Raw genomic sequence first — 72,089 nt, 5'->3', positions numbered from 1 at the left:
TGGTACACATTAAAAAAAAAACCTATAATCTTGATTAATGTCATTCACTATACAAGAATATCATAGTACTCCAATATATATCGTTACTACTATAATTCCATGCTACGTCACCTTCATCTACAGGGAAGGAAACGAAGTTAATTATTTATGCACTTTTTTTAGTTGATGAAGATGTTCATTCATTAAATAATCTAGTTTCAAATTTGAGAACTACGTGTCATATGAGATATCAGTCAATCGACATTCCTAAACGCATTTTGAGCTGTTAAATATTTTTTTTATACCTCCATCCTCAAACTTTTTGTTTTTGTTTGTGTCTACTTCTCTAGGTACCTTCTTTCGATTTTTCAATTTGAAGGAAACAAATATCATATTTAAGGCGATGAGTCGATTCCTTCTACTAAATTATCTATACAATTATATAATACTTAACACCTCACAGTCACAGTAACTACTTCGTCCTGTCAATTTTAAACTTAAAAGATTCTTGATTGAAGTGTTTAAAAAAAAAAAAAAAAATCTCAATATTAGAGTGGGCTTAAGAGAATAGCCCACTAAAATTCGGAGTTCATATTTAAAGCCCTTACAAGAAACAGATGGCTTTAACTAGAAATCACAGCAATTAAATTGTATTAATAACCACATGCACGTACCATTTCAATATTTATGAGGGATTAATACTTACCCCCCAAAAAAAATTGAATATACAGTTTTTATCAAATTAAAATATGAAAAATTAGTCTCCTTTGTTTAAAAGGGGCAGGATGGTATGTGGAGAGTAACACCTTCTTCAATCTGACCCCAGCCAATAAGCCGCCAATGCTTCTCGATTCTACGACTTAGAGCAATTTTCTCCCCTCTGCTGGTGCACACAGGGGATGTTAGCTGAAGCTCACACACAGGGGACCGGACCGCAACAACACGAGCCCCAGTCGACATGGATCCTATGTTTAACATAAGGATCTCTCCCTTGGCCAGCTTCGATACTTTATCCTTCCTCTCCGTATCTTTCGTCCGAACGCCTAGCAACCGACGTAGCAAAAAGAACTTAACCTGTAGCATAGTAAAGTATCAGACAACAGCACTTGTACTATAATGGTATCTCCAATCCCATTGAAACATAATTTGCCAACAAGTTGATTTTACCTACCTTTAGTTCGACGTACACTTCAGGGAGCGAGCCGACCTCTCCAAGAACCTGGCCAACCAACCTATCTGCGCGCGCAAGTGACGGATCCATGGTTGTTCCAACCCCAATAAGGCCTCCAGGAACCGCGAATTGCAATTCGTTTTGCTCCGCGTATAAGGAGACTATTCTGGAGTATATAGGGGTGCACTTGATGTTACCATTATTGTCCTTGGCTACTATACCTGGACGGACCTCGATAAATTGATTCACTTTCAAACAACCCTGCAAGTGTAGTCGATGCATGGACCACGTTAAACGTTAATGCTAATCATTTACCTAACAAAGAAGAAAACTGAACATGGAATCTACTTAGTTCTCCAAAATTTTAGGTAATAAAAGGAAACATACCTTCAGAATACTTCCACCCACGACACCACCCCGGATTTCACCAGCTTCAAAACCAGGCTTGTTGACATCAAAGGACCGGATCACAATCATATTTGGTGGTGAAATGAAGTTCCTCTTCGGAATGGGGATTTTCTTCACAATGTATTCACATACAACGTCGATGTTATACTTGAGCTGCGCAGAAATCGGTATCACCAGTGCACCTTCTGCGACAGTTCCCTGTTGAGGATATGAAGAACAAGTTAAATACACGCATTAGTGAGATTTAAATCACATCAGACGCATCAATAAACCTGAATGAAGTTCTGAATGGCTTCGTGCTGGTTCATGGTAGCATTTTGCTGAAGTAGATCGACTTTATTTTGAAGTATTATGATGTGCTGAAGGCGCATAATTTCAACAGCAGCTAAATGCTCTGCCGTCTGAGGTTGGGGACAAGTCTCGTTGGCAGCTATGAGAAGCAAAGCTCCATCCATAATCGCCGCACCATTAATCATCGTAGCCATGAGAATATCATGACCCTGAGGCATCATCAGAACATAACAATTTTTTTGCGAATATAAACATACTTGAAATCCAGCTAAAAGATATCGTTCACAAATAGATAACATAGAAAAACATCTGTCATATTTTCAAATAATAGCCACAGGAAACGTTACCGGGCAATCGACGAAAGAAACATGCCTAAGCAATTTCATCTTGCTGTTCTCAAAACCAGGCACATCACACGTTGGACTGTCTTCTTTCCCACTTCCATACGCCCTGTAATGAAACACACATTAACAACAGTAACGACGAAATAATTAACATCAAGAAACTAAAATGACTTTGAAGGACTCACTTGTAGCACATGGGTCGAGGGCATCGATCATCTTCGCACTTGTATATTTTTGCATTGGCATATCCAAGCTTGATGGTAATATTACGTTCCAATTCGTTTTTAAAGCGAACAGTCTGCAGGCAGAAAAGCATTCTAAATTGCAAGAACATTGATTTATACAAGAACACATCAACCAGAGAGATCCTCACAGCATCTATAAACTCAAATTAAAGGAATGACTTTTATACCTGGACACCAGAGATAGATTTCACAACTGTTGACTTCCCGTGAGCGACATGACCAATCGTGCCTGAAGCAGTAAAATAACAACTTGGGATCAGTATACTGTGTGCATAGAGATGTTCAAAGTACGATACACAAGCTAACCTATGTTTATTGTAGCCTGGCGTGAAATAACCTCAGGCGAGAGAGGATGGAGCTTTGTCACATCCAGCTTGCATAAATCCTGCTCCATCAATCTGTTCTGAGACATTTTTGAGGACAAGATGCAAACTTTTGTGCAGAGAGGGAAGGAAAGGCTAAGAAATCTCACAATTGCCTGAAACAAAAAGTGACATTAGTTGTTATTGTAAAGCGTTAACTGCATTAATATTCAAAAACCCATCAACAAATTTCAATACAACCGCGCACAAAAATCCCAATTCCGAAAACAGATTTTGTAGAGATGTAAGCAATCTATGGAATATATCAATGTATAGTTACGTACGCTATTTAATAAGATTTTGTATCTTAAACCCTCCGAATTTTTACAGTTTACGTACTAAAATAAATATTTGAACTCGTGCCCTTACCTTTACGCCTGTTGGTTCAAAAGTTATGCCGCAACTGTGAAGAGGAATCAGTGGGAATCAGAAGGACGAGAGACCACAAAACGATGAAGATGAAGCCAAAAGGGTTTAGTTCATGCTAAAGTATATCGATAAAATTAATTTGAAATAAAGATATATTATATATAGATTTTTAAGGTAACCAAGTGGAAATCGGACTCGTTTATTTAAAGCCCAAAACAAGGGAGGGTAATAATATTTGTGAAATTTGAAAGTGAGTTGGCCCAATTTCTTGACATATGAAATTGTATATCGTTTTTCAATTTTAAAACCGAAATTGAACTGATTGAACCGATTTTACTGATATATTCAATTAATTTGGTTCAATCAATTAAATCGAGATTTTGTTAACCCGTGGTTGTCATAGATGACATATATAGAATTATAACCCAGATTCATAACTTCCAATCTCACAATAAATTTGTTTACAGAAATAAAGGAAAGGTGCCAGAAACTTTGTTGATAATTATGTCAACTTTCTATATGTATGATAAATTTTTCCATAAACGATACAAAACGAAAAAGGAAGAAGATTGAATATATGTATATATTTATGCCTACGGTATTCTTTTGGGGATGAGATCCTCTGTTGTGGTAAATCTTATTGACACCGAAGGGGACCCCATTTCACATTAGTGAAAGGTTTTGTTGTGTCAAATCAACAGCATCAAATACTGTCTTCGAAACTTACCAACTAAGAATGAAATATATATTTTTTTTAAAAAAAAGAATAAGATAATTATTTATTTTCCCTTCCCCACTTACCATTGTATTAATTTGCGATTTCCCGTAAGAAGTTACCAATGAAGTTTTATTTTGTTATGTTATTATAATAGTTTAATATAAATAAAAAATATAATTTTATTATATACTTATAGATATTTTGAAAATATATTATATTTATCTATAATTAATATACAAAGAGTAAGATAATCAGTTATTATAATATAATTTTTAAATAAATTTCATTTTATTTATACACTTTTCATCAATAAAATAAAATAACTTTGAAAAATAAAATGTGTATTTAATTGAATTTACTAAAAATAATTGAAATCAAAAACAATTTTATTAAAAGGTAATATTGAATTTTAGCTGAACATCTAGAAATTATGTTATTTACAATAGTTCATATATCAATTTATTAATATCATTCAATTAAAAGCAATTTTATTTAAGGGTAAAATTGAATTTAAGTTAGAACATCTAGAGGTGTCAAAATAGGTTAGGCCCGTCGGGATGGCCCGCCCCACCATACAAAATGGGTGGTTTGGGTTGACAATTTTCCAATTCGACTAAAAGGTGGGCCGGCCCACACCGCCCCGCCAAATGGTGGGTTGTGGTGGGTTGCGAGCTGGCCCGCAAAAACCCACTAATTTACACATGAACCCGTCGGGTTGGCCCGCCCCGCCAACTAAAATAAGTGGGTTGGGTTGGTGTTTTTCCAACCCGCCTAAAAGGTGGGCCGCCCCGCCCCGCCTAATGGTGGGTTACGATAGGTTGTGGGCCGGCCCACCCCACTGACCCATTTTGACACCTCTAGGAACATCTAGAAATTAAGTTATTTACAATAGTTCATATATTAATTTATTAATATCAATAATTCGTTAACCAAAATAAATTTTACTCTTTTATAAATTTATTTTGTGCTAACATATATATAAATTTATTTTGTGTTAACATATAAAACTCTTCTAAAAAGAAAGTAATGTATATTACAAATTTGTACCTGGTCAAGAAGAGAGTACAAAAACTCAAAACTGAAACGACAAGATTTCCAGGGTACAGCATTTGGGTTGTAGATTTGCCACATCAGAGAATCTATCTCTATTCCCTAAGTTATAATTAGGGCTAGAATACCGAGTTAAAATACCGACGTTTCGAGATATCGTACCGAACTTTTTTCGAAATATAGACATTTTTTTGGTATATTGAATTTTTTTTCGGTATCTACACGATAACAATATGAATTTTTTCCATACCAACATTTAAGAATTTCGATATCGATACCGGTATGAATTTTTTTCATGCCAATATTTTTTATACGATATACCGAAAACGGACACGGATCCTCTACAGTGGGGTGTCAAACAGCAAATGGTGCTGTGGATGAAACGGCAACGTTTCTTGCCAATTTTTTCCCATTTGTTTGATTGTTTCTCTCTTTTGCAACGTTTCTTGCAATTTTTTTTAATCTTTTTTTTTCGTTCTTTTAAACGTGTTCCTTTCTTATTTATTGTTCTTCGCTAATTTTTTTATTACTTTTATTTCATTCTTATCTTTTTAAATATTTTTCTTTTCTTTTTTCTTTTTTCTTTTTTCTCAAACTTGTCATTTTTAAGGATTTATTCCCCGATGAAAATAAGACAATTGCATAGACATTAATCAAAGTGGTGAGACTATCAAATTCAGTTTTTACCATCATATTCAACCCAAAAACTAGACTATTAAATTTGTACTAGTTTTGAACTCAATATTTAAACTAGAATACATCGATAAATAATATTTTTAAACTAATAATTGTAAACAACACATTCGTCTAAAGAAACCGTCACTAAATCTCAAATTTCTTCAAAATTATTCATCTTACAAAGAAAACTCATCATATTCTTAAATAATATTCAAATTAGTTTTTAGAGTATTCATTTCTTTTATTAAAAATATTCTGTTTGAAGTTTGAAATTTTAAAAAATTACAATATAATGGTTATTTTGTTGTGCTCAATTATTAACTTAGTTTTGAATTTCGATTATTGTTTTAGTTAATTTTATTTTTGTATGATTTAAGCTATATTTTATATTTGAAATATACTATATTATTATTTTTAAAATTGGTTTGAATTTATTTTCTAATATTTTTCATTAAAAAAACCATAAACCGAGCGAAACCGATTGTAAAACTAAATCTGTATGTGCGTGGAAAAACCGAAACTTGTAGTCAAGTTTTCGTCGATAAGCATAAACAATGGAACGAAAGCAAGAGAAAAAGGAGGAAGGATGGTGTGCCATTAAAGATGTGGAATTATTAGGGGTAAAAAGAAAATTAAAAAAAAAAAGAAGAAAAAATGATGCTGAAATTTTTATTTGATGAAAGCCACGTTTTCATTTAACAAGAAGAAACAAATGGAAAAAAAAATTGACAAGAAACGCTGTAGTTTCTTCCACAACACCATTTGCTGTTTGGCACCCCACTATAGAGAATCCGTGTCCACCGAAAACCCACCCCTATTTATAATAACGATACTACTTTCTAAATTTAGAAGAGTCTATATAATTATATCATACTAATTACTTTATGTTTTTATTTTTTGTCGAAAAGAGTTGCATGGAATTAAATGGAGTCAACATGTAGATCTACAAAAAATAATAAACCATAACTCTAGATGTAACATGGATCCGTGTGACAGACATTATCCTCATCCATATCTTTCTTCCTATTTAATCCCAAAATCCCTATAAGCCTTCCACTGTATGCTATTACTTGGTATCAAGAATCAAGGAAGATCCCTTCGTTCCGCTGTACATAAACGACATCATGTGGGAGCTGGCCTTGCCCAGAAACCAGTTCCGTTTCTCCGATTACTGCAACCCCGTCGGAAGCGGAACATGCCGGCAGAGGGTCCGCCGCTTGCCACGAGTGTACATAAAAGGCGATTATGGAGACCCTTTGATCGACAGATCCGTACTGTTGTCGGATTTTTTGGTGTCATTTTACTCCCTGATATCGATACTTTGGATTTTTTTTTAAACACGGGCCTTTCGGTTCATTTTGTCCGTAGACAAGCAAACGAGATTGTTTATGTGTTAGTTAAGCACTCTCATTTTTTATGTTAGTCCTTTCGTTTGGTTGAAGACACAAGCGTTTATTGGTGATCTCATGAGTTTGTACTCTTCTATTTCTTGTTATTGATGTATGCAAAGTGGTGTTCGTTTCAAAAAAAAAAAAATGTTTATGCATGTTTTTATTTTATGTTTTCCATTTTCGTGTTTATCTAAAATGGTGGAAATGATGATATGGAACGGAAAATATATGAATGGAATTATTAAATTATTAATATATCGAATTTCTGAAATACAAACGATCACCACTAACTACGTACGCACTAGAATAATGCGAATTAAAGTTCATGCATGAATCGATAAGTTCGATTGTTTGCATATTTTGAAACTTCACACCACCCGAGATGATAACTTTAAATAAAACAATATTATGTTCTCTATTTCTTTTCTTTTTTTTTTGCCTATTTTATTTTTTTGTGTTTTAAATATTCATGTTTATCTAAAATGTTGGAGAGGACGGATAACATATTAAATGACACGACCACTGAAAATGGCGGAAGCAAAGCATAAAATATTAGTATACAATGTACTTCACAAAATTTGAAGACATCGAATACTTTTTTTATGCACGTCATTAACTACTAAAACAAAGTCCTGAATGTACCATTCACTCAAAAACTAAAATTTTTAATACATATATAAATTATAATAAATAATTAATTACAGTACAAAATAAATCAAATACGAAAGAGTACGATCTTCGAAATGACATAATTTGATGTTATAATATAAAATGTGTAAAATAACGAGAATATGTCTTCGTCCTCGTTCCCTATAAAAATTATGTTCGTCGCAAAAATATTATGTTCGTCGTCTAATCAATCAGTGTTCTCAATATTCTTATCTAATTGAGAGAGAGTATAAGGAAAACTCTAAATTATTCAAGGTCAATCGCACAATACAATTTCATATACGCATATATTTGAATTTCAAAACTTATATAATTATATACCATAGAAATTATATTAACCGAGCATAATACGAGCATAACATAACATAATAACATAGAGCATTGGAATTTCACATTTTTTTTCATGATTTACTAATCAATCTCTAATTTTAACGCTCTTAGGAGCGAGACCATATAAAATTTATAATCTCGTGGTGTAGGGGTTACACTTATATCATATCATAATTCAAAATTATTTGATCACGTCAAAGTCAAATCATAACAAAGGTCTTCAAATTCAAAAACAAATTGTGGAACGAAAGATTGAATAGAAATAAAAGCATTGCATGCTTGAACATTCTAAAACATAAAAACACACTTGCAAGTTTAAGGCGAAGACATTCTACTAAATTTTGATGTGATTTTTTTTTTTTTTTTAAAAAAAAGTGAAGCCGAATACATTACTAAAAGTCAGAAGCAATTATATAAACTTAGAGAAGGGAAAGTAGTAATCATGTCTTCATGACCACACAAATTCGGTGTTATTTCTTCTTTCAAAAGTGTCAAAAGTCAATCATGTTAATGACCATTTATCTCGTTTTTTATGGCTAGAATCAACCATTACAAGGCCAGTTAATGAACCATCATTATGGTGTTGAAATCTAATCATGAAATGAGTACTCCTAATTGAACTCAGAAACCGAATTCAGGTTCATCCTCTACTTATGATTGTTCAAATTTCGAAATGCTCTTCATCATATGATATGATATGATGGTGATCTTGCTTCAAAATTTGAATAGCATTGCTAGCTTCTCATGATATATATGATGGTATCCTTGGCATGGTTCGAGTCCTCACAATAAATATGTGTTAGAAATCTTTTATATTTTAAAATTACATCTGAAAGCCTCCAATGACAATGTAAAATTGAGCTAAATTCTATATATGGCCGAAATTTGTTGTGTGTTACAATCCTTTTAAGCACACGTACATGAAGTTATATATAATAAAACAAAAAAAAATCAAAATGAAAATGACATTTGAATGTAATAAAATTATAGTTTTCTTCTTTCTTTCTTTTTTTGAGCACACTAGAAGTTTCAAATACTTTCTGTAACGCCCCACTGTATCAAGACGGATCTTTTCAGCGTGCTTATGTCCTCACTCACACGCACCCTGAGAAACTTCCCAGGGGGTCACCCATCCTATAATTTTCCCAAGTCAAGCACACTTAACTTTGAAGTTCTTATGTGATGAGCTTCCGAAAAGAAGATGCACCTTCTTGATATGAGTAGCACATATGAAATCTTTTAAGCCCTCCTCAACTATGTAGTCCCATACCTACACAGTCTCAGAATCCCCTCTCATTCCGGCACGGGATCGGTTCATTCATGTCTCCCTCCGCCTAGAAGCCTTTCAGGAGCCGCTCATTGTCCGTGCAACCTCTTGGCACCGGCGATCACTCCCGCCTCCTCAGCCCCGGGCGTCACATGCCCACCAGCTTCCGCTTGGTTCGTCCCCGAACCATACCGTACTAAGAGAGGTCGGCTTTGATACCATTTGTAACGCCCCACTGTATCAAGACGGATCTTTTCAGCGTGCTTATGTCCTCACTCACACGCACCCTGAGAAACTTCCCAGGGGTTCACCCATCCTATAATTTTCCCAAGTCAAGCACACTTAACTTTGAAGTTCTTATGTGATGAGCTTCCGAAAAGAAGATGCACCTTCTTGATATGAGTAGCACATATGAAATCTTTTAAGCCCTCCTCAACTATGTAGTCCCATACCTACACAGTCTCAGAATCCCCTCTCATTCCGGCACGGGATCGGTTCATTCATGTCTCCCTCCGCCTAGAAGCCTTTCAGGAGCCGCTCATTGTCCGTGCAACCTCTTGGCACCGGCGATCACTCCCGCCTCCTCAGCCCCGGGCGTCACATGTTTATTATCTCAAAATTTTAAGTATTTAATTTTATATAATTTTAGGAGTCTTTTTTTATCCAAAATTAGCCAAAATATTGACTTTTTAGTATTTTAAAATTTCCTTAAATTAATATTTCGAGATTTTCTTTTTGTTATCAGATTTTTTTTAAAGTTTTAATTAGGAGTTTAAGTTGTATATTTAATATTTAAAACTTTTTATCCTTATTTATTTAACCTATATTTTAATTAACACAAAATTAAACCTATTCTACCCAAACCCTATTGCCGATCGTTCCACCATCAGCCGCCCACCTCCACTATCCATTCTCCATCTTCTTCAACAGATAGCTTTCTCCAAGAACACCATAGCCACCCTTTTGAAGGTCCAAGCTCGTTTTCGTCGCCCCGTCGTCCCGGAACCGTCCCACGTTCGTGTTTCTCGACGTTTATCGGTGAAAGGCATGATTTTCTTCTACTCTTTTGTACCGATCAGATATTATAGTGTGTGTATGAGATGTGCATCATAAATTTAAAGATTTTTCAGAAAAATTTCCTTTGGCTATGTAGAGATCGAATTGGCCGTGTGGTTTTTTTTGTTGGTGTGCATGTTTTTCCTGCTCATGGTGGTGTCTACTGGTGGCCGAGGGTCTGGAAGGGGGTGAGGGTGTGGCCTGGCTCGAATGGCTCGAGTGGCTCGAGCCAAACAAGCCAGGAAACCAGCTGGAGTCGATCGGCCTCCAAGAGGCGCAGGTCTAGGGTTTGAAAGGAAGGGCCTTCGGGCTCCTGGTTTGGGCTGCATGGGGGCTGGGGTTCGGACAGGTTAGGTACGCCCGAACGTGGGCCACGTCCGGGCGGCGGTGCTCCGGCCAGGGGCAGCCGGAGCCGGCCGGCAGCAGCCATGGAATGGCTGCTGCTCACGGCCGCGGCCATGGGGAAGTAAGGGGGTTCGGGTTTAGGGTTTCAGGGTACCGGGTCGGGTCGTGGGGGCTCGGGTCGGGTCAGTAGGTTAGTGGGTCGGGTTAAGTGGGTCCGGGTCCGGGTTAGGTGGGCCGGGCTCGAGTCTTTTTATTTTTAAAATATTTTACGAATTAATGGGTTTTTGAGGCAATTAAATTAAAATAAAATTATTTGGACTCCCATATAATTTTATTTGGACTTTTAAAATTTTAATTAAACTAGTCCATTAATTTTATGGGCTTTTAGGCCCATAAAAGTTATTGGGCCAGTTTAAGTGTTATTGGGCTTAGTGTAATTTTAATGGGCTTAATTAATTTAATTGGGCTTAGATTAATTAATTGGGCTTAAGTATGTTAATGGGCCAGATTTAAGTTAATGGGCTTGAGTGTAGGGCCAGCAGTCCAGGACCATCCATGAGAAAAATTGCATGTGTCCTGATTATATATTTAATTATTTTTATGCATTTAAGTTATTTTAATATTTATATGTTAGTAAGAAAATTAAATTAAATATATATGAAGGACACACATTTTATTTAAGTACACGCATTCATGAAATCAATTTTTATGCTATGATTGAAATTCTATGGTTGAGCAAATAAAATATTTTAGGTGGAAATTGAAGTAGTGTGGCCATTTATGTATGGGCAGTTTCTGCCATTTATGTATGGGTGGTTCGCCACCAGCCTCGTACGATGGTTTCTTAGACTGATCAGTCGCACTATAAGTATGGGTCACACTTACGGATAGGACCATTCGATTTTAAGAAAATAAATGCTCAACAACTCAAGTATGTATGTTATGTATTATGTATTTATGTTTATTTAAGTAAGTTATGTTATGAAATTTTTAAGCATGCTCATTCATGTATATGTATGTATTAGTACTAAATTGATTTAAATTATTTTAAACCCTTGTTAGTATGCATGTTGGGCCTCTAGGCTCACTACACTGATATGGTGCAGGTGAGTACGTAGAGGAGCAGGTTACTCCTACCGGTGGTGAGGATGTATGAGCAGCGCTGCAGTAGCCCCGTGACCGTGACAGCTTCTGAGTCACCGTGTATGATGTCATGTGAAACATTTTATTATATTTTCAGTGGTTGAGGTTTATGGGAATATTTTATTAAATAATTTAGCGCATGCACATTTTTTATTTATTTTATTTATGCAATCTCTTTTAATTATAGGGTTGACTCAGATATTTATTTAATTTAAAGAATGCAATTTTCTTAAGTATTTAATTATTGATTTATTTAGTCATGTATTTATTTTAAATATTTTATTCTGTGCATATATGTATGGGCATATATGTACACATTTTATTTAGTGGTAAAAAAAAAAAAAAAAAAAATTTCCGCATATTTATTTATTATAGAGTTAGGGTCGTTTCAGTTGGTATCAAAGCACGGTCCTTGGAGGGGTCACTACTGCTTTGCGAGCTCAGAAATCCACGCTACCGGTCTGTAAGTTTCAAATGTTTATAGTATGATTTAATTTCTATAATTTAAGTTAGCCTTAAATTTTAAACACTTAGTTATGCAAGGCGATTTACGTAAATAAATATGTGGTGGTGCAGAATGCCTCCCAGACAGGTGAATCGACGTGGGAGACCTCCACATCCACCTCCACCTCCACCGCCACCTCAGCAGCACCCCATGACAGCACTGGAGCAGGCCAGTGCCACGATGATGGCGGGTATTACTGCCTTGCTGGAGCAGCAGGCTGCCCGTCCCAGAATTTCACATGAGGAGGACGTCGCAGAGAGGTTCCAGAAGAAGGGGCCTAAGGAGTTTTTGGGGACCACCGATCCTTTGGTGGCTGAGGGATGGATTCGCTCTCTTGAGTCCATCTTCGATTATATGGGGATCACAGACACCGACAGGGTGAGTTGTGCGACGTATATGATGAGAGGCGATGCAGCCCTTTGGTGGGAGGGTGCAGTTCGAGGGGTCCATTTACCTACACTGACGTGGGCTGAGTTCAGGCGTATCTTCTACGCCAAATATTTCACTGAGGATGTGCGCAGTCGCATGATCCGAGAGTTCATGAGTCTCCGTCAGGGGGACAGATCTGTTGTGGAGTACGTGAGCCAGTTTGAGAGGGGCTGTCACTTTGTGCCCATGATTGCTGATAGTCCGCAGGAGAAGCTGCGGCAGTTTGTGGAGGGCCTGAAGGCTGAGATCAGGCATGACGTACGTATGGCAGACGTCTTTACATATGAGTCTGCAGTCAGCAGGGCCTTGCGTTCCGAGGAGGGACGGAGGGAGATACAGAGAGAGCAGCAGGGTAAGAGGCAGTTTGTGCAGACAGGGTATCAGCGACCATCTTCGCAGCCACCTGCGAAGAAACAGTCTACAGGGCCATCTAAGGGCACGAATCAGCAGAGGCCTCAGGGGAAGCCACAGCAGCAGACTAGGGGCGGGGCCCCTACTCCAGGGAGATATCCAGTATGTCCGAAGTGTCAGAAGATGCATTCCGGGCAGTGTCTTATGGGAGCAGGAGTCTGCTATCGTTGCAAGGAGCCAGGGCATCAGATTGCCAACTGCCCGCAGAGGCAGAATGTCAGTGGGCGAGTTTATGTGATGCAGGCTGAGGAGGCAGACCCAGATACCTCCTTGATCACCGGTATACCTAACCCCTAGAACTTTTTCAATTCTTTGCTTTTGTTTAATTGCGGTTATATCTGAATGCCTGTTACATGAGTTTAATTATCAGCATGCTAGAATAAGAATTTTGTTTCTTTGTGATTAGAATTAAGGATTTTAGTGTTTTAACCTTGGGAGCATAGTGGTGTGAATTGTTGGGAATCTTCTGCGTGCAGGGAGAATTCTAGTGGGAGGCAACTCCACGTTTGCGTTGCTAGATTCAGGAGCCACGCATTCGTTTATCTCCCGAGATTTTATCGGACGGATATGCATTTCACCGGAGGTTGTAGACAGTGGTTACGATGTTACCATGCCATCCGGACAGATTATCACTACCACTAGTGTCATCAGGTATCTGGCATTGGAGTTGCAGGGACACTCCATTAGAGCAGATCTAGTGGTTCTTCCATTGACTGGGTTTGACTTGATTTTGGGTATGGACTGGCTATCAGTTAATGGAGCTTCGATTGATTTCCGACGTAGGACAGTGTCAGTGAAGCCAGCAGGAGGTGAGATGTTTACTTTCTTTGCATCTCAGTCTAGCAGTATTCCTCAGATGATATCACTTGTTCGTGCGAGGAAACTGTTGCGCAATGGATGTCAGGGTTTTCTTGCTAGTGTGGTCACTACCTCAGACGTTTCTAGCAGATCTTTATCAGATATAGAGGTGGTACGTGACTATCCAGATGTTTTTCCTGACGATGTTGCAGGAGTTCCACCAGTGAGGGAGGTGGAGTTCAGTATCGAGTTGTTGCCGGATACTGTGCCTATCTCTAAGGCACCGTATCGACTTGCTCCTACAGAGATGAGAGAGTTGAAGGAGCAGATTCAGGATCTGTTGGAGAAGGGCTTTGTTCGTCCTAGCTTTTCTCCATGGGGAGCTCCAGTGTTGTTTGTGAAGAAGAAGGACGGCAGCATGAGATTGTGCATTGACTACCGAGAGCTCAATAAAGTCACAGTGAAGAATAAGTATCCGCTACCGAGGATAGAGGATTTATTCGATCAGTTGCAGGGAGCTTCGGTATTCTCCAAGATCGATCTGCGATCTGGTTACCATCAGCTGAGAGTCAGAGATTCAGACGTGTCTAAGACTGCCTTTAGGACACGATATGGACACTATGAGTTCTTGGTGATGCCCTTTGGGTTGACCAATGCTCCAGCAGTTTTTATGGATCTCATGCATCGTGTCTTCCAGCCGTATCTGGATCAGTTTGTCATTGTATTCATTGATGACATATTGATCTACTCGAGGAGCATTGAGGAGCATACACAGCATTTGCATACAGCCTTGCAGACTTTGAGAGAGCATCGACTGTTTGCAAAGTTCAGTAAGTGTGAGTTTTGGTTGGAGCAGGTGGCGTTTCTAGGCCACATTATTTCTAGGGATGGGATTGCAGTGGATCAGTCCAAGGTGCAGGCAGTGAGAGATTGGGGGATTCCAAAGAATGCTTCGGAGATTCGTAGCTTCTTGGGTTTAGCAGGATACTATAGGAAGTTCATCAAGGGTTTTTCCTCTATTGCAGTACCCTTGACTTCCTTGACCAAGAAGAACGCGAAGTATAGTTGGAGTCCAGATTGTCAGAGGAGCTTTGATCAGCTGAAGGATGCACTTACTTCAGCACCGGTGTTAGCTATGACAGTGCCACATGAGGAGTTAGTGGTTTACACCGACGCGTCCAAGCTTGGTTTGGGCGCAGTACTTATGCAGAGTGGCAGAGTTATCGCATATGCGTCGCGACAGTTGAAGATTCATGAGCAGAACTATCCGACGCATGATTTGGAGCTTGCAGCAGTGGTATTTGCGTTGAAAATCTGGAGGCACTATCTTTACGGCGAGAAGTGCAAGATTTTCACCGACCACAAGAGCCTCAAGTACTTCTTCACCCAGAAGGAGTTGAACATGAGGCAGCGCAGATGGCTTGAGCTTGTTAAGGACTATGACTGTGACATTAGCTACCATCCGGGTAAGGCTAATGTAGTGGCAGATGCTTTGAGTCGGAAGTCGTCAGTGGTATCATGTTTGACTGTACAGTTACCACTACAGACCGAGATTCAGAGATTTGGTTTGGAGTGCTATCCGAGTGGCCATGCACCGAGCTTGTCAGTGTTGACGGTGCAGCCAGTTCTGCGAGATCGGATTAGAGAGGGACAGTCCACTGATGAGGAGCTACAGCGATGGAGACAGAGAGATGAGGCCAGAGGTAATCTCTTGTATACAGTGGAGGATGACATCGTTCAGTACCGTGGGAGGATGTGGGTACAGAACGTTGATCAGTTGAGAGCCGAGATTCTATCAGAGGCTCATGCATCTCCGTACTCCATTCACCCCGGAAGTACGAAGATGTACCGAGACTTGCAGTTATTGTATTGGTGGCCTGGGATGAAGAGTGACATCGGGAGAGTGGTGTCAGAATGCTTGACTTGTCAGCAAGTCAAGGCAGAGCATCAGCGTCCAGCAGGACTTCTTAGACCTCTCCCTATTCCGAAATGGAAGTGGGAGAATATTACGATGGACTTTGTGGTTGGCTTACCGAGGAGTGCCAGAGGTTGTACAGCGATTTGGGTGATTGTGGATAGACTCACCAAGTCAGCTCATTTCTTGCCGGTAAGAACTACTTACACTTTGACACAGTATTCAGAGCTTTACGTCAGAGAGATTGTTAGACTGCATGGCATACCAGTGTCTATCGTGTCAGACAGGGATCCGAGATTCACCTCAGCGTTTTGGAAGAGTCTGCACACAGCTTTGGGGACTAGACTTTTGTTCAGTACAGCTTTTCATCCCCAGACAGATGGTCAGTCCGAGAGAGTGATCCAGGTTCTCGAGGATCTTCTGAGAGCTTGTGTCATCGATTTTCGAGGATCTTGGGAGACTAGACTGCCATTAGTGGAGTTTACCTATAACAACAATTTTCAGTCGTCTATAGGTATGGCTCCTTATGCAGCACTTTATGGGAGGAGATGCAGATCTCCTGTGCATTGGGATGAGGTTGGTGAGCGAATTTTGTTGGGTCCGGAGATTGTGCAGCAGACAGCTGACATTGTGACGCAGATTCGAGATAGGATGAGGACCGCGCAGAGTCGGCAGAAGAGTTATGCAGATGCCAGACGACGCGATTTGGAGTTCGCAGTAGGTGATCACGTATTCTTGAAGGTGTCACCTATGAAGGGAGTAGCGCGTTTTGGACGGAGAGGCAAGCTTAATCCGAGATATATAGGGCCATTCGAGATCTTGGAGCGAGTTGGCACGTTGGCCTATCGTTTAGCTCTACCTCCAGGGCTAGCGGCAGTGCACAACGTTTTCCATGTATCCATGCTTCGGAGATATGTCTCCAACCCGTCGCATGTGTTGGATTTCGAGCCCTTACAGTTGCCACCAGATCTTGTGTACGAGGAGAGACCAGTGCGGATCTTGGCTAGGGAGGAGCGGAGGCTTAGGACGCGGGTCATACCGATGGTCAGAGTCCAGTGGCTGAATCACTCGGAGGAGGAAGCTACTTGGGAGACCGAGGAGGATATGAGGACTCGCTACCCGGAGTTGTTCGGGTAAGTACTTTAATTTCGAGGACGAAATTCAATTTAAGGGGGGGAGAATTGTAACACCCGGTATTTTTAATTACATAAATCCGCCTGCATAATTAGGATATTTAATTATTTAAATTTATGATTTATGGGTTAAATAATTATGTGAATTATTTATGCATGATTTAATTTATTTCTAAGCATTTAACCCATAATTAGTGATTTTTATGATTTTTAGTATTTTTATTATTTAATCGCGTAGACGGGATCGTGGACGGACGAGATGACAACTTTCCACCCAAATTATTTTATGATCCTTTTTAGAGCCTTAAAATAGTATTTTGAGTTTTATTATCTCAAAATACTATTTTAAGGCTCTAAAAAGGCTCATAAAATAATTTGGGTGGAAAGTTGTCATCTCGTCCGTCCACGGTCCCGTCTACGCGATTAAATAATAAAAATACTAAAAATCATAAAAATCACTAATTATGGGTTAAATGCTTAGAAATAAATTAAATCATGCATAAATAATTCACATAATTATTTAACCCATAAATCATAAATTTAAATAATTAAATATCCTAATTATGCAGGCGGATTTATGTAATTAAAAATACCGGGTGTTACACTTTCTTTACACGAAATTTTCAAATTTGACAAGCTTGAATATTTTTTAAAATTTAATTACTAGAAGCTTAAAGAGTATCATAAAAAATGAGTAAGTCTATTGTGAAACGGTCAATTCGGTCCATACCTATAATAAAAAGTAATATTTTTGACATAAAAATTAATATTTTTTTCTAAATCGATTAGTTTAGAGATTCGTTTATAAAATTAACTCTTGAGACTGTAGTATTATAAGATATTTTTTGTGATAAAATAAAATTGAATGCCAAGAGCCCAAATTAGTTTATATATTGCCTCCTCGATCGGAGATCCTTTAATAAATATAAATAGATCCAAGTATATAGTGTGGAGATATGTAAGGCTACGCTTGGAGTGATAAGTTTGATTTGGAGAAAATGATCCGGTTTGGAGAATGAATTGATCTTAAATTAATTTTAAATTTCACTTAAGATGAGACTAATTGAAATTCTTCATAATTACAATTAAAGTGCATGCTTCACTTGATATAATGTGATTCACTTTGGTTATGATTGGATTGATGGATTTGAGATGATATATTTCAACACATTGATTTCAAATTTTTTGACTTGTTTGGATGGACAAAAAATGAAGTGAACTTCAAATTTTACTTCATATTAAATTATGCAATTTCAATACTAGTTAAGGTGGATTTGCACGTGTTATACATAATACAACTTTCCTCGTATCAAATCTATTGACAAATGAAATTCATCAATTCAAACACAACCTTTAGTTTTGTTCATTCAAATAAATAAAGGAGTTTAGAATTTGATATGATTTTAAATCCATAAATTCAAACGTAATCCAATACTTTCAAATGTGATGATTTTATTATATTCTTATATAATTTTAAGATGATACATTTGGATATGAGGAGTTTACCCTCTGATAAACAAGAAAAGATTCGAGATTCAATCTGTACAATAATAATGTTAAATGAAAACGTGGCTTTCATCAAATAATTGTTTGATTAGTGTCACGATGCAATATCCCCTTTAACAAAACATATTAAATTTAAAAATTAAATTCATATAGTTTGATTAGTGTCACGATGCAATAATTGTTCATGATAAACTAATGTTCCAAAAATAGATTATTATTAGTTGCCTGTATGCTTCTGGCGGAAACTTTCGAGAAAGTGTTTGATAATTTAAATGTTTATATTATATCCACTATCACAAATTTAAATGCTCATTGATTGCAAGAAGAACGATCGAAAAATTGAACAAGCAAAATTACAATATTACACTTCCAGGCCAGAATTAACTAAATTCCAATTAACGTAAAGTAGATCAAAAAATTTAAAAATACTTGTTTAGCGTTGATCTCACGAAGTATCTTAAACTTCTAGAAAATCGGTTTTAAATGGGGAGGGCATGTTGCTTATAATTTATAAACATGAATTATTATTGGACTTTACTTTGGAGTACTTTGGAAACTTCTCGCCTACATCAATTAATCCGAGCAAATATTAGATTTGCCTTTTTTTTTTTTTTTTTTTGAATCCGAGCAAATACTAGTTAAAACTTAAAAGAACCCATTAAATCCATTTTTATATTATAAATTTCACTCTTTTTTAAAAATATATATATAATAACAAATGGCTCTCTAATATTTTTTAAGGCAAATTGAAAATATAAGTAAGCTGCCTGGAGTAGGCAAATGTCCACAACAAATTTCGGTTAATATACTAAATAATTAACTATATATACGTATGACGTTCCATATATAAAAGCGCATAAATTAGACAATATATTAATATAAGGCAAACACTTGTATGCAACCGTTGCACGGGTCATATTCGTGTGACGGGTCTCTTATATGGGTTATCCATTAAAAAGTATTACATTTTATGTCAAAAGTATTACTTATTATTATAAATATGGATAGGGTTGACCCGTCTCACGAATGAGACCGTTGCACAGGAGTGTTACTCTTAATATAATTAGTACTCGATTATTAAGAAGTGTGTTTGACTATATGGTCTTAGGCACCTCATTAATTAACTTTTCACCCAAGACTTTGAAGTTTGAAGATTAATACAAGTTTTAATCGTTTGTAGAAAGTTAAATCAACAAAATACAAATCGTTATGTTAGAAAGTTAATTATTCAAAATACGTGGGATGACATTGCCATAATTTTTTTTTGAAATTTCAACTATATATGTTGAGTTCATATTATTGCTTGATTACTTTTTTACCTACTATTTTGAAACGAGACATGATGCGGTTGGTTGAGGTTTTTCTAACTCACCAGATTGACTATCCGGGCCGACCGACCCATACATTTGAAATTTATTTATAAAAATATTATAAATTACCGAAATTTATACTTTAATATAGTTATTAACGGAAGGCGAAAAAATAAAAATATATTTTAATCTTGGTCAAACTTAGGCCAATAAAATTTAATGGGATAAAACTCATTTATAGGTAAACTCATCCTGGTAAGAACCTGAGACATTATTAAATAAATTAATGACCTGATAATTAACTTAATAAGAGCCAATTCGATCAAGATAATATTATATATATATATATATATATATATATATATATATATATATATATATTATATGGTCATGGTTGATGGTCCCATAAATTCATGTTGTTAGCTGGAGGAAAAAAGTCAGCATAGATGGATCAAAAGATCCATAATCAATAAGTCCAAAAAAGAAAAAAAAATCCATTATCAAATTTAAGTGAATGTGTGTACAAACTTATTTAATATTTTTTCTTTACAATAGTCAAAACTTTGCACTCTCCATTAAGAATCAGGTTAATACATGTGGGATGTTGATTCGGGCTGCGGGTATATATGATGATGGCGATACCAAATCCAATTCATTTAGATCATATTGTGCAAATGTTCAGACATGTACCCCAATAGCTCCTAATACATGAGATAGGTTTCTTGTGAGACGATATCACAGATCTTTATCCGTGAAACAGATCAATACTATCCATATTTAAAACAACAAGTAAAATTTTTTACATAAAAATTTATACATTTTCACGGGTGATCCAAATAAGAATTTTTTCTCACAAAATTGATCATTGAGACCGTCTCACATGAACTTTTGTGTATATCAAAACCATTATAATTGGCATAAGAACACTATTTTGGTGCAATCTATGAATTTTCAGTGGGTTTTTCGTAATTTAATATATTGGCAACAAAACAATAACAAACATGTGAAATATTACCCAAATGTTTTTAAAGGATCTTATTGAAAATTCAAAAAAAAATTGTAAAATGGCATCACAAGTCGATTTTGTGAAACAAATTTCTGAATCATTCGTTTTTGACGTGATTAATGAAAAAACATTACCTCTTATAAAATGAACATTGAACGATCGAACATTGCTAGCTCAGAGTATCTAGCATCGCCGGAAACCGGCTAACTTGTGGTACGGTGTGACTTGGGTGTACGAATTTAATGTTTGCGTACCTGTTTGGGCAGTGGGGAGTGGGGACCGTAAAATTGGATTTAAAACGGCATTATATTATATTATATTATATATAATTAAATACATATTAGTATTATTGGTGTATTTGGTGATACCGACCAACTTGTTAAAAACATGTAGCTTTCTTGACCGAGGGAATGGCGGCAATTCCCACACATGATGGGGAAATGGAAAAGGGAATTGAAATCGTTTGGTGCAAAATCAAATTTCAACAACTTATATGTCACGATTCACGTCTTATTTTATAATGTCTAAGGTACCGTTTGGTTCGAGGATATAATAAATAGTACTTGGATAAGTAATATAATGTAATATAAAATAAATAAAAAATTATAGTTAATATAGTATTTGATTTGATTGATAAATTATAGTTTATTTGATTTGATTGATTGAATTTTATATAAAAATAATAATTTACCGTTTTGTTCTTTTTAAGAATAAATAAAATATAAATAATATTATTTATAAGGATAATATAGTAATTTAAATTCAATAATTTGATTGATATAAGATAAATGATTAATGATTTGATTGATGTAAAATAAATAATTAATAGATGGATAAATAATATGACGAGGAGAACGGATTATTGGATAGGATAAAATATACCAGAATTAATTGTACTGGTACCAAACATGCCCTTAGGATAAAGTATACCAGGATTAATTGTGTGATAAATTTATTCGATTGATATTTATAATGAAAATTAATATTTTTTTATATAAAATAATATTTTTTATTAATTGAATCAAGTAAAAAATCTATATCATAAAATTGATCCGTGAAATCGTCTATAAGAAATGTCGTGTTTCATTCCAAGTCTACACATTCATTAATTACAGCACCACTACTGTTTCATTAAATTCCCAGATATTCTTAGAGAGTGTTTGCAAAAGATTTTTTTTTTTTGTATAAGTGATTAAATTTATAGATAATAAAAAAATTAAAAAAAATCAAAAGTTGATGGTGTTTGAAAACAAAGTGAAAATCTAAAAATCAAAGTTGCGTAGTGTTTGATAAATAAGTTATTAGAATGATTTTAACATTGATTTTTTTATTAGAATCACTTTTGAAGAATCATAATTAACATATGACTAGCTTTTAGATTTTAATTAAGTTAAGTATAAACTAACACATAATTTGGGTTTAAGAAACACACAAAAATGCATTAATAAAAAGGAATATATATTTCTTATACAGTTATAATTGCTTTTTTAAGGGTAAAAAAAACTTTATATTTTGAAAAGAAATGGGAAGGAAATAGTATTTATTAATGAAATAATTATGAGAGGTGAGTTGTTTGTTTGAAACGTTTGAAAAAGGCGTACACTAAAATAAAATGCGTGTTGTTTCCATATATTTCTAGAAACCTCAGGTAGACTGTTTCCTTTTCTTCTTCTGTCTTCCATTATTTAAATTCCCTGCAATTACCAGCAAATTCTCTCTCAGGCCCAGAAGTTATGGTTGATCTTCCCTTGTGTCGGCTCATCAGATCATCGCCAAAACAAGCTGGAGAATCTTGCGATGGAAGCTGCTAAAATCTCGAAACACGATCTCGTTCGTTCTGGGCTCGGATTCTATTGCTGGGGCTGGGAATTTCTCACCGCCCTCTTGCTCTTTAGTTTCTGAATATTGATTGTACGAAAAAAAACCCGTTGATTTATTTTGTGTTTTTGAGTGATCGATGGCGTTGAGGTCGGTTCCGGCGCCGTTCTTGACGAAGACTTACGATTTGGTGGATGATCCGGAGACCAACGACGTGATTTCGTGGAACGATAGCGGGACCACGTTTGTTGTGTGGAAAACAGCCGAGTTTGCTAAGGATTTGTTGCCCAATTACTTCAAGCACAACAATTTCTCCAGCTTCGTTCGCCAGCTCAATACCTATGTGAGTTTTTGATCGTCCGATGTTGCTCAATTAAGCTTCTGATTTTTTGGGGGAAAATCAGATGTTTGTTTGATTCGTTGTTTTTCTTCATTTTGTACCATTACACAGTGCGTGATCGGAATTATTTCTTGCAGGGTTTTCGGAAAACTGTTCCGGACAAATGGGAATTCGCCAACGAGAATTTCAAGCGAGGAGAAAGAGAGCTCTTGACCGGAATCCACCGCCGGAAAATATCTTCTTCGCAAAACCCATCCGGCGGGAAGGCCGCAGCCGCCGATAACCAAACTTCACCGGCGATCTCCGGCGAAGATTTAGGATCAACCTCCACTTCATCTCCGAACTCCAAGAATCCCAGCTCACAGGCTTCGGCTCAGCTCGCGGCTGATTTATCGGGTGAGAATGACAAGCTGAGAAAAGATAATCAGACGCTGAGTTCTGAGCTGACGCAGACCAAGAAACAGTGCGATGAATTGATTGCTTATTTGACTCGGCGGCTGAATGTGTCGCCGGAGCAAATCCAACGCATTATGAAGCTCGGGTCCGGCGCTTCCGGCGGCGGAGACGGTGGTGTGGCGGGTGGTGAAAGTTTAGATAGTGATGATGACGAAGACGAGAATAGTATGAAACTGTTTGGGGTAGTTTTGAAAAAAAAGAGGGGTCGTGATGAGAATATTGACTTTTCAGGGCCTCAAAGGAAAGAAATAAAAAGTAGGGCTCCTTGGGTGAAGATTTCAGCGTCACCTGAGAACAGCGGGAAGGTCTATAACTGACCACTCAGCTGGTGCCACGTGTTACTCGCTAAAGAGTTCTAGTTTTCACATTTGGGTTGGGATATAATAAAGTACATTTACATTAGCAAAATGGGGGATTAAGGCAATTGAATCTTCCATCTCTTTTTTATTACATATTTTTCTTTGTTTTCTTTTTTTGGGAAAATTGTTTGATAGACTTTGTACAATGTTTGTTATGGCTTCTTCTTTTTTTTCCTCCCCATGTTTCAAAGCGAAAACGACCTACAACTTTATTTTTTACTTTTTAAAGAATTTTTTTTACTTCATATACATCATATTCTAACAAAATATAAATCCAAATAAAGTAAAATTTAAGATAAAGATCTGAGTGTTACAATAAAATATCAGCAATATATAATAGAGAATGTATTTTGCGTTGTTAATCCAAATCATATTTCTAATGAAAGTAATATTTTTATGAGCAGGAAATCGATCGATATACAAAACTAATATACGAGACGATATTATAGAAATTTTTTTATATATATAAAGCAACATATTTCAATTAGATAAAACTTTGTAACACTAGATAATAACCAATATTTTTAATATTTTTATTTAGTTGGACGCAATAATTATCTTTATTGAGAGAATAATTAAAATATGATATTTAAAATTTACCATTCAAAATATTTGAGATGTACTATCAATGTTGGGTATATTTTTTGGCTAAATAGTCAAATGACAAACGTTCCTGCTACGAAATTAGTATTTTTGTTAAAAATACTTTTTTAAGTTGAATATTTGGGCAGAAGTAGGGGGGATTTAAAACCATATTGAGCAACAATATGGATTTCAAGGATATAATTCGTTTCTTGAATGAGGTTGTACATTTTGACTAATCTAATGTCCAATGAAAATTAGTAATTCTCCTAAAAAGAATGTCCTAATCAATTCTATACATGCAACTATGCAAGACGGCTAAGTTTGAATTTGAATACTTTGTGGAATTTAATATTTACCAAGTTGTGATAATGACATATTGACTTTATGAACTTTATGTTTTCAGATTAAACTAAGATTATTGATTTTGTATGTACGGATTGTTTCCTTTGAGTTTTTTTGGGTTCAGTAGATGATTTGAATCCAAGATCAAGTTTGAAACGTTTTTATGAGATGAATTACAAGTCATCAATGATTAGTGGCGGAGCCACATATAGCTTCACTCGGCTTTAGCCTGGGTGACCCGAATTCTTTTTAAAATTTTATATATATTGATCTTAGGAAAATTTTAGATTAATTTGATAGTAGCACAAATGATTCGATTCAAAAGTTTAAATAATTATAGAGTTTAAAATTTTAGCCCGAATAGTTTAAGAATTCTGACTCCGCCATTGTCAATGATTCTGCATGCTTTCTAGTGGAATCATTTAATTGTTTTCAGTTTTGGATATATGAATTTATGATTTTGTGACCCGTTTTGGTTCAATACGCGAAATAGGGAATCTGGCATAATTTTTTGATCGGTCGAATCAGTTTGTGTGAAATTGACAAAGTTGTTCAAATCTCGAAGTTAGATTTTACTATGTTTTTCGCTTTGATTAATATGAATTCAAACAGCCGTACCATACAATTTGTGTATGCCTACATTATAATAAATTTTCTTATTTTTTAGCAAAGGCTAGGGATACTTACTATTTATATTTGTGCTGTCTTTAATTTTACGGTAATAAATATATATATATATATATATATATATATATATGTATATATATATGTATATATATATATGAGTATAAATAATTAAAAACACACACAAAATTTTAAAAAATTAAAATATTTTTATTGAAGGGGGACCTTAGAGGAAACCCAACACCTTCTTGTTGTTATCATTATAATTTTAATTAATTTCGTTATTTTAAATATATTAATATATTTTGTGATATTTGATTTTTGAGGCCTCGCTACGTCCCAAAGAAAAAAAAGGTCTTTTGTATTGTCTTGATATAGTAGAGGAGTTGTTGTCTGTGCATGTTGTGGAACAATCATTTTGTCTAAAATGATGTTTTAAACATAATTTACTCGAGCGTTCGTGGTTTTATGGCTAGTATTTTTGTTGTTGTTACATACGTAGATTATGATCAATTTGTAAAAATTGTACGTAGTTTTGATCAACTAATTGTACATTTTATGATGTTTTAAATATTCTGAACAACTATTTTTTTAAATTGATTCTTGACTGGCCCTTGGATTCCCATAGATACTAAAGACAATGGTTTTTATTTTGAATAGAATCGTCGTTTGGTTTGATCAAAGACAACGGTTATAAAACGTAATGTAACCGTTGTGTAAAGTAGTGAAAGACAACGGTTTTAAAACATTGTCTATTGCATTTTTAACCGTTCTCTATTATGGTCAAAGACAAATGTGAAAAAATGTTGTAAAACCGATGTCTTTTATCCTAAACGACAACGGTTATGTTTTTAATAAATAAAGTTTAAAAACCGTTGTCTTTTACTATAAAAGTCAACGATTTTATTTCTTAAAAGACAACAGTTTAAAACTATTGTGTTTGACGATAAAGATAACGGTTTTATTTCTTAAAATACAACGGTTTAAAACTTTTGTCTTTAACGACAAAATATTATGGTTTTTCACCGTAGTTTATGACCGCACTTTTAACTACAAAACTTTTAACCTCGATTTTACACTCCCAATTAACTACGTTTTTCCACCGTAGTATTTCAGCGTTTTTGTTGTAGTGATTTGACAATGATATTATTACTATATTTCATATTCTAATGCAGTTCATGTTATTAATATTATTATTCTTAATTTATTTCTTATTAATAATTAAAATTTGATAAATATATGTTATTAAATTAATAATAGAATTTTAAAAAATTAAAGTTTAAAATATTTTGTAATAATTAGAAAAAGATATAAGATGTTTTGCTTAATAAAGAGGGACTATATACGAGATTTCAGATCTCGCCGCCTTGTAAATTTTTTAAACTTTGTTTGATGTTTTGTTCATTATATGTAATTAAATTAATATTAGAATTTAAAAAAATTAAAGTTTAAAATATTTTGTAATAATTAGAAAAAATATAAGATATTTTGTTTAATAAAGAGGGACTCTATACGAGATTTCAGATCTCGCCGCCTTGTAAATTTTTTAAACATTGTTTGATGTTTTGTTCATTTCTCTGTTACTAAATTAATCTTTATTTTTTTTTATATATTTAGGATCATATGTTTTTTCACAGAAATCAAAATTAAAAAAATTAAAAAATTATTCAGTATATTATAATTTTCTTTCTTTGTTTCTTATTATTCTTTTTTTTTTTGGCAGAATACTAGAATTTTCTTTCTTTCTTTCTTTCTTTCTTTCTGCTTATTCCTTTTTTTTTTTTTTTAATTACAAGTGCCGTTACCTTTGATATCTTGAGTGAAATTCCGTCAAGATACCTTTGTTAGTTTGGGGAAGAATCCACACGAATGTTTGTCAAAAGTGTCCTTGTAAATAGTCAAAAGTGTGTTTTTTTGGTTGTTGACTTTTGTACACATAAATAGAATAGTTTAGTTATATTTTATAAATGAACTTATTTTTCAAGAGGGTTTCAGGAATGAAATGGGTTTACGATAAGGAGTTTCCAAATGATTCCTTTTTTCCTTCTTGCATTTTAATATGGTATCAGAGACAGATTTTTTTTTCTCTGGGTTGTGTCTCTGAATATGGCTACTTCTGCTATTGATGTTTCTGATCCGCTTTACATTAATCCTTCTGATACGCCGGGACTCACCTTGATCAGTAAACAACTGTTTGGGACAGAGAACTATGGGATCTGGAGTCGTGCCATGTTAATTGCCTTACGAGCTAAAAATAAGGTTGCTTTTATTGATGGTAGCTGCACTAGACCAGATTCCACTGCTCCAAGTGTGTTACAATGGGAGAGATGCAATGCGATTGCTCTTTCATGGATCATGAACAGTGTTTCGAAAGAAATTTTTAGTAGCATTGTTTACTCCTCTGATGCTAATCTCGTCTGGGAAGATCTTCGTGAACGGTTTGATAAGATCGATGGATCTCGAATCTTTACACTCAATGGTACCAAGACTGAGTGGACTTTGTACTTATCCTGGAGTGCAAGGTTCAAGTCTTGGGAAGGACATGAAATTCCCCAGCAGGGGGGAAGAGATCATGAGTATGGCTGGGCCAGCCCAGAGAGGGTTAGCAGAGCGCAGAGGCCCAGTCCATTACATAAAAATTTTTTATTTCATTTGATGTCTTATCTTTTGGACTTTGATTGATTATCGATAGGATTAACTCTTGATTTGATGATTAGAATCGGGGTCTCACATTAAGTGGTATCAGAGCGATAAGATTCTTGGACTGAATTAGAGTGAGCGGGGTAGATCGAGTCCGCATGAATTGAATTCTCGCATGTGTTTGAATTATTTAATTGAGTTATTAAATACCATGAGAGCATGCTTTATTGATTGAGAATTAATTGAATTATATGATTATGTGATTAAATTCTGAAGCATGATTTACTTGAGATATGAATTGCTTGGATTTCTGGTTCGAATTCGAATTTTCTCGGGATGGTTGAATTATTCAAGAAAGAGGTTTAGGACACCGAATGTTGGAAGATCAAGGTAATTGTGTTCTAACTCGCTTGAGTATGAGATATATGTTCTTGACGTATATTGAACAGGAATCAAACTGCATAGAATCCAGACAGGATAGAGTTATACTGCGACTGATCAGAGGGATATCTATTCGGCATTGATTGAAGAATTATTGATGAGATTTCAGTCGTTTTAATCACCGACTCTGAAGAGTATTGAGAATACCGCGGGATGTGAAAGCTGGTTAGTAGAGATCGATCAAACATGAGATTCTCTGGACTACACTTATGACTGATGGATTTTGGGTGAGTTCCCTTATTTCTTTTGAGGAATCTAGATGATAAATTCCCTTCTTGTTGAGCTTTTGGGTTCTTTAGTCGCAAATCTGGATTTTGATTGGGAATAAGATTGAACTAGGCAGTATAGTACTTAGGCTTTCGGATTTGGATTTTATTATCCGTTGAATTGTTCCTCTGGTGAGAATTTTTGATTCCAGGATTTCTTTGATATTATTTTATAGATGAACCGTTTATTACAGAATTGTGCAGAGGAATTCTCTTTGTTTGTAGTAGATATTATAATCTAGCCCGAATTGGTTGATAAACCAGTGGTTAGAGAGTTTGTTGACGTATTCCAGATGAGATTTCTGGATTTCCTCCGAGTTATGAGGTTAGTTTCAGCAACGACTTGAGATCGGGACTGTTCTTATCGTTGAATTCTTATCTTTTTGGAATAAAAATTGTACTGATCATTCAGAGCTTTTGAGAATCGTGAAGATTGTGGCGCCGAGCAGTTGTATTCAATTTGTCAATGTCTGAATTCTGTCTGAATCGAGTTGTCTTCCTCGATTGTATGATCTTGTGATGGAACTTCTGTTGATTAGCGCTCCAGTATTTGGATTTCTGTTACTGATGATCTTTCAGTACTTGGTTTTATTGTTATCAAGATTTTGGATGTATTCTTATTCAGAGGAATTCCGCTCTAGTCTAGCCATCGAGACAGCTGAAGACGCTCGAGACTCAATGTCTGAATCTGGACTTTGAGCTCGCAGCGATCTTATTGATTAGAAGATCTGTTATCTATTGTCTTATGAGGAAATTTTTGTGATATGTTCTAATCTTAAGAGTTGGAGTATTTGTTTTCGCAGACGAAACTGATTTGGAGACAGAGAAGAGGATTAGATAATATGAGATTCTGACTGCGAATCTTTTCTGAGGAATTATATGCAGCAGTTGATGCTCTGAGCCGAAAAATCTGTTCTTATTTTATCTACTATCGGTATTTTCTTTGATGATTGTTACACTTTTGATTAGAGTTTGAAACAGATAGGAGGCCTATCAGAAATTTTACTTTTGAGCCGAATCAGAATGGGATAGAGATTACGTTCGAAGAATACGTCGCAAGACTTCTGTGATCTGTTTGAGTGAGTTGCAGTCCGTGTATGATTGACGATTATTTTCTGCTATTGTATTCCCTACGGATTGGTTCTTAGACATGATCAAATGATGGATATTATGCCAGAATTTTGTCAGAATTTTTTTTACTGCCGGATTTGGTCATTTCAGACAGAGATCTTTGTTATACCTATTTTTCTGGATTAGTCTCCGAAGAGGTTTTGTTATTCCAGTACATCTGAGTTCAGTTGATATCATCAAAACGACGGACAACCAGATCAGACGAGGCAAACCTTAGAGGAGATGCCATGAGTTGTAGTGCTCGACTTAGCACTAGTTGGTAGAATTCTTGTTTCTTGTGGATACTTTGTACAACGTCAACTATTTGATGAATTATTGGAGGAACTTTGCAAGACTTGTACGAGAAGAGATGAATATCTCTGTGTTTTCGAGATAATTCCTGTGTCACTTGTTTTGGAACCAGAGATGAGTTGAATTGTGACTGAGCATAGAAGGATTTTCCAACGAATATGAGTCGACTTTTGATTGACGGACTTGAAGGAGTAGTTTGGAGAGACAGAGTTCGTGTTGGAACCGTGTTGATTTCGAGGACGAAATGTTTTCTTAGAGAGGGAGAATTGTAAGCCCCGATTTTATCTTAATTGACTTTATTTGAGATAATCAGATATTGCAGAGTTCAAGAGCTGACTTAATTTTTATCAGGGTCCTTTTTGCAAATTTTGGAATTTTCAGGGACTAAAATACAAAAATGGGTTTTGTTAGATATTTATAAGGGATTTGACTTGGTCTCCTCCATTCTCTCCTCCCCCATCTCGCCTTCTTCCTCCATTGTTGAGAGAAACGTGAGTTTCAAGCTTTGGAATTATCCGTTTTTGTCGATCCGTCCGTTGGAATTTATTTCTGAAGGCAGATTAGCGATCACGACTGCGAGAGCTTCATTCTATAGTAAGTTTTTCTTCGATCAACTAGACTTCTATTTTTGGATCTTGTTAGAATCGATTGAATTTGGAGTATGTTTATGTTGATCTTGGCAGAGTTCTGATCGTTTATTCTCTGTCGGTTTTGAAATAGAGCGTCGTTCGGAATTGTTTTGATTTTTGAAAGATTATTCGAAAATGTGGTTTTTTAGATTTGTTGGAATTGAATTGGATTGAGTAAAGGATGATTGATATGAGTTGTTTGGATTGATATTATGCTGTCTGCATTTCCGGTTTGATCAGATTATAGCCGTTATGCCACCGGTTTGAGTTTTGGATTGTCTATCGGTTCGAATTGTTTGAGTCAAGCCTTCGATTGAGTTGTATGTTAATCTTGAGCCTTATTACTTCTTGTACAGATTGATTTGAGGCCAGTGGAGTTGCGAGATTGCAGCTTTGTGCAACTTGGAGATTGTAGCCGGTATAGTATCGATTTCTTATTATCGATTGAGATAGTTTGATTGAATCTTGATTGAGGAATCGTTGTTGTTTCCAGGTTTGGAGCATCGACGTTGTTGAAAAGAGGTATAAGATGACTTAGACTGGAATGGAATGTGTGACTCGAATCCGACTTGATTCGAGTGTTCCGAAGAATCACATACTTGCATGTTATTTGCTTTTACTTGAATTTATTTGATTGAGTTATGTTTGAATTGCATTCATCTTGAGCCAATAAATCATTGATTTGAGCAGCGGGCAGGAGGGCCCTTTTATGATAGACGTTTTGGGGGCTATATTGTGAGTGGCTTGGGTATAGCCGTTTCACCTAGTGCTAGCATACTCCTTATAGTCGCACCAAAGTCTAGAGGATGGAGATACGTAGCACCACCTCGATCGGGAGAGTCGGTGAGTTGTTTACGTGATCTCATCCTCGGGATCCTAAAAGAAAAAGCAGCAACTCTTTTGATTATCCGACTTGATAATCCCAGATTTTAAAGACATTTATTGCATTTATGCATATGAATTGAGTTTTAGACATGCGTGTGGAATTGCATGGTTGTTATTTGAATATCTGGAAGATGATGCATTTCGTTTGAGATGTTTTTATGATATTGCATACTAGTCTCTTTTACTAGGAATATTATTCTCATCGGACTATCCGGCTGTTGTCTTTGTTTGTATGTGTACTTGGCAACAGGTGGGGCAGGACCGAGTCAGAGGCAGCATGGCTAGGTGGTTGAGATGATAGACGTGAGGCCTTGTTGTTTTAGAAGTCGAATATATAATCGAACGTAGATTTTATTCGAACTCGTTTTGTATCGGTTATGGAACTTAGATTGATGCATGTTCTATTAGTTTGAGGTTGTATAACTTTAGAACTACCTTGTATTGGATTTATGCATGTCGTACGTTGAAATATTGAAGTTTGTATGTTGATTGCATGTTTTGAAATTCAGAATCGAGCAGGATAGAATGATGAAGTATGATATTGATTATGGATTAATGCATGAAGTTGAGCTATGCATGTTGAATGATTTATGGATTGGAGTTTGAAGCATTGCCCTGATTTCTGGTAAAAATCCTGTTGCCCAGGGTGCGCTCGATCCTATGAAATGCTGGGATCGAGCGCAGCCCCTGAAATTATTGAGGCAGTGGACTCGGCATTTTGGTGCGCTCGATCTTGGCTTTTTGTAGGATCGAGCGTGGCACTTGATTCTTTCTCGGCAGTGAGTTCAGGTGTAACACCCGGTATTTTTAAAATACGTAAATCCGCATGCATAATTAGGATATTTAATTATTTAAATTTTTGATTTATAGGTTAAATAATTATGTGAATTATTGGTGCATGATTTAATTTATTTTAAGCCATTTAACCCATAATTAGTGATTTTTATGATTATTAGTATTTTAATTATTTGATCGCGTAGACGGGACCGTGGACGGACGAGATGACAACTTTCCACCCAAATTATTTTATGAGCCTTTTTAGAGCCCTAAAATATTATTTTGAGTTTTATTATCTCAAAATTTTAAGTATTTAATTTTATATAATTTTAGGAGTCCATTTTATTCAAAATTAGCCAAAATATTGACTTTTTAGTATTTTTAAAATTCCCTTAAATTGTAATTTCGAGATTTTAAATTTAGTTATCAGATTTTAACTTTTAATTAGGAGTTTAAGTTATATATTTTATATTTAAAACCTTTTATCTATATTTAATTAACCTATATTTTTAATTAACACAACAATCAAAACCTAAGCTACCCAAAACCCTCTCAACCGATCACTCACCCCCATCAGCCGCCACCCTCACTAATCTTCATCTTCTTCGACCGAGCAAGCTCCAAGAAGAACACCATAGCCACACTTTTGAAGGTCCAAAGCTTGTCGTCGTCCTGTCGTCCCAGAGTCGTCTCACGCCCGTTTTTCTTTGAATTCATCGGTGAAAGGCATGTTTTCTTCCTCTTTTTTCGCACCATGTCAGTGAATATATATGTGTGTGTCGTGTATGCACAGTTTGGTTCAAATAATTTTCAGAAAATGGTTTCGGGTTTGATGTTTGTATCTTGTTCATGCATTTGTATCCACCTTGCTCACGTTTTCTTAGCCATGGTTGTTCCAGCTGCTGGTTCATGGTTCATGGGGTTACCTTAGGGTCCCTAGGGTCAGTTGGGTCGAGTGGTTTGAGCCAAGAAGGGCCGAAACCGAAGCCATAGTAGCTGGTGCAACAGTTCGCGCAGATTGCGCAACGTCCGGAGATTTGCTCGTTCTCGGTCCACAGAGCATGTTTTAGGGTGATTCTAGTTGGGTTGGAACCCTACGACATAGGGGTAGGTTTTTTCCAGTGATTTCCCGGCCAGTGATGGCCGGAGCTGGCCGGCAGATTGGCCGGAACTCTGCTGTCGCGCGCAGGAGGCGAGCAAAATAAGGGCTAGTTTGTTTTGGTTCGTTCTCCTTCGTTAGGGCTCGGATTGGGCTGGTTTTTAGCTTGTTGGAAACGTATTGAAGAGGGCTAGGGGTAGGTGGTGGTGCTCCGGACAGGGGACGGCCGGAGCATGGCGGCAGCAGCCCCGGAAAGCTGCTGCTCGCGGCCGAGGAGAAGGATAAGAGAGGGGTTCGGGTTCTAGGGTTTCTAGCTGGTCCGGGTCGGGTCAGTGGGTCATGAGTTATGTTAGTTGGGTCCGGGTTCGGGTTAAGTTAGTTGGGCTCGGGTATTTTTATTTTTAAAGTTTTAAGTTTAATTAAAGGTTTAATGAGCCTAATTAAATCTTAAAATTTTATTGGGCTCAAGTTAATTATTTTGGGTTAAGTTTAATTTTAATTGGGCTTAAATTAATTTAATTAAGTGAGTCCAATAATTTTTATGGGCTTTAGGGCCCGTGAAAGTTATTGGGCCAGTCTTTGGGTTTTTGGGCCCATTGGGCCAATTTAAGTTGTTATTGGGCCTAGAGTGTTTTAATGGGCTTTATTAATTTAATTGGGCTTAGAACAATTTTATTGGGCTTAAGTATATTAATGGGCCAGTCTCAGTGTTAATGGGCCAGATTTAAGTAATTGGGCTTGAGAGTCAGGGCCAGCAGTCCAGTACAATCCATGAGAAATTTGCATGTGTCCTGAATATATATTTAATTAATTTTATGCATTGAAGTTATTTTAATATTTATATGTTAGTAAGAAATTAAATTAAATATATATGAAGGACACACATTTTTATTTAAGTACATGCATTCATGAAATAATTTTATGCATAATTGAATGTTTAAGGTTGAGCAATAATAAAATATTTTATGTTGGAAGTTGAAGTAGTGTGACAATTTAAGGGGGATTCGTCCCCATATGTGACCTATTGAAGGGCAGTTTACTGCCAATTTAAGAGGTGATTCGTCACCGCCACGTACGTTGGTTTCCACGCTGATCAGTATTTAATGTATGATTTAAGGTTACACTACGGATACAATCATGCGATGTTAGAAAATTAATTGCTCAACAATGTTATGTATTATGTTATTTAAGTTAAGTTATGTTATGTAATTTTTAAGCATGCTCATTCATGTATATGTATGTATTAGTATTTAATTGTTTTAAATTATTTTAAACCCTTGTTATGTTAGCATGTTGGGCCTCTAGGCTCACTACACTGGTATGGTGCAGGTGAGTACGTTGAGGATGATGTTGTACCCACCGGAGGCGAGGATGTATGAGCGGACATGCAGTGACCCCGTGACCGTGATAGATGTCTGAGTCACATGCATGTTTTATTTATGGCAGCATGTTACATTTTATTTTATTTTCAGTGGTTGTGAATTTTGAATATTTTATGGAATATTGTCAGTGCATGCAAATTTAATCATTTTATTTATGCAGTATTTTTAATTAAATGTTTGACTCAGATGTTTATTTTATTTTAAAGAATGTATTTTTATTTAAGTATTTAATTGTTTATTTATTTATTTATTTATTTTAAATCTTTTTATTCTGTGCATATATGTATAGGCATATATGTACATATTTTATTTAGTAAGTATATATATAAAAAAAATTTCCGCATATTATTTATTAATTATAGAGTTAGGGTCGTTTCATCAGGATTATGGTGCGCTCGATCCTGGAATTTTCCCGGATCGAGCGCAGCTGTAACGCCCCGATTTTATTTTAATTGACTTTATTTGAGATAATCGGAGATTCCAAAGTTCAAGAGCCGACTTTATTTTGTTCAGGGTCCTTTTTGCAAATTTTGGATTTTTGAGGGACTAAAATGCAAATATTGAGATTGTTAGATATTTAAGCTTGAGTTGACTTACCTTTTCACTTCATCACCTTCCCCAACACGCCTCCTCCCTCTCTAGACGCCATGGACGTCTCCTTGAGCTCCCAGATTTCACCCCGAGCACGATCCGTCCGTTAGAATTTATTTCTGAAGGCAGATTAGCGATCATGGCTGCGAGAGCTTCGTTCTATCATTGATTTGAGGCCAGTGGAGTTGCGAGATTGCAGCTTTGTGCAACTTGGAGATTGGAGCCGGTTTGGAGCATCGACGTTGTTGAAAAGAGGTATAAGATGACTTAGACTGGAATGGAACGTGTGACTCGAATCCGTCTTGATTCGAGTGTTCCGAAGAATCACATACTTGCATGTTATTTTCTTTTACTTGAATTTAGTTGATTGAGTTATGTTTGCATTGCATTCATCTTGAGCCATGAATCCTTGATTTGAGCAGCGGGCAGGACGGCCCTTTTATGATAGACGTTTTGGGGATTATATTGTGAGTGGTCTGGGTGTAGCCGTTTCACCTAGTGCTAGCATACTCCTTATAGTCGCACCAAAGTCTAAAGGATGGAGATACGTAGCACCACCTCGATCGGGAGAGTCGGTGAGTTGTTTACGTGACCTCGTCCTCGGGATCCCAAAAGCAAAAAGCAGCAACTCTTTTGATTATCCGACTTGATAATCCCGGATTTTAAAGACATGCATTGCATTTTATGCATTTGAATTGAGTTTAGACACTTCTTGAAATTGCATGATTGTTATTTGATTATATGGAAGTTGATGTATTTCGATTGGAAATGCTTATCTGATATTTCATGTTTGTCTCTTTTACTGGGAATTGTATTCTCACCGGATTATCCGGCTGTTGTCTTGTCTTTGTATGTGTTCTTGGCAACAGGTGGGGCAGGATCGAGTCAGAGATCGCATGGCTAGGTGGATGAGTTGATAGAGTGAGGCCTTGTTATTGTAGAAGTCGAATTTGTAATCGAACTTAGATTGTATTCGAACTCGATTTGTATTTGGATTTTGGAACTTAGAATTGATGCATGTTCTACTCTTTCTTGTAATTGAATACTTCGTTGTTGGAAAAGTGTTAGTTGAATTATGTCGGAGCATTTTCGGGTGTTAGATTGCACTTTTGGAGCCTTTTTTGAGCTGAATCAGCAGGCCATGCGCGCCAGCGCCTGGTGTGGCGCGCCCGCGCGTCCTGCTCTTTTTTGCGGAGGCCCGGACAGGGCGTCAGGCGCGCCTGCGCGTCACCTGTTTTAAAAAAAAAAATCCTTTGTTTTTAATCTTAGATCTTGTATGCTTAATTATTGTTTATTCCGAGATTAGATGATTAGAATCGAGGTCTCACATTAAGTGGTATCAAAGCGCCATAAGATTCTTGGACCGAATTAGAGTGAGCGGGGTAGATCGAGTCCGCATGAATTGAATTCTCGCATGTGTTTGAATTATTTAATTGAGTTATTAAATACCATGCGAGCATGCTTTATTGATTGAAAATTAATTGAAATACATGATTATGTGATTAAATTCTAAAGCATGATTTACTTGAGATATGAATTGCTTGGATTTCTGGTTCGAATTCGAATTTTCTCGGAATGGTTGAATTATTCGAGAAAGAGGTTTTGGACACCGAATGTTGGAAGATCGAGGTAATTGTGTTCTAACTCGCTTAAGTATGGGATACATGTTCTTGATGTATATTGAACAGGAATCGAACTGCATAGAATCCAGACAGGATAGAGTTATACTGCGTCTGATCAGATGGATATCTATTCGGCATTGATTGATGAGTTATTGATAAGATTTCAGTCGTTTTAATCACCGACTCTGAAGAGTAATGAGAATACCGCGGGATGTGAAAGCTGGTTAGTAGAGATCGATCAGATATGAGATTCTCTGGACTACACTTATGACTGATGGATTTTGGGTGAGTTCCCTTATTTCTTTTTAGGAATCTAGATGATGAATTCCCTTCTTGTTGAGCTTTTGGGTTCTTTAGTCGCAACTCTGAATTTTGATTGGGAATAAGATTGAACTAGGCAGTATAGTACTTAGGCTTTTGGATTTGGATTTTTGTTATCCGTTGAATTGTTCCTCTGGTAAGAATTTTGATTCAAGGATTTCTTTGATATTATTCTATAGATGAACCATTTATTTCAGAATTGTGCAGATGAATTCTCTTTGTTTGTAGTTGATGTTATAATCTAGCCCGAATTGGCTGATAAACCAGTGGTTGAAGAGTTTGCTGACGTATTCTAGATGAGATTTTTGGATTTCCTCCGAGTTATGAGGTTAGTTTCAGCAACGACTTGAGATCGGGACTTTTCTTGTCATTGAATTCTTATCTTTTGGAATGAGAATTGTACTGATCATTCAGAGCTTTTGAGGATCGTATAATAGATTTTGTGCCGAACAGTGGTATGTTATTCTTCGATGTCTGAATGCTGTTTGGATCGAGTTGTCTTCCTCGATTTTATGATCTAGATCGACGTCCTTATCCGAGATTGGAAAATTTATGAATTCTATCCCTGATTCTTCGAGGGATTCTTATCGTTGGTGAAGTCGATTACTTCGCAGAGTATGTTCTTCTGTTTGTACTTCATCTTATGAGACCAGTTCTTATTGATTGCAGAAGAGATTGATCAGCGCTTTAGGACTTCTTACTTCCTTCTGGACTGATGATCTTCAGTGCCTGAAACTTCTTCTTATTGAAATTGTGGTATGCTATTGTTCACAAGAATCATTTATTAGCTTGATGCATCGAGATAGATGAAGACGCTCGAGACTCAATGTCTGAATCTGGACTTCGAGCTCGCAGCGATCTTATTGATTTGAAGATCTGTTTTCTATTGTCTTATGAGGAAAGTCATGCGATCTGTTCTAATCTTTGGAGTTGGAGTAATTGTTTTCACAGATGGAACTGATTTGGAGGCAGAAAAGAGGATTAGATTGTTTGAGATTCTGACTGCGAATTTCGATCTGAGGAATTGTATGCAACAACTGATGTCTTGAACAGTTCTTATTTTATCTACTATCTGATTTGATTGACCGATTGTTGGAATCTGCTACCGTATTCAGTACAGAATGACTTTCAGTCAAGATTAGAGGATTGATATCTTGTCAGAGGTCGTCAGATGTCATGTTTTGCCGAAGTCTATCAGTTTAGACAGAGATCCTTGATGCACTCATTCTTTCAGCAAGGACTTCGATGAAATTGTGTTGTCTAATTTCAACTTTTTCAGTTCGATACCCTCAGAACGACGGACAGCCAGAGCAGATGAGTTGAACTTTTGAAGTTATGTCATGAGTTGTAGTGCTCGACTTAGCACTAGTTGGCAGAACTCCGAATTCTTGTGGAGACTTCGTACAACGACAGCTTTTTGGTGAATTCTTGAATGCACTTTTCAAGAGTTGTACGAGAAGAGAAGAAGATTCCCGTTGATTGGAGGTGATTTTCTGTGTCACCTGTTTTGGAACCAAAGATGAATCGAAATGTGACTGAGCATAGAAGGATTTTCCATCGAATAGGAGTCGACTTTTGTTTGACGGACTTGAAGGAGTAGTTTTGAGAGACACAGTTCGCGTTGGAACCGTGTTTGATTTCGAGGACGAAATATTTTCTAAGAGGGGGAGAATTGTAACGCCCCGATTTTATCTTAATTGACTTTATTTGAGATAATCGGAGATTCCAAAGTTCATGAGCCGACTTTATTTTGTTCAGGGTCCTTTTTGCAAATTTTGAATTTTTGAGGGACTAAAATGCAAATATTGAGATTTTTAGATATTTAAGCTTGAGTTGACTTACCTTTTCACTTCATCCCCTTCCCCAACACGCCTCCTCCCTCTCTAGACGCCATGGACGTCTCCTTGAGCTCCCAGATTTCACCCCGAGCACGATCCGTCCGTTAGAATTTATTTCTGAAGACAGATTAGCGATCACGGCTGCGAGAGCTTCGTTCTATCATTGATTTGAGGCCAGTGGAGTTGCGAGATTGCAGCTTTGTGCAACTTGGAGATTGGAGCCGGTTTGGAGCATCGACGTTGTTGAAAAGAGGTATAAGATGACTTAGACTGGAATGGAACGTGTGACTCGAATCCGTCTTGATTCGAGTGTTCCGAAGAATCACATACTTGCATGTTATTTTCTTTTACTTGAATTTAGTTGATTGAGTTATGTTTGCATTGCATTCATCTTGAGCCATGAATCCTTGATTTGAGCAGCGGGCAGGACGACCCTTTTATGATAGACGTTTTGGGGATTATATTGTGAGTGGCTTGGGTGTAGCCGTTTCACCTAGTGCTAGCATACTCCTTATAGTCGCACCAAAGTCTAGAGGATGGAGATACGTAGCACCACCTCGATCGGGAGAGTCGGTGAGTTGTTTACGTGACCTCGTCCTCGGGATCCCAAAAGCAAAAAGCAGTAACTCTTTTGATTATCCGACTTGATAATCCCGGATTTTAAAGACATGCATTGCATTTTATGCATTTGAATTGAGTTTAGACACTTCTTGAAATTGCATGATTGTTATTTGATTATATGGAAGTTGATGTATTTCAATTGGAAATGCTTATCTGATATTTCATGTTTGTCTCTTTTACTGAGAATTGTATTCTCACCGGATTATCCGGCTGTTGTCTTGTCTTTGTATGTGTGCTTGGCAACAGGTGGGGCAGGACCGAGTCAGAGATCGCATGGCTAGGTGGATGAGTTGATAGAGTGAGGCCTTGTTATTGTAGAAGTCGAATTTGTAATCGAACTTAGATTATATTCGAACTCGATTTGTATTTGGATTTTGGAACTTAGAATTGATGCATGTTCTACTCTTTCTTGTAATTAAATACTTCGTTGTTGGAAAAGTGTTAGTTGAATTATGTCGGAGCATTTTCGGGTGTTGGATTGCACTTTTGGAGCCTTTTTTGAGCTGAATCAGCAGGCCATGCACGCCCGCGCCTGGTGTGGCGTGCCCGCGCGTCCTGCTCTTTTTTGCGGAGGCCCGGACAGGGCGTCAGGCGCGCCCGCGCGTCACCTGTTTAAAAAAAAAATCCTTTGTTTTTAATCTTAGATCTTGTATGCTTAATTATTGTTTATTCCGAGATTAGATGATTAAAATCGAGGTCTCACAGCAGCACTATTCAAAAAAAAAAAAATTATTTCATTTAATGTCTTATCTTTTGGACTTTGATTGATTATCGATAGGATTAACTCTTGATTTGATGATTAGAATCGGGGTCTCACATTAAGTGTCTAGCTCAATGGTACCAAGACTGAGTGGACTTTGTACTTATCCTGGAGTGCAAGGTTCAAGTATTGGGGAGGGCATGAAATTCGCCACCAGGAGGGGAAGAGGCCATGAGTATGGCTGGGCCGGCCCAGAGAGGGTTAGCAGAGCGCAGAGGCCCAGTCCATTACATAAAAGGGCAAGGTTCAAGTCTTGGGAAGGGCATGAAATTCCCCACCAGGAGGGGAAGAGGCCATGAGTATGGCTGGGCCGGCCATACTCATGATCTCTTCCCCCCTGGTGGGGAATTTCATGCCCTCCCCAAGACTTGACTAGCTCAATGGTACCAAGACTGAGTGGACTTTGTACTTATCCTGGAGTGCAAGGTTCAAGTCTTGGGGAGGGCATGAAATTCCCCACCAAGGGGGAAGAGATCATGAGTATGGCTGGGCCGGCCTAGAGAAAGTTAGCAGAGCGCAGAGGCCCAGTCCATTACACAATGGAATATCAAATTTGCCCAAATTATGAGGCAAGCTGGTTTTGATCAATCAACACATGATCACTCCTTATTTGTGAAGAAAATGCAGGGTCAAATTACTATAATGTTGGTATACGTTGATGACATCGTCATTACAGGGAATCATGAGGCTTCCATTGTAAATCTTAAAGAGTTCTTACGCATGACAATCAAAACCAAGGATTTAGGAGAACTTAAATTTTTTCTTGGCATTGAGGTGGCACGATCTAAAGATGGAATTTGCTTGAATCAAAGGAAATATGCTCTAGAGCTCATATCTGATATGGGGTTGTCAGGTGCGAAGATTAGCGACACTCCAATGGAACAAAATGTGAGATTGACAACAAAGGAGTATGATGATAGTGTGGGACAAGATAGTGCAAATGATCCATTACTTGATGATCCAGGTAGCTATCGTAGATTGATTGGGAGACTTATTTACCTAACAAATACAAGACCAGACATATGTTTCACAGTGCAAACGTTAAGTCAATTTATGCAAAGTCCAAAATTGTCACATATGGAAGCTGCAACAAGAATATTAAGATATCTAAAGGGTGCACCAGGGCAAGGAATATTGTTATCATCCAAGAGCTCATTGATATTGAATGTTTTTTGCGATTCTGACTGGGGAACCTGTCCTATGAGTAGAAAGTCAGTGACTGGGTATTGTATAAAGCTGGGTGACTCTTTAATATCATGAAAAACAAAAAAACAAGCCACGGTATCCAGGTCTTCTGCAAAAGCGGAATATAGAGCAATGGCAAACACAACTTGTGAAGTAATCTGGATTATCGGGTTGTTGAAAAACATGGGAGTTGATCAAACGCAGCCAGTAACTTTGTATTGTGATAATACAACGGCACTTCACATTGCAGCTAACCCATTATACCATGAAAGAACGAAGCACATTGAAATAGATTGTCATTTGGTACGAGAGAAAATACGGGATAAAGTTATCAAGACATCTCACGTTGCAACAGAACACCAACCGGCAGATTTGTTTACCAAAGCATTGGGGAAACACTAGTTTCAGTATGTCATCCAAGCTTGGTCTGATTAACCTATTCCAAGCTTGAGGGGGAGTGTCAAAAGTGTCCTTGTAAATAGTCAAAAGCGTGTTTTTTTGGTTGTTGACTTTTGTAAACATAAATAGAATAGTTTAGTTATATTTTATAAATGAACTTATTTTTCAAGAGGATTTCAAAAATGAAATGAGTTTACGATCAGGAGTTTCCAAATGATTCATCCGTTCCTTCTTGCATTTTAACAATGTTCCTATAGTTCTATTGTCACAATAAGTGCTTACAATTCGTAGCATACCTCCACTCATATCTTTTCGTAATAGATGCCCTTCGAAATCATAATCTATCTATTCTATACCAATAAAAACATCATTTTATATTTCCCATCTCACTTAGTAGTACAGTAGAAATTCTTTAATTAATTAATTTTTGATTAATTGGTGAATTTTGATTTTTAATTATAATTATATCTTAACTTAATTTTCAATAAAATCAAAATTAGTATGCAAATTAATCATTTTATATGACTTCATCTTTTTTAGTCATTAGTTGTTTCATTATTTACCAAAATAACATTTACTTTGTGTTTTTTTTACGTTTATTTATTTACGAAATGTCACTCGCTTAGTAATATTGATGTATTTAATGCGTTGTGACTATTTGTTTGAAAAATTCCATATTTTTTGTATTTTTCAAATGTTCGTTAAAAAAATAAACCATGCGAACACACAACACCTATAAGGAAATACTAGTCTTCGTAGGATAAATTAGGATCCTCACAAATGTTAAAAAGATTTTAAATTTTTTTTTGAAGATCGAAATATTTTATTTTATTTTTTAGAATAATATTTTAATTTTTGGTTTTGCACGGATTTGTTAGTTAGAGTTGATCTTTTGGTGACGGTCTCAGGCATCTTCATCGTGTGATGAGTCAAACTCACTCGTATTAATAATAAATAATTATATTTTTAACATAAAAAATAATTCATAACTCAATTAAGAAATCCTTGTCACAATTATACATTTATACTGGACCTTGAGAGGAGTTTTTGTGCATAAGCTAGCCATTCCTAAAAAAAAAGACATTTCTTCTTTGAAAACGATAAACGGTGAAGATGAATTTAAGCTTTCATGGCAAACTTAACTGGTTCCTCTCTGAGAAGCCATTTTCTCTGCAACAGTTCAAATTTTGCCACCACTGTCCTTTCATTGTTTGCATGCTGCCGGAAGCGCCAAGATTTGAGGGCCTTGAACGCTTTATTAATTGTAAATGGATTGATTGAGCACCAATCTTCGATCAGACAATTTATTACCAACTGTTGTCATCTGGGATTTCCGGATTTAGCTCTCTCATCTTTCAAAACAGTTAAAAACCCGAGTCTTTCGCTGCAGAATCTGTTTCTTAGGAGTTTATGTGACAATGGTCTGTTCGGGAATGTGTTGAGTGTTTACGAAATGTGTCGAAATTCGGGAAGTTTTTCGGACAACTACACGTACCCTTTTGTGATCAAGGCATGCTCTGCGTTGAGTGACACTGGATGTGGTGAATCGATGCATTGTCTCGTTATAAGGGATGGATTTGGAGAAAATCTCGTTGTGCAAACGAGCCTGGTTGATTTCTACTCCAAAGTTGGTGAAATGGGTAATGCACGTAAGTTGGTTGATGAAATTTCTCAACCAGATGTGGTTACTTGGAACGCTTTGATTTCTGGTTTTTCTTTTAATTCGTTAGACGATGAAGTTTTTCGGGTTTTTCATAAAATGAGATATATGGCTATGAGGCCTACCACTAGCACATTTGCTAGCTTGTTTCGGGTATGCTCGAAATTAGGAGCTTTGGATTTCGGAAAATCTCTTCATGGACTTGCTTATAAACTTGGATATGCAATGGGGGAGTCTTTAGTGCCTGCGCTGATATCTACTTATGCTAATTCTGGGGAAATATTGGCTGCTAGAAATATTTTTGATGCTTAGACATTCAAGAATGTTGCTATTTGGAATGCCATGATATCTGCTTATACACGGAATGAAAAACCAGAGGATGCTATTGCTTTGTTCCAGAGAATGTTAGTTCATGATCTTAAGCCCGATGAAGTGACTTTCGTGTCTCTTATTCCTTCTAGCGAGAATCTCGGGTGCATTTGTCATGTTGAGTCCTTTCATGCTTATGTAATGAAATTTGGATTCGCCAAACAACTCTCTGTTGTCACGGCCCTTCTGTCCGTTTATGCAAAATTAGGAAATATTTATGCTGCTGAGTTACTTTTTTGTGACGTCAACCAAAGGAACCTCTTGTCGTGGAATTCCATGGTTTCAGCATATGCCAGCAACGGCCTCTGGAAGCATAGTTTGACTGCATTTCATGACATGCAGATGGATGGTTATAAGCCAGACGCAATCTCGATTATCAGTATCCTCCCTGCATGCTCTGAATTGGAGGCTATTTTTCTGGGAAAATCTGCACATGCTTTTAGCGTTAGAACAGGGATTGATTCGAATCTCAGAGTGTGCAATTCATTGATGGGATTTTATAATGACTGCCGTGAGTTGGCAGTTTCTTTTAGTATATTCGATAGAACGGTTCCCAAAAGTGTTGTTTCATGGAACACCATGATTTCTGGGTGCGTGGATAACGGAGAACCAGAGAGAGCGCTGATCCTATTGCATCAGATGAGGCTACAGGGTGTTGAATTCGATTTGGTTACCTTAATAAGCGTTCTTTCATATTGCAGTGAGTTTCAAAATTTAATCTTGGGGTCGGCCATTCATAACTATGCTATCAGGACTGGATTTGCAGATGATATTTCCTTGGCTAATTCTCTTGTCACCATGTATATAAACTGTGGACAGCTTGGTGCAGGAAGGTTACTCTTCAATGATATGCCTAATAGAAGTGTGGTTTCTTGGAATGCTATTTTGACTGGCTATAGATATCATAACTTACCGAAGGAGACTTTGGAATCATTTATTCATATGATAAAGAAAGGTCACAGACCAAATTGTGTAACCTTGCTGAACGTGTTACCTGCTTCTTGTACAATTCTTGAAGGTAAATCCATCCATGCTTACGTTTTAAGACTTCAAATCCCTCTGGAAACTACTCTTCTCACGTCTCTCATAATCATGTACGGTAAATTTGAAAATTTTGCTTCATGCTTGGCGCTGTTTCACGTGGGAGAGAAAGGGAGCATTTCCTTGTGGAATACTGTTCTATCTGCATGCTTACTTTCAAAGAATGCCAGAGGGGCAGTTGCCTTCTTTCGCGATTTACTTGACAACAACATTGAGCCTGATGATATAACTATTCTGAACCTCATTTCAGCTTGTCGCCACCTGCAGAACTTGCATATTTCAAACTCTATACTGGCTTTTGTGGTACAAAAGGGATTTGATAAAGATATTGCTATTACTAACGCGTTGATTGATCTATTCGGGAAATGTGGAAGCATCTCTTCTGCAAAAACACTCTTTGAGCTCTTGCCACAAAAGGACACAAAATCTTGGAGTATAATGATTAACGTGTATGGGTTAAATGGGGACGGTGAATCTGCTTTGGCTCTTTACTCACAGATGAGGCTTCTAGGTTCGAAGCCGGATAAAGTAACGTACATGGGGATTTTATCGGCTTGCAGCCATTGTGGTTTAGTCCAACAAGGAAGGATGGTATTTGACTCTATGATACAAGATGGTGTAATGCCATGTATGGAGCATTATGCGTGCATATTAGACCTCCTGGGTAGAAAGGGCTATTTGAACGAGACTCGGGATATTGTCCAAAATTTGCTTTATAAGCCTTCAGAAAGTGTTCTTAAGTCGTTGTTGGGTGCTTGTTTGAGTCATGGAAATTACGAACTCGGAGAGGAAATCGGTAGGCTACTGCTAGAAACGAACTTGAAAGATCCTGGACCATACGTGATTCTACGCAATATCTATGCAGCAGCAGGAAAATGGCTGGATGCTGACAATGTGAGGTTGACCATGGAACAAAAACAATTCCAGAAACCACTAGGCTTCAGTCTTATCGATGTGAATACCGGAATACTTGATGTGCAATCATAACATCCAAAAGGGTGGCGACTGGGGAACAAGCAGAGGGGAAGAACTTGGCTGCCGTCTTTCTAAATGTTCCCACACAAGTCAAAATGATAAGCATGGACGGACTTGTTTTAGCCATTTTCTCGCGTACCGTCTTTTCACGAACAAAATTTGAGTCCATCGGGTTTCCGCAGGCCAAGTCATTAGGCAACATTTTTTATAGTCGTCGAGTTCAGCTGCGACGGCCCGCGTGGGGAATGAACTAAGACTAGGAGCGAACCCCTAGCAAAGCTAAAGCTCCATCCTGGCACAGCTTCCAGTGTGCCATTTTGGCGAGTTTGATTCTCATGTCATTCGTGGTGATGTTTCTTGATGTAAGTTAAGTTCAACCAACCCTCAACATACAATATCTAATGACCAAAGTTCAGGTTAGCAAAGACAGACACGTCTCTAAATGAAAATAAAAAATATGTTCGAAGTTTTTTTTTTAATAGCAAAAAGATGTTTTAAGTGGTCACACATGAATTGTGTGATTTGTTGCTTGACAAGTACAATCAAATATTCGTACCTGTTAATTAGTCCAAAATAGGCCCTATAACGCTGTACTAAGAGTTTTACTCTCAATGCAAGCTACACTATTGATATGCATGAATCTTAATTGAATTTGAGGGTATCACCATGTACATTGGGATATATTTTCCCTCCAAAATAACCAATAAAGGATCCTAATTACCTAATATTCCATGTCAAATTGTCACGCAAAATAAAAATAAACGTGCACTTATTTAATACGTCAAAGATAAAACTTCATTATCCACAAAATAAAAATAAGTACGTATTCTTTTCTTTCTAAAAATCTCGTTTTTATGAATTCTTACGCAAGTCAAAAATCCATTTTTGACCAATAAAAGATAGTTAACTAAACGCTTATATATACACGACACATAGATGCATTATATTAAAAAATATTATCGGATTTGAGAATCTCTGGATAATCAGTTGATCTAGCTAGTTAGCTAACACTCAAATCAATTCCACAGTTTGTTTGTTAACGTCAAGGATACCTGAAAATCAATCGAGCCAAATAATAAAATTGGATCATAATTATACGAGTTAATATGGTTATTAATTTCTATGTATGATGGTGGCAATGGAGTTGATTTATTCGAGTACATAAATAAACATGGAGAATAAAATCATTCAACTTTAAAAAATGGATTAATTATTGATCACTGGTTACCAGAATCTTATGAAAGGACACACCAAAGTAGAAAATTCAAAAAAGCAAAAGATGCCGATCAAAAGAACACGTGAAGCTGCACTGCATTTCCCCAAAGTTGCTACCAGATTCTTCCACCACCTCTACAAATCCCTTCAAACTTCCCCAATTATCAATCAAAAAAAGAAAGAATCACCAATTAATTTCATAGACCGCACAGAACAAAAACCGAAAATCGCTCGATGGCGTTGATGTGTTTCATCGAAGTGTTGAATACGAACCGTGAGATGTCGGCGGAGGAATTCAAGGCGTGGCTCCGGCGCTTTGATTTCGACGGGGACGGCCGTATCAGCCGCGAGGAGCTGAAGGAAGCCCTCCGCAGCCTGCACGTGTGGTTCGGGTGGTGGAAGGCGCGTCAGGGAATGAGAGCCGTGGATTCCAATCGCAATGGGCAGATCGACGGCGGCAAGGAGATCGAGAATCTGGTGATTTACGCGCAGAAGCAGTTGCACATGAAGATTTATGATGACAACGACTACTACCGTTGATTCTTGCTTTTGTGCTGAATTTGAATGGAATCCCAATTTCATGCTTTTTATAAGACGTTTGGATTTGAAAATTAATGCCTCCCGCTCACATTCAATTGTATGATTTAAAATATTCTAATCATATTGTTATTATCAGCTGTTATTTATTTTTTTTCTTCATAAAATAGCAAGGTAAAAGAGGATTTATAAATTAAAAGTCATGATATGATTATCATGATTAGAAGTGCATACGAGCTGAATAATTAATATTAAAAAATTAAAGTTCGAGTTCAGATTAAAATAAGTATTATCGAATTCGATTCGAATCTCGAAAAATTTCAAATATTTTGGCTTGAACTCAGCTCGAAATGAAATTCGAGTTTGACTCAAAAATATTCGAACATATTCATGAACTAGTCGAACTATTGCTTGGATATTAAAGTCCGATAATTTTGTTCGAAAACTCAAAATGTCTGAAAATGTTCAAAATGTATATATATTTAATATTATATCATTATATTAATAAAATATTAAAGCATGATAGCGGCTCACAAACTACCAAACAAAATAATTTTGGCTCGAATTCGATCGAACAAAAGTTCAACATGTTCGACTTCAGCTCGAGTTCGATAAGTTTAAATACGAATCAAATATGTATCGAGTCGGTTCGATTCATTTACACCCTTAATCATGATAAGTTGTTATTTATTTTTCAAAACGGTCAATGAGACGAGTCGAGTTTGTTAGAAATTAGACTTGAACCTAACTCACCTCAAAAGCTAGCTCGAGAGGTGAGGGTTGTCCTTGTCTATATTAAGGGCTCTCAGGATATTTATTCAATCGATGTGGGACAAACTAAACACACCAACACACCCCTCGCACGTCCAGGAATGAAACGACTGGAACGTGCGAGGGATACGTTGGTGTGTTTAGTTTGTCCCACATCGGTTGGATAAATATCATGAGAGCCCTTAATATAGACAAGAGCAACCCTCACCTCTTGAGGTAGCTTTTGACGCGAGTTAGGTTCAAGTTTAATTTCTAACATGATATCAGAGCCCGGGTTCCACCGTTATGTATTGAACTGCCTATAATTGGGTCCACCCGTCCCATAGTTGGGCCACCCATTGATGTCTTCACGTTCTAGTCGTTTCATTCCTGGACTTGCGAGGGGTGTGTTGGTGTGTTTAATTTGTCCCACATCGGTTAGATAAATATCCTGAGAGCCCTTAATATAGACAAGGGCAACCCTTACCTCTTGAACTAGCTTTTGAGATGAGTTAGATCTAAATCTAATTTCTAACAGAGTTGAATTTTTGTCGGTTGAAAAATTACTAACTCAATCCATCTACTTTTACGAAGAACCGCCCCTATGGATCTATGCTCTAGTCGTGCAACGAGATATCGTCAGCCCAACACACTTATTTCATGTGATGTAGCATATTGTTTCGAGAAATCTAATATGTTTTGACCGTTCTATTTGTAATATAAATTCTCTATTTTGTTAATTATCAATTTTTTTATGGTTTTTTTTTTCCAATAGTTTTGGTCTTTTCGATAAACTAATTATGACCTAACATCAACGAGATTCTCATATATCTAGTACCATTTGGTTGAAGCACGAGATAAATAATATATAAACAAGTAATATAATGTTATAAAAAAATAAATAAAAAATATAGTAAATATAATATTGAATTTGATTGATAGATTATAGTTTATTTGATTTGATTGATTAAATTTTATATAAAAATTTTAAATGACTATTTTGCCCTTTTAATATTAGATAAAATATAAATAATATTATTTATATGGGGTAATATAGTAATTTAAATTCAATGATTTGATTGATATAAGTTAAATTATTAATGATTTGATTGATGTAAAATTAATAATTAGTACGTAGATTGATAAATAATATTATGAGAAGAACGCGAGATTGAATAAGATAAGTTATACATGGATTAATAATACGGTGTACCAAATGGTACCTATAATGTCCAATAATCATTCTTTATAAAAAAAAAATTGACTAATTATAATTTCAAAAATTTAAAGATATCATACTAGGATTTATCGATTTATTATGAGTTGACAACTATCCTAGTACTTATTAGTTATTAATTTTTATTAAAAGATAAGATTGAAAAAAAATATTTAGTGATCATCATGAACACGACATATTCTTTATTTATATATTTATTTATAATATCGACAATGATGACGATAAGAAGGAACCCAAGAAAGAAAATTCGTTGGCACGTTCCTTTTAAAAAATAATAATAAAAAAGCACACACACATATAATTCAAATGAAGAAAATCTAAGTTAGTCATTTAATTAATGAAAATGTAAGTAAATATGTGTTCAAAGTAAAGTAAATAAATAAATTAATATTTATATTGATGATGATTTTATTTATATAAAATTAAGAATGTGTTGGGGTTATGTTCTATCACTTTCAGAAATTATTAAAATATGAATATCAATAAGTAAATATCTTTTTAATTTGTGTACTATTATCAGCTTCTACTGACAAGCAGTTTGCAGCATTTGCTTTTATTATCCATTGTCGTAGTTGGGAGTTGGGACCATTTAGAAGTTTCAACATTATTAAATGATCAGTGAAAAAAATTGTGTGTGTAGTTCTATATTATACCAAATAAATGTAGTTAATTTTCATTTGATCGAAATATTAATTCAGATAAATATTCATTAATGATAATTTTTTTAAGTTTTGCATTGTAAAAATTTTGCTATTTCTTAAAATAAGAATTATATAGTGTAATCAACTTTATGCTACAAGATAATAAGTGTGTTACTATCGGTGCAACAGTTAAAATGTGATTGTTAGTTGAATTGCAACGGATGAAGCGATTCTCGCTTAAAGAGCTCTATTAATGAATATTTTAGATTGATTCTAAGTCCGGAATTTGTTCGAGAAGATGCAATGAATAAATGTCAATCGATAAGCTATTGATCCAATTATAATTATAATTAGTGAGTGTGTGATCAAATGTGTAAAACCAATAATTTAAGAACAGAATATTAGTTTCTTGATCGAAGAAATACAAATAATATAATTCCACTAAAAAAGATTTAATCATATATACAATCTTATTGTATAACATAACATCAACTGATCAACTCACACTCTCAATTGCAGAAAACATAATTATTTAATATTGTTAAAAAACATACATAATTTCAGGTGTTACTTTATATATTTTTGCTGCTTTCTCATACTTGACACTTATTTAATAAAATCATTTATGTATATGCATATCAGTCTATCATCGATGAGAGTTTATGTTTGCTAAAATTGGCCATGAATCTTACCATACCATGCATGCTTGAGGTGATTCGATGTGTATTGTTACATGGAAGATACGGTTTGAGCACATGCAAATTGTTTTTTAAAGCGTTAAGTCGCAGCTTGGCTCATGGATAGAATGATGAAGCACACATAATTTATATATGTATCGTTAAGTCACTTCCTGGCTCACAGATGAAACGATGTAACATGTCTATTACATATACAAGGATGGTAAGTCAATATAATGGTTAAGATAACAATATGCCACTAATCTTTTATTGAGAACTTGAATAATGTATTGGACAAAACAAATATGATTGATCACATAATGTTTTATCTCCCACATCAAACAGTGTTTTTAAGCATTGTTTCACTTGTAGGATAAGATGTTGAAAAACTATTGGTATATAATATGAGCGATTAAAAATTGAAAGATATAAGAAGCTTATATAATGTAATTGCTAGCTTATTAATTATATCGATGTTTGGTGTGTGTGAGTTGATTGTTAGTTGAACAATTTATACTATATATCTTACCAACCATATCAAACTAATACGCACCATTTGGCTCATGCGGTAATATAATAAGGTTGCATGATATCGAGATAATGAATCAATAGTATAGTAAAATATCATATTGATTTATATAACATTATGAGCTAAACTTCGAGTAATGTAAAATAATTAAAAAATAAATAATTTAATAACCATGATAAATTTAATTCAAGGGGTTAAGAGTTGAGTGATAAAAAAATCCATAAAAATATACGTCCGAATCTCGTATTTTATTTTATTTTTTTAAAAAAGGAATCTCGTATATTTGAATGTAACTAGTTTAATTTATTATTTATTTATTTTCTAAAATAATAATTTATAGATGCACATTAATAACATGGGCAATGGATAAGCTGTTCCGGACAGCTCAGCGAATGGTAAGAGGTAAATACAAAAAGTCAAATGTTGCGGTCAACTGAGGCAATAGTCCAGCTTTTCCAACTTCTGTTTTAGCAGTAACAAACTCTCTCTAATTTTTGCTTAAAAAGTACACACAACAATGACCTCTCAACTCTCAAAGGACACCACAATTTTAATGTCTTTTCAAATTAATTTGTCCTAATAATTGGGATTTTTTTCTTTTAGGATGCATGTTTGCTTAAAAAAATAAAATAAAATTGTACGATATACATTCTTGACTTGATCTGAAAGATGTAATAATTAAGGTTGCATGATATGAATAGATTATCTATAATTAAAAAATTGTCGAAATTGAGTCAAATATTGAATGACACAAAAATATATAATTAATTAATATTTTACCATTTGCGTCAAACGTTACTTAAAAATCAAGGAGTGTTTTTTAAATTATCGTATACAAATCCAGCTACGATTTCCATCATAATTTTCCAACATCTCTTCTATGCCATTAAAACATATGACCATATAAGATTAATATATAGAATAATAAAGGGCTCTGAATCCACAAGTGAATATATATTTCAAAACCTTCATGAAAAGTCTTTCGAAAATATATTCTCTTTGCATAGACGTACGTAAATACAAATAGGCCTTCATATCCTGCGTTTTAACATCTTCATTTTCCATTAATTTTTTTTTTAAAAACCCTTTATTTATTTTTTTTAAAAAAAAACAAACATATAAAGATGCATGAGAAGAGAAATTGCATTTTTTTAATCTCGTTAATACGTGAATTTTTCGTTTTGTAATATTATTTAAAAATTACAATCATACTCCATTAGAAGTTTCAATTTTAGTCTTTTTTCATCGAATTACTTAGTACTGACGTGACATTGAACAATGATCAAGTCATCAATTTTTGATGATAGATATTCATCGTTTCAGACGACTAAGATCATAAATTGACCGATAACAACCGTTGATAAGACTTTGAAAGAAAATATAAATATAAATTAGTGAGAAAAAAATGTAATTTCCCCGGTATAAATATCGAAAAGAAAGCGAATAACATGTAAACGCGACCCATAAGTGCACATACAAATAGATGTTAAAATAATTGAAACAAACTTTGCCAAAAACATCGGTCAAAGTATGTCACCATCCACCTATTGAGAAAGCCAATGAACCATAAATAAGAATTCAAAAAGAAACAACTGTAGTTGGTTGCATTTGCCAGCAAAGGGAAACTGTGACTCCCCTCCAAATCTGGTACTTGGCATCTTTTTTTATTTCAATCATACATCTATTCATTCATCATGTATAAATTTAATGTTGTCATCACTTCTACTCCACACATAATTTTTCATTCATTTATTTATTTATATATCATGTGATACACCCGTGATCTCCTTTTTTTTATCTCTTCCATCCTTGTCAATATTATCAACAAAAATGTACTAATTATTTGAATCTTCCTCCATTTTGTCACAATATATATATATATATGTGTGTGTGTGTGTAACTTGAAAAATATCCACCACATTAAAGCACAAAAAAGAAGTGTTTTGTTCCTTCATATTAAGTCCCCAAGCAAGCTAGCCAGGGGTGTATTGATTCCATCCGAGATTTGGTCACAAGATTCTTCACTGAATGCCAAATCATGACAAAAACCAATCACATCTTTGAATCTAGACAACAATACATGCATGCATGTCCACTCATAAATCCCACTAAATCTTGGATTTCCTCTAATTCTTTTGACCCATAATCACATCATCTTGGGGATCATTTCAGCCAAAATAATCAGACCCATTACATGCATTATATATCTTGTGGCCAAGATTTTGACACATAGAATAATAAACAACAAAGATTGTACCAGAAAGAAAAGGTCCCCCCCCCCTCATCTGATATAAATACAAAACATCTACTGGTACACTGCAACAGTGGTAGAGGGACCCCCTGCGCAAAAATTTATTAGCTAGCAGAATCATCAATTCTTTTGCTATTTGAATTCCCACCTCGTGCTGTTGTTTGAGTGCTCCATGGCATGTTTGGAGATGTACAACCAAAACTCAGAGCTCCACATGAAAGGGATCAATAATCCCCCAGCTCCCATGAGCCCAAGAATCTCCTTCTCCAATGATTTCCTCGAATCATCATCGTCCCATTCTCAATCCCATTCCCAATCCCAATCCCAATCCCAATCCCGCATCAACAATATCAGGCCTAGTCCTCCTGTTGCTGCATACAGGGATGCCCCTGTTTCCTCAGATTTCGAGTTCTCTGTGAGTAATCACTCGATGATGAGTGCCGATGAGCTCTTCTTCAAGGGGAGGCTTCTTCCTTTCAAGGAGATTAACAAGAGTACTACCACCACCACGCTCAGGGATGAGCTGCTTCTTCACAATGATGAAGAAAACGACCAAGATAATTTCTCGCTGCAGAGGCCTCCCAAGAATCCCACCAGATGGAAGGGCTTTCTCGGCCTCAAGAAATCTCACCTTGGCTCCAAGAAATCTTCTGATAAGCCTCAAGGGTCTGCTGAAAAGAGGCTCCCTTTGCATGAAGATCATCAACAATGCAGCAAGAATTCACAGGTTGTATTCGGTTTCAGTACTACAAATATATATCGAGTTCAAATTCAAAGTAATTAATTATATATATGGGAACAAAAAGGGGGATTTCTTGTTTTTTTTTTTTTTTTGGTGTTGGCCTTGTTTAGAGTGAGTTCTGATCCAGATTCTGTTTCCTTCTTTATTTTATTTTTTTTTGGTTTCAGGATTCTGATGAATGAATGAGTGAGTAAATTAGCAAAGTGCATGAATTGTGGAGCAAATGGAGGATTAAAGTTTTTCTTACGTTGGAAATGTAGATGGAAAATTTTTTTTGGTGGTGAATTAAATTAGTATGTGGTCTCTCTTCTCTCTCTTATCTTTTTTTTTTTTTTTATAATGTAATTTGCTTCACTTTCCATCTTCTTAATCTTGTTGAGGTACAAATCTCTTTTAACTATTTATATTTCCTTATTTTATAGGCCCCTTTTGTCAGATTAATTTGTTATAATTTTCAATAATATTTTCAAGCAACCATATAATTTAAAGTTAATTTTGGGCAAAAAAAATTGTATTTTCTCATAATTGAATCTGCAATTTTTTGAAATAATGGATAAGTCAACACGACAACAGATCTCACAGAGAACTAATGCGTGTGCAGAGCAAAACAATGATAAAATAAAAGGAAGAAATTAATAATAATAAATATGATCTGCACAAAGTACAAATGGGGTTATATTATATTATTTTACACAAAAATAATGAGTAGGGACATTTTATTTTTAAAAAAAATTAAATAAATAAGGAGTGGGGACATTTAAAACTTAAAAGCCTGCCTGTTTTTTTATTAATTTTTTTGTTTAAAAAAAAAAAAGAAAAGAAAGAAAGAAACAAAGTACTCTGTTTTCCTCGTCATTCTTTGTACTCCTTTGGTCCAACTATCTCTATTATTCTAACGGTAATTTTGTTTAGTACGATGCTTAGAATAAATAAGATAAAATGTAGGTGTACTTGGATTAAAATTATAATTATGACTGAAAACGTGTAACTTAATATAAAATGAATTTGAACTTTATTTTATTTTAGTTCATCTAAAGAAGTCAAAAAAATTGAAATTCATTAATCCAAATTTAGTCGATAGTGTCACCAAGCGAAGCAATACATGCATATTCGAAAATTTTGCAAAGCAAAATTATTTTATTTATTCATGTTTATATTTATATATCGCAAAAACTCATGTGATATGATCTCAGAGATTAATTTTGTGAAACAAATCTCTTATGATTTTTATTTATGAATTTTTTGTGGCATATTTTTTTTTAATTTATGACCACCTCATTTGAGAGAAGCACAAATGTAGGATCAGAAATACTCATAGCATTATGTTAATTAATCAAAATATAATATTTAAACTCTCAAAAAAATTAAAAATAATTTAAAGAAAGAAAAAAATATATTATATTTCCACAAAACTCCAGAAAAACAAAACCAAAACAACCCTAATATCTCTTTTTTAAAAATCCCCAATATCTTCTAGACATGTTAAATAGTAAACAACCTCAATTACATCCTTTTTTCCCCTAACAATATCGAAGAGAATATTATTACCATTTAGCGTTAGCCTCGTCTTGGAAGTCCATATCATAGCTCTCGGCTTTAGTCTTTAGGTTCTCTATTTCGCCATCATATTTTGCAGATAGCTGCTCAAGTTCCACAAGCTTTTCTTCAAGATTTCGAATCTCGACTTCAACGCGACTACGATCTGTCTTAACATCCAGATACCTTTTTGTCTCGATGGCATCTTCAGAGTCGAAGGAAAGACTTTGCAGTCGACGAAGACGAGCCCGTAAGAACCCGACTTTTAATCCCAAAAGTTCAAAGGACTTCAAAGATTTTTCCCACACTTCAAATTCCTTTTTTGGTGTGGTGAGTTTACAAGCTCGTATAGCATCCGCAGTGTGGACAGCTTCGTAAATCATACCAGCCGCTAACTTGCCGGAGAGCCCTGGGAGGAGATGATCATGAAGAAACATGTTCTTGCTGCAGCATAGCTCATAGTAGTTTCGACGAATATTTTCTGGCAGCTCAGGGTCGATGCACACTCCGTTTATCATGATGTGAAATTCATCGAAACTTTTAACATCTCTAAATCGCAAAGCTAGTCCTGAGAACTTGGAATCCTCCAAAACTTCCGAGGCAACCTCATCACTATCGATTCCTGAATGTTCCTCTGGCTGTCCAAGTTGTGGCACTGATGAGCCTTCCTTCTGATTTGATTTCTGGAAAACCACCAACGGAAGAGATCTTGGTCGCCTTTTCTTCTTGCCTTGCACATCCAGTTTTCCCTCTGCGCAGTATTTTCAGATTTAAAACTCGTAAAGATTATGTGCAATACGAAGCTAAACAACTCAACTCCAAATGGCACAAAAATACATAGAATATATATTTTAATCAAGAAATAGACACGCAAAACTAACCTGCATCACTTTGCTTAGCTTGAGATTCCAAGGTAAGAAGGCTAAGTGCACCATCTACCTCAGTCAAATCATTCGCTCTAATAACGTACACCTACAGAATCAGCACCATAATATTAGATGAACAAATGTTCCACAGGCGAATCACCTCTAAAAAATGTGGCAGCTACGTTAAATGCATATTATCAGAAGACATATGACATAATATCACCTTAAATTTGCAATGTCCAACTAATTGGAAGATCAGGACGTCCCCTTCCAGCAATTTGTTCCCAGCCACAAACTTCCTCCATCCGGCGCTTAGTCCTGTCTTATGTGCAATATATTTTATACCAAACTCTTCACCGGTTTCGTTCTCAAGATTAACTATAGCATCCTCAGCTGGTAAATGTAGCTTGCAAAAGGGCACAGGAAGACCCTGCAGACAAATGGAAATTGCGGGGACGTTAAAAATTACAAACCCTCATCCAGTCAAGAAAATGTCAGAAGGGATGATAACGTAAACAAAATAATACCATCCAGAAACAACTTCCGACATGTGATCTAACTAAGACTTTCGAAAAGCTAGGCTGGTCATTGCCCAAACTCAACTGAACCTCCTCTGCTCGAATCATGGTAGGTGACTTAAATGGAACAGACCTCATCAATGTTTCTCCATCGTCAGGTGTGCCCTGCTAATGCATTTTCACATCCATTCGTTAATTGAAAATATAACTGAAACAATAGATTGTTATCCATCTGACTATTTTTTAAAGAATATTAATCCATGATAAATGTATTGGCCACTTTATACCCCAATGCTTCTATACAGGAAACATTTAATCCACAACCTATGGCATACCAGGTGACTAATATCTAAATTTTCAGATGTGTTACACCATTAGGGAGAAAGTGATCGAAGCTAGAACATGTTCAAGAACAAATAGCTCATGATATCCTTTGTTACCCCTTTTCCACTATCAGTTCGTAGGAAGGATATGACAAGGTTCATAAAACGATACAATGGATTTCTCCAACAACTTGCAGTAATTACCATTGTAAAGCCAAGACACATAGGAAGTAGTTCCTAGAGGAATTCAATGTAGAGTCTCTTATGGACAGACTTGTAGGATAACGGAGTGACATCCTTGACTTGTAGGCTTTTACCTATCTCATCTCCACAGGCCCGTTCATTGCGGCTCTACATGTTGTGCTCTGCCAGCAACTAATTTGCATACATACTCGTTTTAAATGAGTAATACAAGTTGGCAGAAAAGTCCATTTTATTTTGTTATTAAGTCAGTCACACTTCTCCTGCATCTGAAGGACATATTATTACTCTGACCCATGACTTTCAAGAAACTGTCAAAGCTATCACTACAGTCCATAACAAGGTAGAACCCGCATGCAACAAATATTAAACAATCTTACTTCTGGCCGCGTGCAAATTTGGAAAAATAACCAAGGTAGATGCACATCCAAACACATTTATGTCAATACTACAGGGAAAAAGGTCACTTCGTGGCCCTTCAATGCAGGTCCAAATCCTGTCATGTCATGCAAAACTGGAGTCCATTGTTTTTACAATAATGTAGGTTCAACCATGGATTATCATGCACCGAGATTATACTGAAGCAACACTGAACAAAAATCCTCTTAATAAGAAAGAACTAGTCAAGAAAGTTGTCAATTGACAGGAAGGAATACATAAATGAAGTGTTTGTTGTTTTTTCCGCCTGGACTCCTTATTTTCGGAGCCAGGGCAACTCAAACGAATTGAGATCATCTCTTGATTCACATAACTCAAATCCAATGCCTTGCTGGATGTAAATCAAACTCTATGGCACTCAAACACCAAAAGGAAGGCGTGAATACTGTTTGTGCAAACCAAACTGAAAAAATGATAATAAAATCTCAGGTTGAAGAAACGAAACAATAAACGATGTCTCACAGATTTGGATTTGGATAAAGACTGCTTCTTTTTCTTCTTGCTCGAGATGAGCAGCGAAAACTCGTCAATCAACTGCTCTTTAGGCTTCCGCTTCCTCTTACCCTAGCAACAACAAACCAGATCTATATCAGCTCAGCAATCCCACCCACAAAACAATCAAAATCGCGAATTCCAGGCCAAGGAAACTCACAGAGACAAGCACAGGGCAAGCAGCAGTAGTTGGAGAAACCTCCAGAGCCGTGGAATTCTCCTTTGACTCATCCTCCGGTGCAGGATTCATCTGGGTTTCCTCCATTTGATCACCCGTTTCAACTGATTCCTTCTTCATCGCCAGTTCTTCCCTGCCCGGGTTCTCTTGATTTTGGTGGACTATTTTCAGCCTCATTTCCCAAAAATCAAGCCAGTCTTGAAAACTTTTAGACCAACAAGATTCTGTCTTTACCTCAGAGAGGAAAAGATTAAGGAAAACAGCGACTGGGGATTAGAGAAAAACTGAAGAAAATCGAAAGAGTTTCAGAAACCTTGTTCAGGTCCCTGGATTTACGGGCTGACGTGCGAACAACGAAAGCTAAAGCCGCTTCGCTTCAGTTTCCGGGTTTTTTTTCTCTGACGGGACGAGAAATACAAAAATTGCCCCGATTTTTAGAAACCTGTCAGATAGATTTCCATAATTTGGCAATTTTATTCATTAAAAGAACAAATTTAATTTCTCTATGTGAATATTTGTGGAAATCTATGAAATGTAATTGTATATTATTATATTTTACTTGCAATACTATTGAATTATTGTGTCTTATGCAAAAAAGAATGGGAAACTGTCATGTAACATTGATAACATGTTTCCATCGGTCTTTTATGGTGTGTCCCATTGCAGTGGAACGTACACCGAATTCAGTATTATATAATTAGTAAATAAAATTAAGATGGTTGGAAATTTATATGTTATTTATCATAGGTTTTACAAAATAATGATATCATTTTATGTTGGATAATGAGTGATTTTTCAAGCATACACTTTTTTGGGACGGTAACGATATCGTAGATTAATTTTGTGAGAAGAATCTTTAATCGACCCGACTTATATGAAAAATATTACTCTTTATGTCAACACAAAAACTCATTTGATCGTTTCACAGATCAATTTTATGAGACAAACCTCCTATTCGATCTAATCTAATAAAAAATATTACTTTTCTACATAAGTACGTATGGATAAGGTCGATCTTTCTCGCGAATATAGATCCATGAGACCGTCTCACATTAGACTTAATCTTATATAAAATATATAACTTTTCACTCTATATATGAATCGAGTCAACTCGTTTCACAAATAAATATATATGAAACTGTCTTACAGAAAACTTTTTTTTTTTTTTCCAAGATGAATATAATTTGATCTTTACTAGTTTTACTTGATAATCATGCAATTATTTTAGGATTTTTTCTACTGCGTTTGAGTTTTCCCATATATAATAATATGCAATATATCTATCGAAAATCGAACAAAAAACATTGAATTTGATATTAATTATATGATTGAGTGCTTGTCATTTCACGAAAATAAATAAATAGTGGTAATGTTGCAACTAAAATAATTTAAAATCGTATAATAATTTAAGCAAATTTCGACTTGCAGTGAGAATTATTGTTCCCAAACACAATAGCACAAGCTAAACATATAGCAATTATCAAACAAGAACAGTGGTAGGACTATATATTTTAGTGTAAACAAAGAACCGGTGAATCAAATTATCGGCTCTGGACAAATATCAGTTGCGAAGCTGAGAAATCAAGGAAGACACTGTTGAACAAATTAAATGATCCGTTCAACTAGTTGTTGGTACAAAAGGGCAACAATGATACAAATGCATCGAAAAAAATCAAATATGACCATTGGAATTAGCCAATATAAAAAAGGAGAATCCTTAAAAAACAAAGGACTGATCGAAAACATGTAAATTGACCGATCAACATTATCTAAAGAGTCAATAAAGTTTTCGAATCACGACGGATGTCCAATTTCTCAAGCATATATAGAGGCATACATATTCATGTTCACACTTCACCTTGTAGTTGTACACCTTCTTAACCTCCACACCAGTATCTATTTAGAGAGATGGAGTAGAATAATTATATTGTACAAGTTAGAGTTGATATATTCTATAAATAAAAAAAAAGAAGAAGTTAGAGTTGATCTCTAGCCCTGTTTCCGATAGATCGGATTGTTGGTCAGTTTGGACTTATCATATTAACTGACTGACTGAGTATGCTATGAGCTTAATTTAACCAAGAATATGACTTCACTTACATCATGTTTGTACAATATAATTATATACATCAAAGTTTTTTAGTGATATTTTTCAACAAATAAGGGGAGACATTGAAGAATTTGATACTCAGATTTCCATGAACAAACTTGTGTGTTTATTTATTTGTTTTTACACAATCAATATGATATTCATCTTTTATCAGTTTACATGATTTTCTATCACTTTGACCAATATATTTGTTGCATCAGTTCGAGTTATATCCGTATTTTATATAAAGTTACTCGACTGACCTGCTTAGATCAAGAATAAACTTAATTGAATTCTAAACTGATCTTAACAAACACAACTGTTCTAGCGGCTCAAAACAAATTTTTTGAGATAGATGCCAGTTGATTTACACCATAAGCAAGATCATTAATAACTACCAAGTGTAACAACAAAATAAGAGCAGCTTTACCTGAGATTTCGGATTTAGGTAGTGTTTGAGAGAGCTTCAGTGAAATACTTCTCAACTTTTTCTTAACAAAATTGTGCTACATAAAAGCTCTTCCAAAAACTACCTTACATGATAGAAACTAACAAATTAATACGGATTGAAAAATTCTTGATGTGATGAAGTTTGATAAACTTCAATTTTAAATTAGAGGATGCGTGGAGGACTAATGAATAATCTTTATAATACATTAATACAATACGGATATATTGTTATTTAAACTCGGTCAAGTTTTTTTAAAAATAAAATAAATGTGCATTTCGAGCCGGTCTCACATATCTTTAACTATTTATGAAACGATCGATTTGGACCATATTTTTGCAATGTAAAGTAATACTATAACACAAAAGTAATATTTTTTCATGTGTTGGCCGGGTCGAATAAAAAGTTCATTTCATAAAATTGGCCCGTAAAAAAATCTTATAAGAATTTTTATGATAAAATAAATGACACACCTCATGAAATGTATTGAAATACATTAGAGAGTGCTAATTTTAAAAAAATGAAAAGTTGACTAAGACTAAATAAAAAATAGTTTTATTAAATATTTAATTATATTAGGGTAATATAGGGTTTACGTTCTAGTATGTTAGTTTTATGAATATGTTAATAAAAGTCGATTAATCTATAAGGGCATGATTGATATGTTTGAATGGAATAAAGTTAGAATAAAATCAACTTTGGAATGGAATAAGAACATGAATGGAATGATAAATTTATTCCATTCAAACGATTGGTACCGAAAAAATAAAACAGGAATGAAATAGAATTATTTTTAATTATCAAGTCATTTTTCACTAAAATTCAAAATAATAGCTACTCAAAAATATTTATTATAGATTAAAAAAATATTTATTATAGATTATAATTTAAAAACAATAAAAAATTATAACTATTAATAGTTTATTAATCATTATAAAATTATCTTTATATTAAAACTAATATAAATATTAATCTTAATTTAGTAATTATTATTATTAGTATTTTATTTATTAAAATCAAGGTTCTAAAAAGCGCGAAGCGCGTCGAAGCGTGGAGGTCAAGTTTCAAGCTTTTCAAGCTTAAGCGAGCTTAGAACGAGTTTAAGCGTGAAAAAGCGTTTTCAATTTTTACAATAATTTTAATTATTTTAAGACAAACATTAAATAAAATATTAGATTAACCATAAATATATGATTTAATAGATAATTCAAGTTTTAAACTATAAATATACATATTTATAAAATTGTTTTCATTTTAAAAAAACAAATGAAATCTTCCATTCTAAAAAGTTGTCGCTTAATCGAGCTCAAGCATATTAAAGTTTAAGCGAGATTAAGAGTCGCTTAAGTGAGCTTTTTAAAACATTGATTAAAATAAGTGTCTTTTAATAAATATTATTATAGTTATTATTTAACAATTATTTTATTATATTATACATTTTATAATATATGTTATATTTTTAATTTTATTTATTTGGTTATTAATTATTTCATCATTATTCAATTGTCATAATTTTATATTTATAAATGATAGTGTCCTAATTTGATAACATTTTATTTTTATGATTATTATTTTTGGTATTTTATTAAGCTAAATAAGCAAAATAATTTATAAATGAAGAAAAATTAGGAGTGAGAATGACTATTCCAATCAAAAATGTCCAATGAAAATTGACATTTTTATTTCAAAACCAAACCAAACATGATTGTAGGGAATGAGATGAGAATGTTCATTCCATTTTTACCTCATTCTCTCCTACCAATCATGTCCTAAGAATCATGACCCTTATAAATTCAGATTTTTATAGAAAATGTTGGCGGTTCATAATAAATTTCCATGCTTCCATAATTGTACCATCGTATTACATTTTATTTTTATTTTTTAAAAAAAGATCATCGTATTACAAATGTGATAGCGCAAATTTAGTACTTGTCTATCAAAGTTCGCATTTTTTTTTTCAAAAAAAACAAGGTAACATTATTGTCGCAAATCAGGAATAATTATATTTGAAATAAGAGTAGTAGAAGACGAAATAATCTTACAAGATCATGCATTGAAATATTCCGATCCCATCCTAAAGCATGAACAATTTGATTGGTTGGCCTTCTAACAAAACAAAATTAAGAGCAAGATGATGTCCTTAGCAAAAGCCTTTACAATCTTCAATAATAAGACCCATATATAACTAATCGAGGTTAGTTCTATTAATAGCTTCGATTATCAATGATGCATCGTAATCAACAGTGATATTGGATAACTTTAGGCTTTTGATCAACCTAACGCTTCTCCTAATCTCAAAGCTTCTTCTATTTTTGGATTCCGGCTTCCATTTAGTACATGTTTGGGAGAGCTTCTTAGAAGCACTTCTCATCTTTTCCGTTAACAAAATTTGAAATTTTATAAAATTTTGTTAACGAAAAGCTGAGAAGTGTTTCCTAGAAGCTCTCTCAAACACTACTTTAATCTGCCATAGTTTACAGCAGTCGCTATGCCTTGATGATCTCGAACTATGCATCCATATCTTACATGTGGTTAATGAATCTGCCATAGTTTCGGGTCCTTCGTCTTGTTGTTGAATTGAGTGTTGGTTGGGAAGATGATGATAATGTACTAATTGTCATTGAGAATGAAGATTGTCCCAAAGCCAATTGATATATTCTTGTTGCAGATTTTTTTTTATCAAAGTTCACATTTAGTACAGGCAGAATTTGAAAACTTGGGAAGTGAAATTTGAATCTTTTTATATATAAAAAAAAATTTACGTCTGGCAAAATAAAAAGAATAATTCAAATATTGTCTGTGCATTTACATCTACTTAACTATTCAAGTTTCAAATTTTGGGCATAAATCTAATCATTTTGTAGGAAAATTATATAATGAAATAACACGATTGTTCAAAAAAGGGGGAAAAATCATGATCTTAAATAATTATAAGGGCTGGCGTTTTTTTAAAATGAATATACAGTAAAAAGAATTTTTTGTAAATTTTGGTTTTGAATATTGGAAGAAAAAAAAAGAAAAGAAAAAGGATCTTAAAGAGTCAATCACCGACCTACAGCTTCCAATATAATAAGATTTAGGAATTTTGTGAGACGGTCGCATGGTGTTCATTTATAGTATTGGTCAACTTTACTCATATTTATAATCTTATGTTCTTTCATTAATTTACCTCTATTAAATTATTAGTATTAACTCTTGTACGATTATTTTTTTTATTTTATTGGGATTTTTATTAAATAAGTGTAAAACGAAAAAATGCTTTCTAAAATTTATTTTTTCAAAAACTTTCTTAATATGTGTAAAACGTACATTTGTCTATATTAATGGGATACATGGAGTATTGAGATTATTGTCAAACACAATAATTTGTCTGATTTTTATATTAAATATAGAATTTTTTAATATATATAAAAAAATTAAAATTTTAATAATATAATGTTATCAATTAGAAGTTTAACAAGTTTAATTCCACCGAGAAGTCTATCAATTTTAGGTATAATTTTTTTAAAGAAATTATAGACTAAATCAAATTAAATAAGAAATCCGTCTAATAAAATGGAACTATGAAATTGCCTTGCGAGAGTTTATATATATTAGCCACTTTGTTGCACGCACTGCGTGCTAACAATCCGTTTTTATAATAAATTTATATTTCAATTAAAATTACCAAATAAAATTATTATATTATATATTAAATACAAAACTTGGTGAGAAAATAAAAAAATAGTTAATTAAAAAAAGAAAAAAAATCATAGTTGAGAGAAAAAATGAGATGGTGGAAGAAAGCGGTTGTGTGTCACATGTGTGTGTGTGTGTTTTTTTTCAATTTATGTATTATTTTAATGATGGGTATAGCAAGAGACCACACTAAAGAGCTCTTACATAATAGGAATATATATACATACTTCATTGTATCATTGACAAGCATAACAAAAATAATGACAAACATAAATTCAAAAAAAAATTATATTTTGAATAAGCAAAACAAGGCCCATAAGGCCCAAAACTAGTTTTATTAATGAACTATTATCGGGCCTGCACAGGGGGGAGCCTCAAACATTCAGCCCACTATTACGAAGCCTATACGCAGCCTCTGTTCCGATTTGGAAGGAGAAATATGAAATGGGGAAAGATTTGATTGGTAATTTTCAAGTGAAACTCGCATGTATTTCACTGCGTACAAAACTAATCTATGTAACAAATTTTTATTTTAAAAAGACATCCTTTAGCTTGAGTCATGAATCTCATGATGAAACGACCCTAACTCTCTAATAAATAAATATGCGGAAATTTTTTTTTTTTTTTACTACTAAATAAATATACGTACATATATGCCCATACATATATGCACAGAATAAAATATTTAAAAATAAATACATGACTAAATAACTAAATAATTAAACACTAAAGAAAAATGCATTCTTTAAATTAGATAATTATCTGAGTCAACACCATAATTAAAATATACTGCATAAATAAAATAATTAAAATTGTGTGCATGCACTAAAAATACTAAATAAAATATTCAAACATCTCAACCCTTAAAAGTATTAAAAATGTAATAAAATGTATCATAAGACTCAAGCATGGTGACTCAGAAGCTGTCACGGTCACGGGGCTACTGCCGCACTGCTCATACATCCTCACCACCGGTAGGAGTAACCTGCTCCTCTACGTACTCACCTGCACCATATCAGTGTAGTGAGCCTAGAGGCCCAACATGCATACTAACAAGGGTTTAAAATAATTTAAATCAATTTAATACTAATACATACATATACATGAATGAGCATGCTTAAAAATTACATAACATAAATTACATAAATAAACATACATAACATACATAATATCATACATACATAAGTTGTTGAGCATTTATTTTCTGAACATCGAATGGTCCTATCCGTAAGTGTGACCCATAGTGCGACTGATCAGTCTAAGAAACCATCGTACGAGGCTGGTGGCGAACCACCCATACATAAATGGCAGAAAACTGCCCATACATAAATGGCAGAAACTGCCCATACATAAATGGCCACACTACTTCAATTTCCACCTAAAATATTTTATTTGCTCAACCATAGAAATTAAATCATATCATAAAAATTGATTTCATGAATGCATGTACTTAAATAAATTGTGTGTCCTTCATATATATTTAATTTAATTTTCTTACTAACATATAAATATTAAAATAACTTAAATGCATAAAAATAATTAAATATATAATCAGGACACATGCAATTTTCTCATGGATGGTTCTGGACTGCTGGCCCTACACTCAAGCCCATTAACTTAAGACTTGGCCCATAAATCAACCAAAGCCCAATAAGACTAATTTAGGCCCAATAACACTGTCCCTGGCCCAATGGGCCCAAAAGCCCAATAACAGGCCCAATAACTTTCATGGGCTCCCAAGCCCATAAAAATTTCTGGCCAACTTAAAAATTTAAATAAAAATTATTAAAAGCCCAAAAATAATTAAATTAACCCCAAATAATTTAATGTACCCCAAATAAATTAAATGGTACTAATTAAATTTTTGGGAATTTAATTAGTCCATTTAATTCCTAATTAACTTAAAGACTTAAAAATAAAATACCCGAGCCCAACTAAAATAACCCGGACCCGGACCCACTTGACTTAACCCATATTATTTTAGACCCGACCCGGACCACTTGACCCGACCCGGATCCACCAACACCCAATCACCCGAAACCCTAGCCTTCCTTTTCCCTTGCCACGGCCGCCGCGTGCAGCAGTCCTTTAGGGACTGCTGCCGCCTCGCTCCGGCCGCCCCTGGCCGGAGCGCCGCCGCCCGGACGTAGCCCACGTCCGGGCGGACCGAACCTAGCCTAGCCCCTGTCCCCATGCAGCCTAGCCAAAGAAGCCGTCGCCGCCTTCCACCAAGCCCTAAGCTGCGCAGAAAATCGGGCAGACCTGGCATGGTTCGAACCAGACCAAACCTAGCCCGTTCCAGCCCGCGTCTGGCCCTACCCTTCGACCCTAGGGACCCCAAGGAACCCCTCTAACCGTGGACCAGCAGCCCACCTAGCCATGGACAAGAAAACGTGAGCATGAATCATTAAAATGCCGACCGAGTGCATTAGAGAAGAAAAAATTAAAAAAAAACTTGTTGTCCAAACATGATGACTCTCGGTCCTACACACCCACACACATACATACACTGATATAGGATTTAAAGGGAAGAAAATCATGCCTTTCACCGATTTGTAGAGTTAGAAACGTGTACGACGGGCTTCGGGACGACGGGACGACGACGGGGTGCCTTGGCTTGCTTGGAACCTTCGAAATAAATGGCTATGGAGTCTTGAAGGTTGCTGGGTCGAGGATGAAGATGGAGATGGAATGAAGGTGACGGCTGATGGGGGGGAAGAAAGTGATCGGCTAATAGGGTTGGGTAGATTAGGTTTTATTTTGGCATTAATAAAAATATAGGTTTAGTAATTAAATATAAGAAGGTTTTAAATATTAAAAATATAACTTAAACTCCTAATTAAACTTTAAAAAAAATAAGATAACATAAAATAAATCTCGAAATATTAATTTAGGGGAATTTTAAAAATACTAAAAAGTCAATATTTTGACTAATTTTGGATAAAAATGACCCCTAAAATTAAATAAAATTAAATACTTAAAATTTTGAGATAATAAAACTCAAAATAATATTTTAAGGCTCCAAAACGGCTCATAAAATAATTTGGCTAAAAAGTTGTCATCTCGTCCGTCCGCGGTCCCGTCTACGCGATTAAAAATAAAAATAATAAAAATCATAAAAATCACTAATTATGGGTTAAATGCTTAAAAATAAATTAAATCATGCATAAATAATTCACATAATTATCTAACCCATAAATCATAAATTTAAATAATTAAATATCCTAATTATGCAGGCGGATTTATGTAATTAAAAATACCGGGTGTTACAATTCTCCCCCCCTTAAATTGAATTTCGTCCTCGAAATTAAAGTACTTACCCGAACAACTCCGGGTAGCGAGTCCTCATATCCTCCTCGGTCTCCCAAGTAGCTTCCTCCTCCGAGTGATTCAGCCACTGGACTCTGACCATCGGTATGACCCGCGTCCTAAGCCTCCGCTCCTCTCTAGCCAAAATCCGCACTGGTCTCTCCTCGTAAACAAGATCTGGTGGCAACTGTAAGGGCTCGAAATCCAACACATGCGACGGATTGGAGACATATCTCCGAAGTATGGATACATGGAAAACGTTGTGCACTGCCGCTAGCCCTGGAGGTAGAGCTAAACGATAGGCCAACGTGCCAACTCGCTCCAAGATCTCGAATGGCCCTATGTATCTCGGATTAAGCTTGCCTCTCCGCCCGAAACGCGCTACTCCCTTCATAGGTGACACCTTCAAGAATACGTGATCACCTACCGCGAACTCCAAATCGCGTCGTCTGGCATTTGCATAACTCTTCTGCCGACTCTGCGCTGTCCTCATCCTGTCTCGAATCTGCGTCACAATGTCAGCTGTCTGGTGCACAATCTCTGGACCCAACCAAATCCTCTCTCCAACCTCATCCCAATGCACCGGAGATCTACATCTCCTCCCATAAAGTGCTGCATATGGAGCCATACCTATAGACGACTGAAAGCTGTTGTTATAGGTAAACTCCACTAATGGCAGTCTAGTCTCCCAAGATCCTCGAAAATCGATAACACAAGCTCTCAAAAGATCCTCGAGAACCTGGATCACTCTCTCGGACTGACCATCTGTCTGGGGATGAAAAGCTGTACTGAACAAAAGTCTAGTCCCCAAAGCTGTGTGCAGACTCTTCCAAAACGCTGAAGTAAACCTCGGATCTCTGTCTGATACGATAGACACTGGTATGCCATGCAGTCTAACAATCTCTCTGACGTAAAGCTCTGCATACTGTGTCAAAGTGTAAGTAGTTCTTACCGGCAAGAAATGAGCTGACTTGGTGAGTCTATCCACAATCACCCAAATCGCTGTACACCCTCTGGTACTCCTCGGTAAGCCAACCACAAAGTCCATCGTAATATTCTCCCATTTCCATTCCGGAATAGGGAGAGGTCTAAGAAGTCCCGCTGGACGCTGATGCTCTGCTTTGACTTGCTGACAAGTCAAGCACTCTGACACCACTCTCCCGATGTCACTCTTCATCCCGGGCCACCAATACGATAACTGTAAGTCTCGGTACATCTTCGTACTTCCGGGGTGAATGGAGTACGGAGATGCATGAGCCTCTGCTAGAATCTCGGCTCTCAACTGATCAACGTTCGGTACCCACATCCTCCCACGGTACTGAACGATGCCGTCCTCCACTGTATACAAGAGATTACCTCTGGCCTCATCTCTCTGTCTCCATCGCTGTAGCTCCTCATCAGTGGACTGTCCCTCTCTAATCCGATCTCTCAACACTGGCTGCACCGTCAACACTGACAAACTCGGTGCATGGCCCCTCGGATAGCACTCCAAACCAAATCTCTGAATCTCGGTCTGTAGTGGTAACTGTGCAGTCAAACATGATACCACTGACGACTTTCGACTCAAAGCATCTGCTACTACATTAGCCTTACCCGGATGGTAGCTAATGTCACAATCATAGTCCTTCACAAGCTCAAGCCATCTGCGCTGCCTCATGTTCAACTCCTTCTGGGTGAAGAAGTACTTGAGGCTCTTGTGATCGGTGAAAATCTTGCACTTCTCGCCGTAAAGATAGTGCCTCCAGATTTTCAACGCAAATACCACTGCTGCAAGCTCCAAATCATGCGTCGGATAGTTCTGCTCATGAATCTTCAACTGTCGCGACGCATATGCGATAACTCTGCCACTCTGCATAAGTACTGCGCGCCCAACCCAAGCTTGGACGCGTCGGTGTACACCACTAACTCCTCATGTGGCACTGTCATAGCTAACACAGGTGCTGAAGTAAGTGCATCCTTCAGCTGATCAAAACTCCTCTGACAATCTGGACTCCAACTATACTTCGCGTTCTTCTTGGTCAAGGAAGTCAAGGGTACTGCAATAGAGGAAAAACCCTTGATGAACTTCCTATAGTATCCTGCTAAACCCAAGAAGCTACGAATCTCCGACGCATTCTTTGGAATCCCCCAATCCCTCACTGCCTGCACCTTGGACTGATCCACTGCAATCCCATCTCTAGAAATAATGTGGCCTAGAAACGCCACCTGCTCCAACCAAAACTCACACTTACTGAACTTTGCAAACAGTCGATGCTCCCTCAAAGTCCGCAAGGCTGTATGCAAATGCTGTGTGTGCTACTCAATGCTCCTCGAGTAGATCAATATGTCATCAATGAATACAATGACAAACTGATCTAGATATGGCTGGAAAACACGATGCATAAGATCCATAAACACTGCTGGAGCATTGGTTAACCCAAAGGGCATCACCAAAAACTCATAGTGTCCATACCGTATCCTAAAGGCAGTCTTAGACACGTCTGAATCTCTGACTCTCAGCTGATGGTAACCAGATCGCAGATCGATCTTGGAGAATACCGAAGCTCCCTGCAACTGATCGAATAAATCCTCTATCCTCGGTAGTGGATACTTATTCTTCACTGTGACTCTGTTGAGCTCTCGGTAGTCAATGCACAATCTCATGCTGCCGTCCTTCTTCTTCACAAACAACACTGGAGCTCCCCATGGAGAAAAGCTAGGACGAACAAAGCCCTTCTCCAACAACTCCTGAATCTGCTTCTTCAACTCTCTCATCTCTGTAGGAGCAAGTCGATACGGTGCCTTAGAGATAGGCACAGTATCCGGCAACAACTCAATACTGAACTCCACCTCCCTCACTGGTGGAACTCCTGCAACATCGTCAGGAAAAACATCTGGATAGTCACGTACCACCTCTATATCTGATAAAGACCTGCTAGAAACATCGGAGGTAGTGACCACACTAGCAAGAAATCCCTGACATCCATTGCGCAACAGTTTCCTCGCACGAACAAGTGATATCATCTGAGGAATACTGCTAGACTGAGATGCAAAGAAAGTAAACATCTCACCTCCTGCTGGCTTCACTGATACTGTCCTACGTCGGAAATCAATCGAAGCTCCATTAACTGATAGCCAGTCCATACCCAAAATCATGTCAAACCCGGTCAATGGAAGAA

At 35.8% G+C, this 72,089-nt stretch overlaps 6 protein-coding genes across 8 annotated transcripts; 4 read left to right on the top strand and 2 right to left on the bottom strand.

The window, feature by feature from the left end:
* Positions 1-716: 716 nt before the first annotated feature.
* On the bottom strand, positions 717-3,276 carry LOC140866042 (eukaryotic translation initiation factor 2 subunit gamma-like). Of its 2 annotated transcripts, XM_073270907.1 has the most exons (10): positions 3,170-3,276; positions 2,893-2,916; positions 2,745-2,835; positions 2,606-2,667; positions 2,379-2,491; positions 2,197-2,299; positions 1,831-2,058; positions 1,538-1,756; positions 1,151-1,411; positions 717-1,053 (listed from the first exon to the last, which is right to left on the bottom strand). In XM_073270907.1, the coding sequence occupies exons 3-10, from the start codon at positions 2,830-2,832 to the stop codon at positions 751-753; spliced, it is 1,377 nt and encodes a 458-aa protein (XP_073127008.1). In that variant the 5' UTR covers positions 2,833-2,835; positions 2,893-2,916; positions 3,170-3,276; the 3' UTR covers positions 717-750. The 2 variants fall into 2 exon arrangements, with proteins under 2 accessions (XP_073127008.1, XP_073127007.1); XM_073270906.1 differs by lacking the exons at positions 2,893-2,916; positions 3,170-3,276 and having other exon boundaries at positions 2,745-2,850.
* A 19,233-nt stretch (positions 3,277-22,509) lies between these two features.
* LOC140864357 (heat shock factor protein HSF24) lies at positions 22,510-23,977 on the top strand. Its single transcript, XM_073268494.1, has 2 exons — positions 22,510-22,990; positions 23,125-23,977. The coding sequence occupies exons 1-2, from the start codon at positions 22,787-22,789 to the stop codon at positions 23,758-23,760; spliced, it is 840 nt and encodes a 279-aa protein (XP_073124595.1). The 5' UTR covers positions 22,510-22,786; the 3' UTR covers positions 23,761-23,977.
* Positions 23,978-43,246: 19,269 nt separating this feature from the next.
* LOC140865573 (pentatricopeptide repeat-containing protein At3g57430, chloroplastic-like) lies at positions 43,247-46,827 on the top strand. The gene has a single exon (XM_073270253.1). It carries the CDS (start codon positions 44,234-44,236, stop codon positions 46,286-46,288), a length of 2,055 nt encoding a protein of 684 aa, XP_073126354.1. The 5' UTR covers positions 43,247-44,233; the 3' UTR covers positions 46,289-46,827.
* LOC140860777 (pentatricopeptide repeat-containing protein At2g33760-like) lies at positions 43,361-44,203 on the top strand. Its single transcript, XM_073263784.1, has one exon. The coding sequence runs from the start codon at positions 43,361-43,363 to the stop codon at positions 44,201-44,203; it is 843 nt and encodes a 280-aa protein (XP_073119885.1).
* A 6,963-nt stretch (positions 46,828-53,790) lies between the features above and the next one.
* On the top strand, positions 53,791-55,161 carry LOC140867080 (uncharacterized). The gene is made up of 2 exons (XM_073272158.1): positions 53,791-54,840; positions 55,023-55,161. The coding sequence occupies exons 1-2, from the start codon at positions 54,286-54,288 to the stop codon at positions 55,035-55,037; spliced, it is 570 nt and encodes a 189-aa protein (XP_073128259.1). The 5' UTR covers positions 53,791-54,285; the 3' UTR covers positions 55,038-55,161.
* A 1,087-nt stretch (positions 55,162-56,248) lies between these two features.
* LOC140864221 (B3 domain-containing protein Os01g0234100-like) lies at positions 56,249-59,924 on the bottom strand. 2 transcript variants are annotated; one of them, XM_073268241.1, is made up of 6 exons: positions 59,390-59,924; positions 59,200-59,301; positions 57,785-57,943; positions 57,481-57,687; positions 57,273-57,363; positions 56,249-57,142 (listed from the first exon to the last, which is right to left on the bottom strand). In XM_073268241.1, the coding sequence occupies exons 1-6, from the start codon at positions 59,582-59,584 to the stop codon at positions 56,400-56,402; spliced, it is 1,497 nt and encodes a 498-aa protein (XP_073124342.1). In that variant the 5' UTR covers positions 59,585-59,924; the 3' UTR covers positions 56,249-56,399. The 2 variants fall into 2 exon arrangements, with proteins under 2 accessions (XP_073124342.1, XP_073124343.1); XM_073268242.1 differs by having other exon boundaries at positions 57,785-57,940; positions 59,390-59,923.
* Between the last annotated feature and the right edge of the window lie 12,165 nt (positions 59,925-72,089).

Source organism: Henckelia pumila, chromosome 4 (genome assembly GCF_033568475.1).
Source record: "Henckelia pumila isolate YLH828 chromosome 4, ASM3356847v2, whole genome shotgun sequence".
NCBI classification, from domain to species: Eukaryota; Viridiplantae; Streptophyta; class Magnoliopsida; order Lamiales; family Gesneriaceae; genus Henckelia; species Henckelia pumila.
The sequence above is the reverse complement of the archived record's forward strand: the minus strand, read 5'-3'. Positions and strand labels throughout refer to the sequence as shown.

Coding starts and splice junctions, on each gene's coding strand:
- LOC140866042 (XM_073270906.1), bottom strand. CDS start 2,850: ATGTCTCAGAACAGATTGATGGAGCAGGATTTATGCAAGCTGGATGTG. Junction 2,300..2,378: donor CCTCGACCCATGTGCTACAA/GTGAGTCCTTCA, acceptor GTTTCATTACAG/GGCGTATGGAAGTGGGAAAG. Junction 1,412..1,537: donor TGGGTGGAAGTATTCTGAAG/GTATGTTTCCTT, acceptor CTACACTTGCAG/GGTTGTTTGAAAGTGAATCA.
- LOC140864357 (XM_073268494.1), top strand. CDS start 22,787: ATGGCGTTGAGGTCGGTTCCGGCGCCGTTCTTGACGAAGACTTACGAT. Junction 22,991..23,124: donor TTCGCCAGCTCAATACCTAT/GTGAGTTTTTGA, acceptor TATTTCTTGCAG/GGTTTTCGGAAAACTGTTCC.
- LOC140860777 (XM_073263784.1), top strand. CDS start 43,361: ATGGCAAACTTAACTGGTTCCTCTCTGAGAAGCCATTTTCTCTGCAAC.
- LOC140865573 (XM_073270253.1), top strand. CDS start 44,234: ATGATATCTGCTTATACACGGAATGAAAAACCAGAGGATGCTATTGCT.
- LOC140867080 (XM_073272158.1), top strand. CDS start 54,286: ATGGCATGTTTGGAGATGTACAACCAAAACTCAGAGCTCCACATGAAA.
- LOC140864221 (XM_073268241.1), bottom strand. CDS start 59,584: ATGAGGCTGAAAATAGTCCACCAAAATCAAGAGAACCCGGGCAGGGAA. Junction 57,688..57,784: donor TCGGAAGTTGTTTCTGGATG/GTATTATTTTGT, acceptor ATTTGTCTGCAG/GGTCTTCCTGTGCCCTTTTG. Junction 57,364..57,480: donor TTGGACATTGCAAATTTAAG/GTGATATTATGT, acceptor CTGATTCTGTAG/GTGTACGTTATTAGAGCGAA.